This window comes from Panthera uncia, chromosome B4 (genome assembly GCF_023721935.1).
Source record: "Panthera uncia isolate 11264 chromosome B4, Puncia_PCG_1.0, whole genome shotgun sequence".
Classification (NCBI taxonomy): Eukaryota; Metazoa; Chordata; class Mammalia; order Carnivora; family Felidae; genus Panthera; species Panthera uncia.
The window spans coordinates 61,836,286-61,908,374 of NC_064809.1; the positions used below are offsets into that span (position 1 = coordinate 61,836,286).

Consider the following 72,089-nt stretch of genomic DNA (forward strand, 5'->3'; position numbering starts at 1 on the left):
TTTGTCTTCAACCTATTCTGCTTTTGTCATTTCATCCACTTATATGCTTATATCCACAAAACTGCTCCTAACCAAAATCTCTTTTCTTAAACTAGATATTGCAAATACCTACCATGTTTCTACCCAGATATACCCAAATCCTTTAAGGCACATGTCTAAAACTGAACTCTGGTAGCACTGAAGATGGTTTGGAGTAGGGAGAGACTTGATGCAGTCATTCCAATAGCATAAGAAGAGAGAAAAGACTTTTAAAAAATGCTGGCAAGGATGCAGAGAAACTGGATCACTCATATGTTGTTGGTGGGGGTTTAAAAGGATACCACCTCTCAGAAAACAGTGGTCAAACAAACTGGCACACCTATACCATGGAATACTACTGAGCAATAAAAAGGAATGATACATTTAACAACCAGGATGGACCTTCAGAGAAGTGAAAAAAGCCAATTCCAAAAGGTTACATACTATCTGATTCCATTTATATAACTTTTTAAATGTAACATTCTTAAAATAACAAATTACAGAAAGAACAGATCAGTGGTTGTGAGGGCTTAAATGGGGCTGGGGACAAAAGGGAAGTGGGCATTATTATAAAAGGGCAACATGAGGGATCCTTCTGGTGATGGATATGTTCTTATCTCCACTGTACCAATCTCAATATCCTGGTTGTAATATTGTATCATCGTTTTGCAAGATGTTACCATGGAGGAAATTAAAGGGTACACAGGCTCCATCTGTATTATTTCTTATAACTGCATGAGAATCTACAATTATCTCAAATAAAAAATTTGACAAAATACATAATTAAAGGGAACTGATGCGCCCATTAAACCTCTGCAGACATTGGAAAGACTCAGTGAAGATAAATTACTAAAAAACAATGTTGTCAAATTAGCAGTGTCTAAGGCAACAGGAAAAAAAAAAACATAAGTATCTATGATTCTGCTCTCAGATTTCTTTGCAAGTATTTTAAAATAGCTTTCCCTAAACTATAACTCATATTTAAATTCTATATGGCTCATTGTTTATGAGTCCCTTTTTTTTATTACTTTACATGAGAGGATGTCTTTATTTCTTGATACACTCACATTATTTATGGTAGAATTTGAGCCAGCTATATTGTCTTGTACCATCATGGTTTGCATATGCCTCTCCTCTTTGTACCTCTGTTTCCTCATCTGCTTCCAAGAGCTGTTGTGAAGACTAAATGAAATAGGCACATTGCCCATGGTACATGCTCAGTATTAACTATCTTTGTATTCTATTTAAAAGAGAGGAGAGACCTTGTTCAACCTTTGTTGAAAGAGACATAGTGAGACCTAGTCTCACACTATGCATGGTACATAAAAAGTAATCGATAAATGGTTGAACGAATAAGTAAATGCATGTGAGAGAGGTAAGGGTTCTGAAACGGGATATCTACAATAGAAATTAAGAAAGTAAGACAGATATGAGACATTTCACAGGCTGAATCAACAGGAATTTGTGACTTACACAACATATAAAGTAACAATGGGAAGTCAAGAGTGATTCTGAAGTTTCAAGCTTTGATGACCTATAGAAGTCATTAACCAGGGAAAACAGGAGTATTAAGTTTTGGACAGAAGATCAGTTTGCCTTTCAACATGTTGAACTAGAAGCGCTTATGAGTTCTACAGCTAGAGGTTTCCAGTGACAACTGGAAATTCACATCTAGCTCTCCCTAAAGAGCTGGGTGAGGAGGTAGGAAACTATGGCAGGGATTAGAGGAAGGAATGCAGGGATGCTGTTAGAGAACTAGGAATCATCTGTCTATATAGGTTACTTGGCACAGAAACATGGACATTACCCAAGAAATACAGCATAGAGAATCACTGGCATGATTACAACTCAAATTACAGGATGTAGTTTTTACTCCAAGCACTGCCACTGTAGCCTTTGAGATTTAATATGTTTAGTCCTCAAAATGGAATATCACACAGCTGTCCTCCCCATCTGCTGGTCTATGTTAGTAGACTTGAATCTAGTCCATAACGTAAAGAGAAAATGGGAGTAAAAACTCAACACACAAAAATCCTGATCTGTAAGTTTAATAATACATCTTTTAAACCATGATAATCTGTAAGTGAATACCTCTACCCCAAAAGTATCTACAATGGCATGGTTCTACATCATAGCATCTGCAATATATGCAAGAGTATATACACACATTTTCTAAATATAAGACCCCTAGTATTTGGGTAATAAAAGTCAATGAGAGTCTCCTTTAAAATGTCACGTGTAACCAAAGGTCCTAAATGGACTTTTCTAAAAGAATGTGACAGACCTCTCAGTTTTAAAAATAAAAAATCAGGGGAGCCTGACTCAGTCGGTTAAGCATCTGACTCTTGATTTCGGCTCAGGTCATGATCTCACAGTTTGTGAGATCAAGCCCCACATTGTGAGGCTTTGCACTGACAGCACAGAGAGCCTGCTTAGGATTCTCTCTCTCTCTCTCTCTCTCTCTCTCTCTCTGCCCCTCCTCCTGCTCGCTTGCTTTCTCTTTCTCTCTCAAAATAAATACACATAAAAAATAAATTTTAAAAATAAAAATAAGAAATCAGTGATAAATAAGCTAAAGCAATAAGGGATTAGGAAATTTCTGAAAGAAGCCAGAAACTTCCTTCTCCAAGAGACTGAAACAGTAGTGGTATGGGGAGGGATAAAGGCTAAAGATAGTAGTATTAACTAGAACTAAAGAAGAAATATTTAGTTTCAAATCTGGCATTTTTCTCAAAATTTCATTTCTTTATTTCCTCAGGCTTTCCACATTTCACACTGGAAAAGGAGTCATCCTGTCTCAGCTTCAGAACCTACTGGAGTTACAACTAAGGACAGTCTCAACTGACTCCAGTTTACCCGGTTCACAAAGTGTTTAATTAATTATAGCAAAACTGAGTAGTGCACCCAAAACATGTGAGTGCAAAATGATGGGTAAAATATGGTAAAAGCAATAGCACCTGAGAACTGAAGACGAGGAAAAAATACTGTAGAAATTCTAGGCTGGGGCGCCTGGGTAGCTCAGCCAGCTAGGTGTCCAACTTCAGCTCAGGTCATGATCTCATAGTCTGTGAGTTCGAGCCCTGCGTCAGGCTCTGTGCTGACAGCTCAGAGCCTGGAGCCTGCTTTGGATTCTGTGTCTCCCTCTCTCTCTGCCCCTCTTCCGCTTGCACTCTGCCTGCCTCTCTCTCTCTCTCTCTCTCTCTCTCTCTCTCACAGTCAAAAATAAATAAACATTTTGAAAAAAGAAAAAAGAAAATGCTAGGCTGGATTTGGACTTGAGAGAGCGAAGTCTGGCCCCAGCACTTCTGCTAGTGGCCTTAGAAAGTCAATCTCCAAAAGACTCCATCTTCTTATCCCAAAGCAGTATCTACCTCACCAGGGCCACTGTGAGGATCCAATAATATCATACATGAGGTAAATGCAAATATTAGTGCAAAGTGAAGGTAGTTAGGTTTTTACAGTAAAACTCTTCCATGTACTGCCCCGGGCTTAATGATATAAAAACAAACCCTCAACTTCTATCCAAGACAAGGTGGTATAAGAACCATGAAACCTACCACTTTTTAACAGGGGCTTCTGGGTGGCTCAGTTGGTTAAGCATCCAACTCTTAATTTCTGCTCAGGTCATGACTTCATGGCTCATGGGTTCAAGTCCCCACTTCAGGTTCTGCATGCTAAGAGTGCGGAGCCTGCTTGGGATTCTCTTAGTCTCTCTCTGCCCCTCTCCCACTCACACTCTCTCAAACTTTAAAAAAAAATTTTAACAAGTGATATGTACATTTCAAACTCTATAGCAAGGTTCAGAATGAAAAGTAAAAGTCTTCTTCCCTCTTACAACCCCCTTTCCTTAGAGGCAACATTAAATTTCTTGTACATACTACCAGAAAAACTGATCCAAGTAATCATACATACATTCTTTTGGAAATGTTTACAGGAACAATATTGCACTCCATAACTTCCCTACTGGCGGGCATCTAGGTTGTTTCTCCAGATTTTGCTTTAGTCATTCATACTATACAGAATATCTATAGGCATGTATCATGGCATAATTCCAAAACTACCTGTAAGATTCCAACAGTGGAATTTCTGGGTCAAAAAGTATATGCTTTCTTATCGTGAAAGCTATTGCCAAGTTACTCTCCCAAAATACCAATTTTATTCCCATCTATAGTGTGAGTGTCCATTTCCCCAAATCCTTGCCAAAATATGCCCTTCAAAACTTTATGTATGCTTATTTTTCTGTGTATGTTTGTACAAACTGCCTCTCCACACATGTTGCCCTTTTTGGGGGGCTATCTTTTTCTTGATTTCCTCTGATTGCAGGTGGTCATTTGTCTTTTGACATTATTTCCACCAAACAGAAGTTTTGGAGAATAAATTCTATGTGTAAGATTTGTTCATCTTTTATGGCTTCTGGGTTTTGTGTCCCATTTAGAAAGCTCTTCCTTCTCCCACATTAGTGCCTCCATCCTCCGCTCCAAATCACACTACCATGAAGGCCAAAGTCAACTAGTCCCACCACTGTATTCAAAGCTTCCAATTAAATTTTTGGTGCCCCACTCTTAAATATGAACAGTCAACCAGTTATCACAAGGTTCTAAACAAATATAACAACACAGATAAGAAACTAGAACCAACAGAAAAAGCGTAGGGAATAAACTACACAGGGAAGAAAACTTTATCCTTAGAGTTAGAAAATAATGCAATCGTGAAACAAGAACAGAATACATACATGTAAGGAACATCCAGATAAAAGAAGTGTACTTATAAATTTTAAATGTAGCAGAAATTTAAAACTCTGTGAACAGACAGGAAGATAAAATCAAGGAAATCTCCCAGAAAGTGAAACTTGAGAGACAAAAGATGAGAAGATTAAATAACTGGTCCAAGGAGGTCTAGCTTTTTTTTTTTTTTTAATGTTTATGTATTTTTGACAGAGAGAGAGAGAGAGAAAGAGAGAGAGAGCATGAGCGGGGGAGGGGCAGAGAGAGAGGGAGACACAGAATCCAAAGCAAGCTCCAGGTTCTGAGCTGTCAGCACAGAGCCCGACGCGTGGCTCGAACTCACAGACCACGAGATCATGATCTGAGCGGAAGTCAGACACTCAACTGAGCCACCCAGGTGCCCCAAGGAGGTCTAGCTTCTATAGTAAGAGTTCCAGATGTAAAACAGGAAAAAAAAAAAAAAAGTGTAACAGAATCAAAGAAATAATTCGAGATTCTCCTTTGACAATATTTATAATAGCCAAGATGCAGAAGCAATCTAAGTACCCACTGATAGAGTAATAGACATATAAGTGATGTGTATATATACCATGGAATATTACTCAGCCATAAAAAGGATGAAATCTTGCCATTTGCAACAACATGGATGAACCTAGAAGGCACTATGCTAAGTGGCATAAGTCAGAGAAAGACAAATACCATATGATTGCAATTATATGTGGAATCTAAAAAACAAAATGAAAACAGAAACAGACCCATAAATACAGAGAACTGGTGGTTGCCTGAGGGGAGGGAGTGGGAGGATCAAAGAATGAGTGAAAGAGAGTGGGAGATACTGGCTTCCAGTTACAAACTAAGTGAGTCATGAGATGAAAGGCACAGCATAGGGAATAGTCAATGGTATTTTAACAACATGTACGGTGGCAGATGGCAGCTACACTTGTGATGAGCACGGCATCATGCAAAAGAGTGATTTGCTCTCAGCAAATGAAATGGATGAAATTGAAATACCTGATGTGTCTGAACATCAGAATGTCTTTCATCTTTGTAGCCCCAGAGCCAGGTACAAATTACATAACCCACATACTTGAAAGATTAATCGTTTATTTCAAAAAAAGAAGCCACTGAAATAAAATGAATAAAGAAATAATGTTTGGAAAATCTAGAATTAGTGAGCCTAAGGCCTCCTGGTATCGATAATGGGTTAACAGTTTATAATCTGACATTCAGCATCTTGCACTGATCACAACTGTGATATACCTATCAGTTGTCAACAGTTGCACAAAAGCTGAAAAGTGGGGACAAAGCTATTGGCTAATCATTAAAGTGGTGATTAAGAATAACCCTGAGATAAATTATCAAGTAGAGGACCTAGGGAGACAAATCTAAGGTTTTCATCAAAATGAAGTGTATGGCAGGGAACCAGAGTGGAAATCCTATGGAAAAACTTTGATGTCTATATGCCAACAATTATTTCACTTCATAAAATACATAAACTATCATTCTTCCTATCATGAGAATCACAATAGAACATTAGCCATTAGAGCTAAGGAATTAAAATTTGCAATCAGGAAAGATTAAAGTATAAAAACACAGTATGTGATATCAAAGCAGTGTAAAAATATAGCGATTATGGAGTTGAGAAAGTTAAAACAATCAGGTGGTTGACAAATAATTGGTACAGGAAGAGAATATGCAAATCTGCCAAAAAAACATTTCCTGCTTTAAATACCTGAACTTATTCATTAAACCATTATAGAGAAGATAACAGTAGCTCACAATTCTTGGGGGACAGTTCATTCACAAAAGACTAAAAAATTTAAAGTCAAAGAAGAAAACTCCAGGGAGAATTCAGTACATAGAAAAACTTTCTCAAAGTCCCTGGGTGGCTCAGTCAGTTGGGTGTCCGACTGGCTCAGGTCATGATCTCAGTTTGTGAGTTCGAGCCCTGCGTTGGGCTCTGTGCTGACAGCTCAGAGCCTGGAACCTGCTTTGGATTTTGTGTCTCTCTCTCACTCTCTCAATAAATAAACATTAAATTTAAAAAAAACAAACAAACAAACAAACTTTTTCTCTCCCACAGTAAGAGAGCTAAAAATCTATATATATTCAGGGACTACATGGTAACTATATGGAATGCTTTTCCTCTTCAGTTGTATCTACAAGAGTTTCCCAGTAAAATATAAGTTCTTTACATGAGGTCCACAAATAGGCTTTACATATCTTTCTATAAAGATATCTGGACTTTTACTAAAACCTTCCAGAAGAATGGTATCTTCCGAAAGTTATATTAGTTCAGAATGAAAGGTCTTTTCCATTCATTCTCAGAAGTCTAAGAATTGTCCATTTCTAATCCATTGTCTTTACACTTGGGAAAAATAGTATTCCATTTAGAATACTCTCTAAAACATGACTATCATCATAAGGGGATACCCTAATGAATCTCTTTGTCAGATACTTTAAAAAATATAAAAAAAGGAGTTACTCACAATATTTTAAATAAATTAACAAAAATGGTCCTGATTGTGTGCAGGGGAAAAGACTAAGCTTAAGATCCTAATGTGGTAGAAAACAAAATGGCTAAAAAAAGCTGAGAAAGGCCTTGTTGAACTTGATCCACAACTCTTCTTAAACATCAAGTTTTCCAAAAAAACCAAAAACAAAACACATCGTTTTCCCCTTAGTCATTTAATAATATTTGTTTTTCCATATATTTCTTGCTTTGTATTCTGTACATAAGAGCCACTAATTTATTTAACTGGAATACTAACATCCCTAACCCACAAAATACCTACCATGAGTTTAAAAAATTCTGTTAAATAGTTAATGACATTACATCCTCCATCTTGAGAACATTATACTAACATGGAGAGTTAAAAGTGGCCTAAGGGTTTAATTGATGAACCCACGCCCAGATAAAAAATATTGATTACAGGGGCCCCTAGGTGGCTCAGTCAGTTAAGTGTCTGACTCTTGATTTCAGCTTAGGTCATGATCTCACGGTTCATGATTTCGAGCCCCACACTGATAATGTGGAGCCTAGGTAGGATTCTCTCTCTCCCTCTCTCTCTGCTCCTTCCTTACTCACACTGTCTCCCTCTCTCAAATAAATAAAATATATTGACTATAAGAGGGGCGCCTGGGTGGCTCAGTCGGTTAAGTGGCCGACTTCAGCTCAGGTCATGATCTTGTGGTCCGTTAGTTTGAGCCCCACATCGGGCTCTGTGCTGACAGCTCAGAGCCTGGAGCCTGCTTGGGATTCTGTGTCTCCCTCTCTCTCTGCCCCTCCCCCGCTTGTGCTATCTCTGTCTCTCAAAAATGAATAAATGTAAAAAAAAAAAATTTAAAAAACACTATGCTTTAATTAATAAAATTATTAAGCTCTTATTCATGAGAAACATAAATAAGCTTAAATTGTGAAGTGTGAGGGGCGCCTGGGTGGCTCAGTCGGTTAAGCGGCCGACTTCGGCTCAGGTCATGATCTCGCGGTCTGTGAGTTCGAGCCCCGCGTCGGGCTCTGTGCTGACAGCTCAGAGCCTGGAGCCTGTTTCAGATTCTGTGTCTCCCTCTCTCTCTGACCCTCCCCCGTTCATGCTCTGTCTCTCTCTGTCTCAAAAATAAATAAACGTTAAAAAAAAAAAAATTTAGAAAAAAAAAATTGTGAAGTGTGAGAATATATGCCTAAAATGGTTACTAAACTCTGTCAATGCCTGCTATACTAATACTACATCACACACACACACACAATTCTGTAAGTATGTGGAATGAAAAAAAATCATAGCACCTAACATTTATTAAATGCTTACGTGCCAGGCACTGTGTTAAGTCTTTTAGATATTCTTAGTTGAACTTCACATTTGCCCTAGGAGGTCGTGGAAATGGTCTATTAAAAAAAAGAGAGAGAGAGAGAGAGAGAGAGAAGGTAGGGGGGATCTTAGAGGTAAAATAACTTGCCCAAGATCAGTAACTAAGTGGCAAAATCAGGACTCAAACACAGCACTGCCTGACCAGAAATCTTTTAAACATTCTACCTACTCAAATTGAGAATCCACTAGAAGGTATAAGCTTCACTGATGTCAGACCAGTAGTATTAGCTCTGTACCTATCTACTATTGTTTCCTGTATTATTATACAAGTAGTAGGTACTTAAAAATAGCTAACAGATAATAGCATGTCCTAATGCAAAATAGCTTCAAAAAGAAATGTTATTTAGCCAAAGGAAAACAGATGATATCTTCTGATGAATGACAGGTATAACATCAGAGAAAACTCTAAAAAGAGCTATTATATATAGTCTTACTTTAAAATAATAGTATGAACCATGAATTAACACCCATCCAAAAGTTATCAGTGATGCATAGCAAAAAATTCAATACTTTACCCCTTAACTAAATGTTTAATCAAATAAGAACACTGAAGGTGCATGTAACTTTTTTATTGAGGCACAACAAGGCATTATAACTTGCCTGAACTTGAGGCAGTCAGTTTAGTAAGCTGAACGTTAATACAGTTAAGGATTAAGTGCAAACAATATACATTCACAGCTTGACTAGCGAGGCTACATCACAATTTATAAAGTGCCAGATTAGTGCTAATTGTCATTCAGCTTGAAATTTTTCACCTTGGGGAGGAAAACAAAAAAAGTAAGGACCTCCACCTTCCTCTAGGAAAGAAAACATTTTCCTAAACCAGTCACAAGGGCAAAGACTACTTCTCCTTTAACCCTACTAATTAGAACACCATTCTTTTACTGTCAATTCTGTACTGACTTTCAATCTTGATAAAGAAGATAGCCTGAAAATGTAGAATATTTCCAACTACTTCCATAAATTGCTCCCCTGTGCAAACGTAACCATATCTGGTCTCCCTGGAAGAGCTGAAGAATTGCATGATTGCTAGCAGTTTCATGGTCTGGAGCACCATCATTGGCATAGGCAGATACCAAGACCTCTTCATTCTTCATGAGGTTGACATATAGTGGCACATTCACTGCCAGCTTTAGCATGTGAAAAATGAAAACATAAGTGCCATTCACCGGGCAATTAAATCTACCAAGCTGAAGATCAAAAGTTTCTCCCAAGTTGTTTAGAAGAAGATCAAACACGATAGGTTGGTCTAAAGTTCCAGGGGCGAGATTAGAGGTTCTGGCTGCTGAGAAGGCAACGCGCATCTGCTGAGGCAGGGGATAGACGTGTACTGGCAGTATGGTGGCTGCTGGATTTGTCACGGGCACATCCACAGGGGTCATGCTACGGGAGTCTCCTTGTCCAGAGTCACCACTGTTAAACGTTTCGTTGTCTCTTTCTGGGCTGCTCACCTGAGAAGAATCACTCCACCCTGCTGTTTTATTAGCAACAGTGAGTTTCTCATAATGAAGCAGTTAGCTTTGAACACAATATTTAACATTAGTCGGCTACTGAAATACAGATAAAAATACATTTTATAGTAAATTCTAAAACAAAAACAACAAAGTATAGCTACAGTATACTTTTCTAAAGTTTTCTAGCAATAGGCTTTCATATTACTATTAAGCCAAAAAGGACCTAGATGATCTTGTCTGGTGGGCCTCATTGTTTTTTTAAGATTTTTTTTTTTTAAGAAAATAAGCCTCCAGGAAATGCTAAGTTACTAAAGATTAGCAAAGTCTGAAACCCAGGTTTGAACACTCTTTTTACTTCTTTTATCTTTCTTCTGTAATTCTCACTCAGTTCTTCATTCCTCAGTGATAAATCTACTCAAACTATCTAATGTACAAGGACTCAAGAAAACTGAGATTACATAAAAGAACCAACTTTTAGAACTACTCGCCACTCAAAGATACTCTGTTATGATACTAAGTCCCATGATGAATGCCTGTTCTTCATTTCCAAGTTAATGTGATATCATGAAATCTTAATGTTTTAAGTACTACACAAAAACATAGCTCAGATAGAAGGCCAAGGCAGTGTGAATTCTGATTGCTTTCTTAAAAGGAAAAGATTGTTTTTCTGTGATAAAGTTAGTTAATCTTCGGTAATTCTTGATTTTCTCAGTTACACTGAATCTTTTCTACTAAAGGTCCTATTAAACCTTCACATTTTAAAAAGTATTATAATATCTTCTGAAATTTCAAGTCATGGTGTCTTAATTGCTGCTTTTTCCTATCTTTCAATGTAGTGACACTAGAGTATCTAGAAATGCCCATTATTACAAGAAACATCATTCTGAATCATCACATGAAACTATTTGAAGTATGCAAGATGAATACATATCAAAGGCTGAATTATGCTGTGGCGTCAATCAAACTGAAAAAGCACACACATACACTTTTAATTTAAATGGACAACTGGTTTCCACAGCCATTCCAGTTAGTCTAGTATTTCCCTCAGGTCTTCAGTACTACATTTATGCAAAATGAAAACTTTAAAAGCTAAATGGTGAAAACAATGTACTCTGGGGAGAACTTCACAGAAGACAAAGAAAGATCTAGAGGTATGTTCTGTGTAACCCAGTTAATCATCCTTACCTCTTGAATTTGTCCGAGGACCACCAGATGTCCCTCCTCGCTTGTAACACTGCTGGAAATTATCCTGAAATGAACGCGTAATATTTAACCTTGGCACCAAAAATGCAAGATGATAGTCCTTTCCCAGTGTTATTGGCTGGTAAATTTGTAAGATTAAAGTCCTCTTAGCCTTTTCTCTACCCTTCCCCAGCAGCCACAGAGGCTCAGATGTTTCCAAACACCAAGAAAGGCAAAAAGGGCAACAATAGCAATACTTGCTTCATCTGTGAATTAACCTGACCAACTAGGTATGCTAATAATTGCAAAAACAAGAAGGCATCCAGGAAACACTATGTAAAAGATACAATGTGAGGTAATGAGGGAAATTCAGAAATATGGCCTGGTCCTCTATCCCTTATCGCAAGATAAAGGGAAATAATAAGGCAAGAACACAGACTATTTCAATCTTGCTCTATTTATAGATCAAACTGTGAAGACAATTATGAACTACGTCAGGATTTTGTTTTGTTTTGACAGAGAGGTTGGTAAGAATTATACCATATGAATGTACTATTGCCTGAAAACATAATTTAATATCCTCAAGAAAAAAATGTTCACGAGGCAACATTTCAAACAGACTCCCAGGTATGTTGAAAGTCAGCCTCCAGACAACACATGAAAAGAATGATCAGTGGCATTAAATTAGCACATACAATAAAAATAAACACATGCAATAAAAAATTTAAACAGGACAAGAAGGCACACAATAATTAAGTCTCCTACCCCAAACTCCTAATCCTTTTCCCAATACAACAACTATCTCATGTTTTCTCAGCAAGAAATTTACTTTCTTTTTTTTTTTTTTTTTTTAATGTAACCTCTATGCCTAATGTGGGGCTTGACCTCATGACCCTGAGGATCAAAAGTCACATGCTATACTGACTGAGCCAGCCAGGCACCCCAGCAAGACATTTAAAGCAGCACAAAAAATTCCAGAATATTGGTGTTAAGAACAGCTCCATTACAGACACCTGGGTGGCTCAGTCAGTTGAGCGTCCAACTTCAGTTCACGTTATGATCTCACGATTCCTGAGTTCAAGCCCCACAGCAGACTGGCTACTGTCAGCCTGTCAGTGCAGAGCCTGCTTCAGATCCTGTCTCTTTCTTTGCCTCTCCCTCCTTACACTCAAAAAATAAATAAAATATTTTAAAAAAAAATATTTTTTTTTAAAGGAGCTGTTCATTACTGTCTGACATTACCGTGCTAAGCCTTCATGTATGTTAATTCACTTAATCCTCAGGATATCTCAGAAAGTAATCCTCACAACACTTCAGAGTAAGATGAGTCTTCAACAGATGAGGAACCACAGATCAGAAAGTTTACTCAAACATACCCAAGGTCACACAACAAAGGAAGTGATGAAATCAGGAATCAAACCCAAGTCATTTAAGTGATTTGGTGTGTTCTTCGAGGTGTGTTCTTAACCCCCTTTTCAATACTGTCTCTGTATAGACATCTACCTTACCTCATTTAACTAACTGTAAGCTCCTCAAAAACAGGTACTTTATATCACAACAGAACTCAGTGGGAAACCACATACTTAAAAACTTGTAAAACTTCAAAACTGAAAATTCTGACATATTCAGTCATATCCATAGATGATCAATGACAAAGAGGTCCCACGGTTTGTTAAAGTAGAATGTCTAACCTCTTACCAGTCTTTTATCATATGTAGTAAAGAAAATCTGAGCTATTCAAATAAAAATAAACAAAAAAATAAATTTTTGAAAAATACTTTTGCTACACCAGGTACCTAGAAAAGTTAAACTGAAAGCAACATAATGAAGTTGGGGCGCCTAGGTGGCTCAGTCGGCTAAGCACCCAAATCTTGATTTCAGTTCAGGTCATGATCCCAGAATCGTGGGATCAAGCCCCATGTCGGGCTCCACATGGAGCATGGGGACTGTGTGAGATTCTCTCCCCTTCAAAAAAAAAAGGAAAAGAAAATAATAAAGTTAAGCTCATAGGGTCTGGAGTTAGGAAACATGCAGTCTCATGTTAATTCTACCATTCATTTGCTGAGTGACCTCAGATAAGTAATTTGTTTCTGAACCCCAGTTTCTCTCAAAAGGTAGAGGAGTGAATGAGTTAATGCAAACAACATGATAAATAAAGTTCTTAAGACCTTCTAAGTTCTGTGTAACAGACAATTGTCATTTATCTTCTGTGGGTTACTTGAAAAGCTTCCAACTCAACTCTCCACAGTACTGACAAGTAGTTCTAAAACAAAGAGTGCCTTGGAGTGTCTGGGTGTCTCAGTCAGTTAAGTGTTGGACTCCAGCTCAGGTCATGATCTCACCGTTTGTGGGTTGAAGCCCCGTGTCAGACTCTGTGCTGACAGCTAAGAGCCTGAAGCCTGCTTTGGATTCTGTCTGTCTCTGCCCCTCCCCTGCTCACATTCTGTCTAACTCTCTCTCAAAAATAAACATTTCAAAAATTTAAAAAAAAACAAAGAGTGCCTTATACCAAATACACTGTGACTCGGCTATAGTTTAATCACAGCTTAACATCAACAACTGTACTATATTATTCAACTATGACAACTATTCTTACCCTTTGGGAATAAGGTGTTCCAGGATACTCTCTAGCTTGGAACTGTAGCTGGCTATAATTTCCATTGGTAATTGAAGGTGGTCCTCTATAAGTATCAAAACCTAATAAACAAACAACTTAAATAAAATTATGGGCAAAATTATACTAAACTTTTAAATAGTCTAATTCTATACCACTTTAAAAGTTAAACTGATCCTATAATACCATCATTAGATTTATGCCTTCTTTAAGCAAACTCTACTAATATTGCTTCCACAGGAAAACACATATTTATAAAATACCGCTAACTTCAAATAAGCCAAGGGCAGAGATTTACTACTGCTGCAATGCAGATGGGGTTCAAAAAGGTGCATGGTTAAGGCCTGTCTAGCGCAATTCTGCTAATACCAAGAGAATAACATGTGGAACCATATCTAAGACTTAAGAAAATATCACTATTATAGTCTCAAAATTTATATTTTTATGTATAGTATCCTCTCATAGAAAAATAACTAGAAAATGGGCACTGATTATGACACATTTTGAGACATATTTTTATTTGACATAGTTTGACTTGGGGCAGTCAAGTCAATTAAAAAAAAGTAAGTATTCAAATATGAAAACCCAAATTCATCCCCAGAAAAGAAAGATGCTCAACCTTTCACTGCAGCAAGTCACAGGATCAATCTGCTTTTCATACAAAAAGTTCCTCTGTTATATAGGCAACAGGTATATTAGAAAAGCTATATTTTACAGAAATAGGGAATTTTCTACCACAATATGGAGGGCAACTAAAAAAGGAACAAGGTAAAGTAAAAATAGTTTGAGTTAAGTAAATATATAAACAAAATAATTCAGTATAATTAAATTTTGTTCAGAGCATACCTTTATAACCACCAGGGGACCGATACGAATTGGTTAGTAATCTCCCACCACGAGTACATCCTCTAACAGATCCCCGGCTATTGACAAATGGTTGAGAGGGTCTGGGAAATACATTCGTCTGTGCTGGGTAAAAGGCAAGGCTACCATTGCTTACTTGAATAGTTCCATCAGGATAACTTGCTGCTTAAGGAAACAGTTTTAAGTCCAAGAGTTAAATGGTAACAAAGATTTAATATTCTTTATACTTAAAAGTCACTGTATATCAAAACCTTTAATATAATTTTCTCCCTTTGAAAAAAAAAAAACAGGTGCTATATATACACGTACGTATATATAGAGATCCTGGTATCTATACATATATTTAGGTAATAGAATATTATTCAGCCTTAAAAAGGTAAGAAATTCTGACACATGCTACAACATGGATGAAATCTTGAAGACATTATGCTGAACGAAATAGGCCAGTCACAAAAGGACAAATACTGTCTGTTTCCACTTACTCTAGGTAAGTACCTAGAGTAGTCAAATTCATAGAGTAGAATGGTAGTTGCCAGGGGGCAGTAGGAAGAGGGGGAATGGAGAGTTAGTGTTAAATGGGTACAGAGTTCATTTGGGAAAGATGAAAAAGTCCTTAGAGATGAATGGTGGTGATGGCTACACAACCATCTGGCCATACACTTAAAAATGGTTAAAATGGTAAATTTTATGTTATGTATATTTGGCCACAATTAAAGGAAAAAAGGCTAAACACCCCAGATCAAGGAGTAAAAGACAATGAATTTTAATTAATACTATACCTAAGAAGGCACAGGACAAATATCCCTTATGTAAATCATCTACACAATGTTTTCACTCAGTACAAGTGAGAACAGAATGAGGTCATTGGTGGCTAGGTCCAAGGATTTACATTTAGTATCTCTTGTGAGTAACCAAATACCTCTAATGTTCAACTCATTTACTCAGGCTTAAGTTTTAGAAAACTCAATGGGGATCTGAAACACCAACACTAAAAATCTACAGGTGTTTATCAAATTAGGAAATAACTACAAAGTTGCCTATTCTTTCATGTATTTGGATAGCATAAAAGAGCAAAATAGTTTTTCATCTCTAAGCAAACAATGGAAAAGCATACTAAATTATATCTTTGCATTAATCAATGCTTTATTGTAAGAGGGAAAAAGAGAGAAAAGGCCAGATAGCTATCTGTCTGTGCTAAAAGATTCAACAGAGTGATTTCAAAACTCTTCTAAGTAGAAGACGGGCACTTCTATATATATATATATATCGCCCTATCTACTCCTATTACTGTCCATGGTAATCAAAGCAATCAGATTTAAAAATATGAACCTACTTCAAGGTTTAATCAACCATCTAGGTTCTACCTCTACAAAAGTTAAAATTAATAGGCGAACTTAATTAATAGAAGAAAGGCATTTAAGTGTTTCTCAACACTTGAACATGCGAAGAAATAATGCTTACTAGTCAAGAAAGAACCCTTAAAGTATCACTACTGAATTACTTTCCATTCTACTAGCTGTCATCTAAGTCTTCAAAATATCATATGCAAAGATCTTACCAGTCTCTTGAGAAAGGACAGTTTGTTCTACATGTATAGCTGGCAGTTGGCACTGGGGTGGTGTTTGTGTACTTGCTGTAGTAAAACTTTGATTGTAGCCAGGTGAATAAGGGGATTCTTTTACTTCTTGTTCTTTCCGTGGAGGCAGAGGTGCATTAACATTAAACACCTTAAGAGACAAAGGGTACACTAAGTCCTTTGTAATGTTTCATAGAAAAGGATTAAGGATGACATCCAACAAAATTCTCCAACATTCAAAAACTTCTATTTGACAGGCAAAGGACTTGAATGGACATTTCTCCAAAGAAGAGAAATGGCCAATAAGCACATGAAAAGATGCTCAGCATCACAGTCATTAGGGAAATACAAATCAAAACCACAATAATATACCACTTCATACTCATTAGGATGGCTATTACCAAAAGAAAAAAAAAAAAGAGAGAGAGAGAAAATCTAAGTGTTGGCAAAGATGTGGTGTAATTTGAGCCTTGTGCATTACTGGTAGGAATGTAAAATGGTGCAACCAACTGTAGAAAACAGTGTGGTTGTTCCTCAAAAAGTTAAACATGCAATTACCATATGATCCAGCAAATCCACTTCTAAAATATAACCAAAAGTACTGAAAGCAGAGGCTCACATTTTGTACATCAATGTTCATAGCAGCATTATTCACAATAGGCAAAAGGGGGGCGCCTGGGTGGCTCAGTCGGTTAAGCGTCCGACTTCAGCTCAGGTCACGATCTCACGGACCGTGAGTCCGAGCCCCACGTCAGGCTCTGGGCTGATGGCTGAGAGTCTGGAGCCTGCTTCCGGTTCTGTGTCTCCCTCTCTCTCTGCCCCTCCCCCATTCATGCTCTGTCTCTGTCTCAAAAATAAACGTTAAAAAAAAAAAAATTAAAAAAACAAAACAAAACAATAGGCAAAAGGTGGAAACAATCGAAATGTCCAACAGCTGAATGGATAAACAAAATGTGGTATAGACATACAATAGAATATTATTTAGCTATAAAAAAATGAAATTCTGATCCATAATACAACATGAATAAACCTTGAAAATATTTTGCTAAATGAAATAAGTCATATACAAAAGGGCAAATAATGTGATTCCACTTATCTGAGTACTTAGAACAGGTAATGAGGCAAAAAGAAGATAGGTTACTAGAAGCTGGAGAGAGGGAGGAATAAAAAGCTATTATTTAATGAGTATAGTTTAATGGTTTGGATGATGAAAATGTTTTGGAAACAGTGGAAATGGTTGTACAACACTGTAGATGTACTAAACATCACTGAATTATATACTTAAAAATGGTTAAAATGGTAAATTTTATGTCATACGTATTTTACTATGGCCAAAAAAAACCTATTTGGTTTTTAGTAGATCTAAACTCAAATACAAAAATTAATCTTCCTGCTATTATGATATAATAATGCTTACTGAGCATGAAAGCTACACAGGCCAAGAGAGTACTTTTTCAAAAATTAAAGATGAAAAAAATCTGCCACCTACCAAATTTCTACCACATGGCAGGCAAATGACCTGTCCAGACTCTGGCCATTGTCTATAAAATAGCACTTCCATTACTCTCCAGCTCCCTTACCCTGCTCCATTTTTCCCCATGACACAGGTGACATTTCCCCATATGTATATACATATATATACATATGTATACGTATACACATATATATGTGTATGTGTATATTTTTCTCTCTAGCCCTCTCACCTCCATTATCAAATGTAAGCTTCTTGAGCACAAAGACTTGTCTCTTTTTCACTGCCAATACCCAACCCCAGTGATTAAGAACAGTATCTGATTTCATTAACGAGAAAAAGTTAATAAAACCAATGTGGCAACACTGTGCAGGAGGGACAGGGCAAGAGGGAAAACAAAGAAACTAATCAGTTCTAAGAGGCCAAGCATGAAGTGATAAAACTAGTGAATTTAGGTGCCTGAATTCAAAAGCTTATCTCCCTGCATTGTATCTGCTTTCCATTGCCACTCCACCGGCCCCACCCGACCACCATCACTGAAAAGTATCCAGAGTGGGGCATTAAGCATCATCAGATACTTACTGGCTCAGACTTTTTTTCTAAAGAACTGTTCTATACTATTCTGTTTCAGAGAGTAAACATATAAACCTAGGTATATTACCTTGAAAAATGTTTTAAGCTTAAACAATTTGCAGAGGAATGTGTAATTCAGAATACCACACAAATTGGAACAATTATCCAAAATCAGCATAAGATCAAAATAAAATCAAATGAAAGTTTCCGGAATGACAGAACACCCAAGTATGTGCCCTATATTTCAGGCTATTGATGCTATGGAACATCACTAGTGTGGTATTAGTAATGGTTAGTATTATTAAGCTGTTCACAGAAAATTATGTTTCTCACTCACACATTTTTTTTTTTTAATTAATATGAACCCTCAGCTTTGCCTGCTACTAATTTTCTGAGTGGGGAAAATGTTCTGATAAAATATCCATTCAAAATTCTCAAGGCTTTGGATTTAATACTCTTTGACCACAAACTATATTTGCATTGGACAAAGCAAGGATCAACCCAAATAAGAGCAATACAAAAGGCAAAGTTTTTCACATAGTAAGTACCCAATAATGGACGTAAGAGAAACAATGGCTTTTTAACAGGAACAATGAACTGTAATCACCATTCACGTTTCATACTCACTGTCTGCATGGCTTGAAAGGGCGCTGTGTTAATCGTTACTGAACTACTACTTGCTGGAGGTGACTGGAAGCCCTGTTCAGAGCCCTTTGACATGGGAGGATTTGAAGAAGCTAGTGAAGATGGTTGCTTGCTTGGGGGAACTGCTGCCTGGGAAGGAGAAATGCAGCATCAGCCAATCACCTGCCATATAACAAGCAGTTAACTTACACTAAACCCCAGACTGGCCTAAGTCAGCAAGTTCTATAGGATGACATTCAGACACAGGAATGCAAAAGAATAGCTTCTGCTTACAATTTCAAATCACAACTGCTGAGGATGCACACTAGCATTTGCTGTGCACAGCTTGCTGACTAAGTGAAAGAGTCTTACTATTAATCAGTCTAACAGATGAGATACTGAACTTTTTATGAGTACCTAGTCAAACCCTGAAACGGTAGTTTCCAACTAAGAATCTAATATTATTCCAAATCTATACAGAAGAATTACGAAAAATCTTGGGTTAGTTGCTTAGTCAATGTTAATTTTTCTTGATTTTAAAGTCTTATTCCTGGATTTCTAAGTCAGCTGCCTTTAAAAAAGAAAATCAAACCAGATCTAATTTAAATAATACTTATCTATGGTAATAAGCAAATCCTTGATGTAACAGATTACAAATCCAAAGGCTTAAAAAGATACCAAAAACCCAGTCCTAATCAGATTATGAAACAGAGAGCTGTGACTCACTTGGTCACACCTTCCTCTTCTTAAAATGAGGAACCAAGTAATTTTAATTTAGACCAAGTCTACACCATAAAAATTAATGTGTATCTATATATTCTTATATTCTGTAATGAATACATTATCTTGTATAATAGCGAACCAAAAATAGTAAAATCTAAGAGCTGCTAAATTAATCTAAAAAAATCATGCTATCTTGCTATACCTATTTCAAGGATTTGCTCAAACTTAGCAAAAACTATCATTTTAGAATTGAAAGCACAAACATAATATAGTTGACCCTTGAAAAACACACAGGTTAGGAGTGCTGAACCCCAAAGTCAAAAATCCACATATAACTCTTGACTCCCCAAAAACTTAACTACTAATAGCTTATAGAGATGGAAAGGAAGCCTTACCAATAATATAAACAGTCGATTAACACATATTTTGTAAGGTATACGTATTATATATTGTATTCTTACAACAAAGTAACCTAGAGAAAAGACAATGTTAAGAAAAGCATAAGGCCCAGTGTCCATCAGTAGATGAATGGATAAAGATGTGGTGTGTGCGTGCGTGTGTGTGTAATGAAATATTATTCAGCCATAAAAAAGAATGAAATCTTGCCATTTGCAACAACAGGGATAAGCTAGAGAGGATAATGCTAAGCAAAAGAACTCAGCCAGAGAAAGATAAATACTGTAAGATTTTACTCATATATGGAATTTAAGAAACAAAACAAATGAGCAAAGGGGGGGGGGGGAAAGAAGAGAAAAAAAAGAGAGAGAGACAAACCAAGAAACAAGACTCTTAACTACACAGAACCAACCGATGGTTACCAGAGGGGAAATGGGTTAAATACATGATGGGGATTTAAGGAGTACATTTATTGTGAGGAGCACAGGATGATTTAAGGAAGTGTTGAGTCACAATATCGTACACCTGAAACTAATATTACACTGCATGTTAACTAAATGGAATTAAAATTAAAACCTAATTTAAAAAAAAAGAAAATCATAAGAACATACATTTACAGTATTGTAGTTATCAAAAAACTAAAACGTATAAGTGGACCTTCACAGTTCAAGACCATATTGTTCAAGGGTCAACTGTGCTATCAAAATGCTTTTGACAAAATTAGCCAAAAGAAAATGTAATTCATTCTTATGGAGGTAGTGCTAATATTAACACTATAAATTTATTGAGTCTCAGTTATGTAAGTAGATTTTTCTGCTAAGGATTCCATCAATATAATATATATAGTGAGAAACTTGACTTACTCCTACCTAAAACTTTTCATCTTTTTTGACAACAGCAATTTAGACATATTTATTGTATGTGATAAGGCATTACACACTACTAAGTTTACTTATATGGCAAAGTCACAGCAAAGTTACCTGTAATTCCAGGACAATATCTACAGAAAGCAATACATTAGTCAAGTATAAATGTTAAATAATTCAACTGATCATGCCTGTAATGCATAAGGTAAGCTGGTTCTGCTATTATTTTAGACAGAAAAGAAATTAACACAATTGGCCTCTTATTACCTCAGGAGTCTCTGAGGTCATAAACTCTGTTTCAGATCCCGAAGAAGCCTGATCAGTAGTAACCAAGCAAGCATTTGAGCTACAAGTAACTGAAGAAGAAGCAGCCTAGACACAGGAAGATATAAAACATGATAAAAGGCACATTTTGTTCACTTTATACTTCTTGAGTCCTGAGCTTCATAACATGTAACTCTTACCAAGCACTCACTAGTGCCAAATACTATGCTAAACACTTTATACATATTCACGTGTTTAGTCCTAACAATAACCCTGTGAGGTAGATACAACCATCCCCATTTTATAGACAATAAGGCATAGGCAAAGATAAGTTAAGTAATGGATCCAATATCACACAAAAATTAAGTTAGTGGTGAGAGTCAAACCCAAGCAGTCAGCTAAATTGCCTTTCCAGGCCTGGTCACCAAAGCTACACATCTAATCCCATCCTCATTTATCAAGATTCTTGGTCCTAGAAACCTGGGCCTCAACAGCAGATGGAACATCTGGCCCTCAACAGCAGTTCAATGGAAGCAGCTCAGGGCACATTCAACACTGTGGGCACAGCTCTGCCAGGGATCACAGTAACTGTGGTTTGGCTCTCTGTGCTCCCACTGTCTAAAAGAGGTAGGCAGAAGTACAAATAGAAATGATAAGCTTAGGGCGCCTGTGTGGCTTAGTCGGTTAAGTGTCCAACTTCGGCTCAGGTCATGATCTCATGGCTTGTGAGTTCGAGCCCCACATCGGGCTCCGTGCTGACAGCTCAGAGCCTGGAGCCTGCTTCAGATTCTGTGTCTCCCTCTCTCTCTGCTCCTCCCCCATTCACACTCTGTCTCTCTCTCCCTCAAGAATAAACATTAAGAAAGAAAGAAAGAAAGAAAGAAAGAAAGAAAGAAAGAAAGAAAGAAAGAAAGAAAGAAATGATAAGCTCTACATAAATTACAGAGTCACCAAAATTCTAACAAAATGTTAAAGCTAATAACATAAAACAAAAACTGGAAGAAAGCAAGCACAGTTTGAAAAACTAAGGCTGTGACAACTGTAACCAATAAAAAACTAAGAAAGTGGCTACAAAAGAATTCTATGGCACAAAGATATTAGAACATAACAGGGAGAGATCTATAAAAATCCAGCAATCACAAGGTCTGAAGTGTCCATGACATGAATCTACTCCTTTTATCTCAATCTCAGAAGCCCAAGTAATAAAATGGGTTAATTGGAAACTAATTAATGGCAACCAAATATCCAGAGCAGTTACATTTCAGTGACCTTCTAGAGAGGATCATCATAATAGGCCACTTCTTGGGAAGGAGATGGGGACCAAGTTTTAAAAGAGGTCTTAAGAAAAAAAAATTTTAAATCCTTTTGAAATTTTATATACCTAAATAAATAGGTATAATTTAGATCCGACTAAAATATTAGAACTATTATGATACTGTAGTGTTTCTAAAACTAGGTCTTTCTTCTGGTCCTCTTTTTAAAATAACAAGACAACTGCCCAAAATAATTGGAACTGGGTATTGTGGGGACAGAAGTTTCCTGCTACAGAAAGATTTACAAATGTTAAGCTAAGACATTGATACCTGAGCTTTTGAATTTAAAAGGTTCACTTAACAACAACAACAACAAAAAATAAAGATAAATTCTTCACATTAGTATTTCTTTAGAAGTTATGGCAATTCTTGCTTCCAAATTACTGCTCTTTAAGCAGACCAGCTGAAAGCAGTTTTAGGTATTGGTGAGTAAACATGATGCTGGGGACCTGTGATTCCCAAACAATGCATGTGCAGATTCACCCAGGAAGCTTATTACAAATATAGATGTCTACATAACGCCCCTGGAAATTCTGATCCACTAGGTCTAAGGTGATATCTAGATAGATATATCTTTAGGGGCACCTGGGTGGTTCAGTCAGTTAAGCCTCTGACTTCAGCTCACGTCATGATCTTGTGGTTCATGAGTTCAAGCCCTGCGTCAGGCTCTGTGCTGATGGCTTGGAGCCTGGAGCCTGCTTCTGTGTCTCCCTCTCTCTCTGCCCCTCCCCCACTTCTGCTGTCTCTCTCAAAAAAAAAAAAAAATTAAAAAAACCTTACAGATAGATATATAGATATATATACAGAGATATATATAGATACCTTTATTAAAGTGATCAAGTGCTTCTGATGCAGCCATCCACAGACCTGCCCCTGAGAACTACTAAACTAGACCAACAGCTTTTTGAAAACCTTTAACTTGTCCATTGAAAGCCTCATGTAGAACCCTAACAGCTAGAACAGGTAACATGGAACCCTTAAACCAGTGAGTAGGGTGAGGGACTCAGCTCAATAAATACATTTTGAAAACTGAGCCATACCTTATCAACTAAATATAAACCACTGTAAACAAATGGCATTTACTCAGAAGTTTTTGGACAGGAAGGCAATAACTGTTGAGCCATCTGGTCAAAATACTTAACCTATCAGGGATGCTATTGTTAAGAAAATTGCCATAAAGTTTTCAGAGGGATCCTGATAATTTTTTTAAAGGTAATGACCAGAAAACTATCAAACCTTGTACTTTTTTTTTTCTTGAACTTACTATTGATAGAAGTGCAATGTGGCATCAGAGATCTCAATGATCTGGTTCCTTTGTAAATCTAAGGTGTTCTGTGAAAATCAGTTCCTCAGAATGTCAACTCTTATGTGTGAAGGGAGGCAGGAGATTAGCTAACCATGTGCTAAACAAAATTAGTATCTTTCTTTAGACTCTTGACTATGCTGCTCTGCCAAAGTGACTTAAGTAGCCAAGGGCAGAGTAAGATTCCCAGACAAGGTATCTCTGAATTCTTCAGGCTTGCTCTTTCCTTATTAAAGTCTGCCAGCCTTCTCTATTTTAACAGATGTCTTCCCCATGATCATTAGGTAACCTTTGGAGGGTTAGGTATATTAGAATCAGCAAGTCTGATCTATCTTACCAAAGCAAGAGTTTCTTCCCTGAATAACAAAGAAATTAAAAATAGCAAAGAAAGATCACTTTGGAGAAGTTACCTGTAATGGCTCTTGAAGAAAATCACTTTGACTGGAAAGATTTTGTTCTGTAGATGCTGCAGAGAGTGAAATCAACAGTAAACTATTGAGGGAGGAGAAAAGTTTATGCATATCAACTGGGTGGAAACTAAAAGTTTATACTTTACAAAATAAGCCATAGCTAGAAAAACTAGGTCTCAAGGCCATCATGAATTTTCTGTGAGAGCTCTAAAGAGTCAGAGAGGATTTGGGAGACACTAGTCCCATCTGTGACACTCATGATGTTTTAAGGTTAAAAGGGCAAAAGCAGCATTTCAAAGCTTCCAAAAATCTATTACTTTAAAAAATGACTAGTAATAGTAAACTGGAAGATAAAATCTAAGCTATCATGAATAGTAATCAAGTGATACACTCAAATTCCAAGTTTCAAAATAACTCTTAGCTGGGTCATATGTCTTTTCAGGTTTTTTTTCCCCCTTTGGTCATGTATATTAATATGCTTTTCAATTATATAGTTTCGGTTTGGTTTTTTCTTGTTAATGTCTATCACTTTTGTTAATTACTCTTCATTCTCCTTACTTCATCCAGGAATTACTACACCCATCTTCTAGTTGGTGTCTGCTCACTACAACTGGACTGTGGCTTCAAATACCTCATTCCTCCCCTGAAATAAATGAGTATAGAGCAAAAAGCCTAACGTCAGGCCAGATTCAATTCTAGGTTCCGTCATTAGGTACTGTGTTAATCGATGTACTAAATATCACTGATGTAATTTCACTCATAATTGGGATCAAAAAGTTTCAATACTAGATTTATAGAGTCAAAAGGACCCCAATCACTTCAAAATTTGCAAAACCAGCTTGTGTTTCTCCATTTAACCATCTGGAGACCTTCTATAAAAGGCAAACAGGTCAGGTGAGCACACTAATGTCTTAATGGTAATTTACCCATATATAACTGATGACACATAGATACATTTAGAATTAACACAGAGACACAATTTAACCCTTAAGATATCTAGAGTAAAATTATTTGTAAGAGGTAACAAATGTTGGACCTATGCATGTTTACTCTCAGTTATGATTACATACCTACTGGGCTACCTGGAGTAGTTGAAGGCGGCTGTGACGATGGAATTGCACTTGAAGGTTTGTCAAAATCCAGAATAGATTCCTAAAGACAAGATTTTCTAAATCATGACTAGAAACAATTATTCATTTAAAAGCTATTACCATTGGGGCACCTGGGTGACTCAGTCAGTTGGGTGTCTGACTCTTGATATTGGTTCAGGTCATGATCTCACAGTTGATGAGATCAAGCCCCATGTTGGGCTCTGTGCTGATGGTGTGGAGCTTGCTTGGATTTCTCTCTCTCTGCCCTTCCTGTGTTCTCTCTCAAAAATAAATAAACTTAAAAAAAAATAAACTGTTTAAAAGCTATTACCATTGCATTACTCACAACACTGTCCATAGCTATTAGCTATAAGAATCTAGCTAATAACTATCTCAAAATGTTGATAACTTACTCTTTATTTTAAAAAAAAAAAGTGTTTATTATGAGAGAGAGCACTCATGAGCAGGGCAGAGGCAGAGAAAGAGGAATAGAGAGAGAATCCCAAGCAGGCTCCATGCTATCAGCGGAGCCTGATGCAGGGCTCAATCCCATAAACTGTGAGATCATGACCTAAGCCAAAATAGAGAATTGGACGCTTAACCAACTGAGCCACCCAGATACTCCAACAACTTAGTCTTCATAAGAGAAAGAGTTAAGAGTTAAAATCTAAAGTAACTGTCAAACCTTAAAATTATGTCAAGTAATTCCAAAGCTTAACTATGAAAAAAAAAAAAACAAAAAACTCCTGACTTAAGCTCTTAAACACAAGCATTAATTCTGTAACCTTGCTTTTATTATGTCCAACAACTGGGGGTTTAACAGTCTCATCTCAACCACTAATCTAGCTCATTCATGCTCTCTGATCTTTCATAATGAGTAACGATTCTCTCTCCCATCTGCCTATCTTAGTTTTCAAATGTTTCCAACATTTTGAATAATTAAGCTACCCTTGTAGCAATCACTTTTCATCTTCAAATAACCTAAATGGGTAAGGAATTCCCTCATAAGTAGAGGATTACAGGCTAAATAACTTGCCATGGATTTTATAGCCAGTAAATAGCAGAACCAGGATTTAAACACAAGTCTAACTCCAAAGCTCAAGATCTTTTTACTACACAAAAAGATCTTATTTGTCTACTTCCTCCTTCAATAATATTGTACTATTCTGAAATTCTGTAAGACTCTGTATGACACAATTTAGCACTTAACTATTGCCACAAGTTAAAATCTTATACAACTGGAATATAAACTCCTTGAAGGCAATAAATGTCTTATGATTTTCTACACACAATAGCACCTACCAGAATGCCAAGCACAGAGTAGGTTCTCACAGTCTGAGTGGAAACTACCAATGATCTACAGCAGAAAATATATTTGAACACTTATACTTTTTACATGTTTAATTCATTTCATTACTCACAACAAACTTAGGAATAAGAATTATTATCCTCATTTTTCAAAAAAAAGAACCAAGGCAAAGAGTAAAGTAACTTGCCTGAACTGTGAGACCTAGGAAGTGGCCAGAATTCCCATGCATTCTGAACACCAGAACCTAAGCTCTTAGCAACTTCGTTACAGGAACGCCTGGGTGGCTTAGTCAGTTAAGTGTCTGACTTTGGCTCGGGTCACATCTCACGGTTTGTGAGTTCAAGTCCTGCATCAGGCTTTGTGCTGACAGCTCAGAGCCTGGAGCCTGCTTCAGATCCTGTGTCTCCCACTCTCTCTGCCCTTCCTCTTGCTCACACCCTGTGTCTCTGCCTCTCTCTCTCTAAAAATAAATAAACATTAAAAAAAAACAAAACACTTCACTGTAATACTTCTGATTAGAAGCGAGTAGCCCCAGGAATATCATTTAAGATTCATTTAAGAATGGCTCATACTTGCATAAAGTTACAAGTTCCTTGAATCTGGGTCATCAGATCCTGCAGTTTTTCTTTCCTCAATACTGGATCCTTTGGAAGGGTCGAGGAAGAACCTACAGGCTGATGCATAGGCTTAGGCACCTACAAAATAAACCCACAATGTATAAGAGCGAAATTCACATTCAACAGCCTAATTCAGGAAACTCACCTTATCACTACATCTTAATGAAACCAGAACACATAGCAAAGCCCATTTATCAGATTTATGTCAGGTAAAGAATTTCCACAACAATACAGTTTCTAAATAATTTAAGCAAACTTTATAAACACTTTTTCCCTTTCACAATACCTCTAATGGATATCTTTCTAAAACAACCTCTTTTCAAAGGGAAGACCCAGAGTAACAAAACTTCCTTGAAATTTTTTTCATTATGGACAATCAGCTGATGATATTCTTTATAAGATACCACTAACTGTAAGACACGCAAATGATTTTTTTTCCCCAGAGAAAAAGTTACTATCACCACATTCCACTTTTAAATGTCTGCTTTCAGAAACATTAAGAAGTAAATATGTATACAAACACATCCTAAGGTTGAAAAAATTCACTACTATATTTTGTTATCAGGTTAAGTATACTTTGGGGGACTAACGATGTTTATAAAGTGGTTAGTCCTCACGCTAAGTTGCTTATGAAAGCTGCATACCCTGAATGCTGACCTAATGCTGATATGGTTAACATCTTACAGCTGCCAGTGTCTGTCTCCACCAGCTCCTCTTCTCCACCTTCTAATTCACTGGGAAGTCACACAGCTAAGCTTGTCAAAAGTGTCATACAAAATAAGAGTTAATAAATGCTAAGTGAATATACGAAAGACTCTTTTAGGAGAAAAGTATTAGCGTTAGTGATTAATTTCACGTTATCTAGTCTTTTAGCTTTGAACTCTATTTTGTCCTTGACTGTACTTAGTCATGTTCTAGAAAGCTGAGATTGCAAGACAGAGAGACAGTGTACTATATAGACAAGTGTCCTCTCAGTCACTGAAAGGCCCTGCAAATTCAATATAATGCAGTCTGTACCATAAAGACAAATTAAATGAGTTTTGGCCTTTCCAACTAATTCTACATACTATCCAACATATAGCATAATATTCTGGTAAGGTAAAGGCTCAGTACTACTATACTTAATGGAATTTTAAATTTCTTAAAACAGCTTTACTGAAATATTAAATTGGGTTTTTTAAGTAAGTTTCTCAAAATAGTTGTCATATTACAATTACTGTTGTGTGATATCTGGTTAATGAAATAAGGCTATCAATCTTCTATAGGGTCAGGAAGAAGCTGAAATTGATATTAGCACTTGAAGAAAAGAGGGGAAAAAGGTGAGCAAAGGGAGACAAGTAACTCTGAAGTTCTCTTCCCATAAAGCAAAACTGAAGCAGTGGCAGATTTTGGTTTTATTTTTTTTAATGTTTATTTATTATTGAGAGACAGAGAGAGACAGCACATGAGCATGAGAGGGGCCGAGAGACGGGGAGACACAGAATCTGAAGCAGGCTCCAGGCTCTGAGCTGTCAGCACAGGGCCCGAAGCGGGGCTCGAACTAAAAAACCGTGAGATCATGACCTGAACCAAAGTCGGATGCTTAACCGACTGAGCAACCCAGGCACCCCTTTGGCAGTTTATTTATAAAAAGCAATGCTTTGATTTCTCCAAGCAAAAGTTTTTCACACTGTTAGGGGACCAAAGATTTATCAGAGAGCCTCTGGCTAAAATGGCACGAAGTGCAGGGAACACTACTAGACAGAGATGGAAAACACTAGGAAGATAAGTTCACATTTCTTAGCAAACAAGGTAGTAACAAGTTCATATTTAAATAGAAGTAAATAACTTGTAATTTAATAACCTTAATAGCAGTGTATCCAAGGCTTATTCATTATAAGCCTTCTTATCTTCTTGAAATAGGTTATCATTAACAGAATGAGGTCTTCTATTTGAACTAAATCTCATATTCCAAACTTAGTTACAGAATATTTAAAGCCTATAGTTTCCACTTCCAGAAAAATTCTCATTTTGAAACAGAAATGGAGAACTAATTCAGATCCTACCCGACCTACTACTGGAATATCTGCAACCACCATGTACCTTCTTCAAAGAGTGCAGGCTAACCTGAGTGATTACAAAGAGTGAAAGAAACTCAAGAGAATACAGAAAAATGTAACTTCTGTCAGAAAAGGTCATCCATGTGCCAGGCAGAAGATGATGAATGAAACACAGTAAAACAAGCCCCTCGTCTTGTGACATGCATTTACATTTCTCATGTGTTCACACTAAGGTCTTGTCTGAGCTATTCACTATTTTCATGTCATATCATGTCATTAAAATTTTGGCATTCAAACAATAGTTTCTAACTGTGGAAATTTCACCTCAGCTTAGGCTTAAAACACAGACTAGGTCTACTTCCAATTTCAAGGGAAAACCAATTACATGTTAAGGAGTTAAGTGAAATACTTTATACATGAATTTAACACAGATTTCGGAGATTCTTTTTAAAGAGGACTAAAAAGTTATGACTACCACCAGTCCTTACTTATGCCTACATTGACCAGAGCAGACTGATAAAAACAAACTCACATCTTTGGGTTCAGTATTAAACTTCCTGGGCAGGAGCTGGTCATTTGGTATGAGGCTTGCTGGAGCTACCCCCCAGGACTTTGGAGAAATCTGTGATTGTGGTGTTAAAGGGCGTTTTTGACTCTCAACATTATTTTCCCAGGATTTTGGAGTCTCTGGCTGTCTTGCATCCTGGTCTTCACACATGGGAGTGGCCCATGACTTGGTGACGTCCTGTTCATTCTGCACAGAAGGTGTCCAAGACTTTGGAGATTGCTTCTTCGGATCCTGTTCTTTCTGCAGCTGAACTGGCCAAGGTTTTGGTGTCTCCTGCTTCTTCTGTTCTTCTTGAGTATATCCTGTTTTGGATTTAGGAGTTTCTTGCTTCCACTGGCTAGGAGCTGGCTTAGGTTTAGAGACATCCTGCTTCTTCTGCTCTTCCTGCAGAGTAGACCTGAGTTTTGGATCTTGTTTCCTCTGTTCTAAGGAAACTGCAGGCTTTGATACCTCCTGGTGCTTAACAGAAGGCTCCCAAGACTTGAAGGATTCCTGTTTCTTCTCCTGACCATCGGGTTCAGTAAGCATATCCCAACATTTGGGGAGATTTGGTTTTCTAGCATAATCTGCTTCCCAAGATTGCTCTTCATCTTGTTTGCTTGAATAATCTACTTCTGTCATGTAACGTCTGTTAAGAAACTAGACCAGAGGAAAATACGTGCTTGAGTCACAAGATTTATAAAAGACCTTGAGAGACCTTGAGGGGAACACTGAACTCTATTAGTATTCCTATGTCCATTGGTCTGAGTCACTATACTAACAGGAAATTTCTGTCCTTATCCTACTTGAAAAGACCATCCTATGTTTTTGTCCATTCCTTTTCCCTCAGTTAACAGAAATACAACCTTTGATACTTCAACAGTAGCAATGTATACTTGACCCACCTAAGAACTGCACATCACCGTGCCACGTTTGCTTGACTCAGGCTCTTTGACCAAGGTTATTCTGCCTCTGCCAACCTTAGACCACTCTACTACCCAACTCCCTAAAATGTTAAGGCAGAGGATATAGTTCAACTACACACATTTACACTATTTAACCTTAAGCCTTATGTTTCCTGAATTAGCAGCCTTTTCTTTATTTCTCTATCAGTCATACTGTGACTTTGACTCTTTGGTTTTTTTCAGCTTCCATGAATTTCAATGTCACTTCAAAAAGAGAACAAACACTTTATTACCAACGTGAGTAAGTTCTAACGAGAGCAAAATCCTACCCATCTTTAAAGGGCCAAGAACAGTAGCTAACGCTTGAGCAGTTTACTGTGCACCCGGTCAAATTCAAATTCTAAGTAATTTAGAATTTGACTCCTTTCATCCTCACAAGATGCCTCATAAGGCAGGCATTACTATTATCCCTATTCTATATACATGAGGAGAGCAGACACAGCTGGGCTAGACATCGTAGCCAAAGTCACTAAGCTCATAAGCTACAAAACTAGGATTCAAGTTTAAGAAACCTAGTTCCAGAGCCTCAGCTCCTAAATGCAACACAATACAAAAGTCTCAAAAGCCAAAATCAGCAAATTACCTTTCAGAAACTTACCTCTTGTGGTTGTATCTCTGGCTGTGCAAGTTCCATAAGAGACTCTGAAAAGATAAAAGGAGTATTAAGCAAATACTAAACTACATTTTTAGACTTATTACAACTGTAATTCATTCTAGTAACATATTTAAAAAAAAGGGACAGTACAATGAAATATATTAATGGCAGGAGTAATTCTCACTATTGCTTGTTGGTCAAAAGCACGTGGTCTGAGACTAGCTAAAGCTAGTAGTTCTCCTTATATGACACTTTTCTAAAGTCAAGTTGCAGTTAAAAACTGATTGAAAATAAGACTATCTCCTCTTACACACAAATACAGCTTCTTTCAAGTTGAAATTATACCTCTAGTCCCATGGCGTAAAAATTAGTCATTGAAACAGGCCTTAAAGGTCTCCTACGAGCCAGTTTAAGGTTGGAAGGTAGTAAGGGAATGGAAACCCTAAAGCATTAGACTAAGTGTTAAGAACTAATAGAAAGTAGACATAAGAAATGACTTGAATCATGCTAGTAGTGGCCACTGGAACTCTGCCTTCTCTACCCCCATAGAGATGACTTTTTTTTAATAAATTGAGCTTCCACAGACAGGAGCAAAACTGTCATTCACTCAAAATATTTCTTCCCTTAAGAAAGGTGGAATTTTGAAAAGTACATTTACTGATTTTGGCAAACATTTTCCAAATATGTTAACCTTAGATTATTTATATTCTCATTCTACTACCATATTGGAGTCTACTATAAACATTTTAAGTGACAATTTTAAATGGAATTATCCTACTAACAATTTAACAAAGAGGTTCATTCAAATTCCATAAGGGCCTCATTTCAGCAGGGTATTCTCTTGTAACAAAGGATAACCTATGTTTCTGTTAGCATTCATTCTGTAAATCACAGTAATAAAACCTAGAGACCTATTCTAAACCTAAGTTTATCCTGCAGCAAGTAAAGATTTCCATGCGTGTAGAAATTAACAAATTAAAATAAGGCAATCCTTTTACAATGATTTCACTCATTCTGTGTAAATATTAAAAATGCAACTACTATAAAGAATTTCCGAGATCACAACAAACCTGACTCTTTGACAGATTCAGTTTTCAATAATTGTTTTTTCTTCTCTGATTTTATTAGCATTTCTTCCTCCAATGATACTTCTTTCTCCTTAGCATTTTTTGGGACTGGGATACTTTCAAAATAGCCTGAGTTCAGCAATTTAGACAGCAGATCTTTCATGTGTTTGTCTAAGAAAGAGTGATTAAGACTTAGTTATCACATAACCTAATAGTTCACGGAAAATTATTTAGAATAGAAATCCTAATATAATTTTATCCTAGTTACAGTATGTCAACACCCCACATTGGGGGGATTCAAAGAACTGGTCAGTATCATGAACAGCAAATGTGCAAGCCATATTTCTGTCATGCTGAATCAATATAAATTTTAAAGATCAGAATCCCAAAGTTTAGCAAGTCACTTAAGTTTCTCTGGGCCTCCATTTCCACCATTTGAAAAACGGCTAAAATCAGAGACCCTAATCAAAGGCTATGTTACAAAAGCACACATCTGTTCCCTGAACTGAGAGAAAAGCCATTTTTCCTATCTGTCCCAAAGACATCACAACTAGCAATTATTCTACCTTCCAAGTAATTAAGGCTTTATAGAAGTAAAAGTTCCTCAAACATAACCATTAGAAAACCCTATCTTGGACGATCTCTAAAGGATTTTTAAACTCCAAAATCCCATGATAAAGATTTTACTCTTGAATTATGCTGTGACTCTTAGCATATCACCATTTGAGCATATCACCATTTGATGAACAAGAAAAATCTTAAAATGATGTTAAAGTAGCTGCACCATAAACAGATCTAAAGTCTATTTCACTTTTAATATCCCCTAAAAACATAATTCCCAAATTACGTTTGGGTGCCCATACTTGATTTGGGTCTATTATTCCTTTCATAGGAGTACTATGACAGGTTTTTAGTATTTTTTTTTTTAATTTTTTTTTTTTCAACATTTTTTATTTATTTTTGGGACAGAGAGAGACAGAGCATGAATGGGGGAGGGGCAGAGAGAGAGGGAGACACAGAATCGGAAACAGGCTCCAGGCTCCGAGCCATCAGCCCAGAGCCTGACGCGGGGCTCGAACTCACGGACCGCGAGATCGTGACCTGGCTGAAGTCGGACGCTTAACCGACTGCGCCACCCAGGCGCCCCAGTATTTTTTTTTTTAATATTCACTTATTTTTGATAGAGAGACAGAGCACGAGCAGGGCAGGGGCAGAAAGAGGGAGACACAGAAATCGAAGCGGGCTCCACTTACAAACCATGAGATCATGATGCAAGCTGAAGTCAGACGCTTAACCAATTGAGCCACCCAGCCGCCCTGTTTATTATTTTTTTAATAAACTTTGAGATATAATTTTAGTTCATTCATTTTAGTTCAGTCATTTTAAGTGTACAGTTTTAGTAGATACATAGTCATGTTACTTCCACCAGAACCATGATATAAAACATTTTCATCAAAAGTTCCCTCGTGTCCCTTTTATATCAATCCCCTCCTCCCACTCCCTGGCAACAACTGACCTGCTATCATTCTAGTTATGTCTTTTCTAAAATTCCATATAAATGGGATCATATAATAAGTATCACTTTTTTTGGTCTGGCTTCTTTCACTCAGCATAATTATTTTGAGATTCATCCATGTTGTTGCATGTATCAACAGTTTATCCTTTCTTTATTCCTGAGTAGATTCTATTGTATGAACATACCATATTTTGTTTATCAATTATCAGTTGATGTACATCTAAGTTGTGTTCAGTTTGGGGCTATCATGAATGAAGCTGGTATGAACATTCATGTCAAGTACTTATGTGAACATGTGTTTATAATTCTCTTGGGTACTTGCCGTATAATCGCTTGGTCATTTGGTAAGCATTCACTTGTAAGAAACTGTCAAACTATGTCTCAAAGTTATTTGTATCATTTCGCATTCTAACCAAGAAAAAAATTTCTATAATTTAAACTTGAAAGGACATAGAAATTTTGAAAGCATTATACTACAAATATATTTCCAAAAAAGGAAGCATTCACTACTAACAAAAATGTTTACCAGCTTGTAATGTTCTCATTATCCGAAGCTAGTACACAAAACTATGTACTTAATGTTCATTTGTACTTGGTCATTTGGCTGAAGTCTATTTAGGAAGCCAAAAGACTCTTTCTCTCCAGATCATTTCCAGATTGACAGACAAAAATGCTTCAAAAGACTATGTAGCCAAGCCATCCCCATTTTCTTAGGCAGGTCCGATACATAACAATGTATGTATTTAAGATTCTTAAATAGAACTAGTACGGTACTGCTATGCAGAGAACTGAACCCCAAAATGGTCAAGCCGGTGTTGAAGCCAGCACTAGTCTTTAGCTCTTATTCTCAAATCATAGTGACTTGCCACTTAAAAACTCTCCCTAGGTTCCATTTAGTGAGTATGATTATACAGTAGCTGCTTTTTTTTTTTTTTTTTTTAATTTTTAACGTTTATTTATTTTTGAGACAGAGACAGAGCATGAACAGGGGAGGGGCAGAGAGAGAGGGAGACACAAAATCTGAAACAGGCTCCAGGCTCTGAGCTGTCAGCACAGAGCCCGACGTGGGGCTCGAACTCACAGACCGCGAGATCATGACCTGAGCGGAAGTCGGACGCTTAACCGACCAAGCCACCCAGGTGCCCCCACAGTAGCTGCTTTTAACCAAACTAAACAGAGATCTTTTTCCCTATGAATATAGCATTGTCAGACATGTAAGTTCTAATGAACTGACACAGTTTCAGCCCTCAATATCATACTAAACTTCTAAACATAAAGTCTAGTATTTAGTGCATAAGTCCAGAGTAGAGAAAACTCACATGTCGTTCCTACCACTGCTTTTTCACTACCTTCCAAAAGGTCCCAAAAGTACAAGGATGACTGCTCCATCTGGTCTTCAACACTGACAAGGAAAAGCAGAGCAGAACGAAGTAGCTTTAGAGGTACACACATATACATGTGGAGCAGTACAACTTACATGGTAGAACTCGTCAACAATCAGGACATTCAAGGTTAATTTTGTCTTTTTACTCTCTCAAAAAGTTAAAATTTTGTAAAAGATGACTAAATGCCTATTTATGGATATCAAACGTAAGCATTTTCTCTTAAAAACAACTAAAATATTGTACCAAATAGACCCACTAAGGAACAGACCAAAAAGAGTTTGAGGCTGTCAATGCAGTGTCATTAATTATCAAGTGTATGTCCTAGAAGGAAGAACAGTGGAATGGCAATATTAAGAGCTGCATTTGACTTTAAAGAGAGCAGCTTATTTTTCAAATTATGTTTCACTTACACATATTAAAGTAAGCTACACTCCCTAAATTCACCAAAGTGAAGAGAAGGAAACAACCACATAGGTGATGATGATGGACTACACTATCAGAATGGGAATTAAAAAAAAATACATATGACTATAGAGATAATTGAGAGTTTTATTAGATTTTTTTCCTGATATAGGGCTGATTTCCAGTAATTGTTGAAATCTGACTCTGCTTTAGCATGGCCAAAGACACAACATTGGAAGGACCCATATCTAACAAAGCAGAAGCACAGAGATCTGCTCATTAGATGATTTCCCCCATCAAAGCAAAAACAGCAAACGGATAACTGGGAAAAACTAGGTAACCTCAAGTTGCTGGGTTTGTATTTGAAATTATCAGATTTGCTTCTCAGTATTTATTCACAGTATAAGAAGACCACCAAATAATTCTCACTTTGAAAGTTTGTTTTAGGGGCGCCTGGGTGGCGCAGTCGGTTAAGCGTCCGACTTCAGCCAGGTCACGATCTCACGGTCCGTGAGTTCGAGCCCCGCGTCAGGCTCTGGGCTGATGGCTCGGAGCCTGGAGCCTGTTTCCGATTCTGTGTCTCCCTCTCTCTCTGCCCCTCCCCCATTCATGCTCTGTCTCTCTCTGTCCCAAAAATAAATAAAAAAAACGTTGAAAAAAATTTAAAAAAAAAAAAAAAAAGAAAGTTTGTTTTAATTTTTTTTTAATGTTTTTTATTTATTTTTGAGACAGAGAGAGACAGAGCATGAACAGGGGAGGGGCAGAGAGAGAGAGAGAGGGAGACACAGAATCGGAAGCAGGCTCCAGGCTCTGAGCCATCAGCCCAGAGCCTGACGCGGGGCTCGAACTCATGGACTGCGAGATCGTGACCTGAGCTGAAGTCGGACGCTTAACCAACTGAGCCACCCAGGCGTCCCTATCTCACTTTGAAAGTTTAATGATACTGGCCAAGTTAAATTTTATTAACCTCCACTTAAGTACAGCAGTAGTAAGAAGGCAAAGACTCTCAGGTAATACAATAGCCTGAGACAATTACAAAAAAACCTTTAAGCATATACATAATTAATACTTGTATAGGGGCAAAACTTGATGAGACATCATTTTTAAAATCAATGTTACAATAAAAAAAGCACATTAATGAGATCATTCAAATTGACTTCCCTTCTAGATAGCCTATCAACCCTATCACAGTCTGGTCTGGCCAATGTTTCCCATTGTGAATCACAATAATGTTTTCTTAATTATTATATACATGTGTGTGTACATGTGTGTGTATGTATAAATACTATAAAATATATAAAACTAAAAAACTAGGCTAAAATGTTATGTGTTCTCTTTTAGGAAAATATTTTCTTCGGCTTACCTCAGACTTTCATTTCTTTCAGGGCAGGTCAGTTTTGAAAATTTAATGAGGTAGTCAAGTTCTTTTAAAGGCAAATACACTGCACCATTCAAGCCCCCTTTGAAATCCTTCTGTACGTGTTCCTGTGTCAAGTTCTGTAATACATACTGAACTTGAAGTATAGTACGAAGCTTTTTCTTCTCAGCCTCGAGCTTTAGCATGTGTTCCCTTCTCTGGGCCTTCTTCTGCGCTTTAAGTAGCTGTTAAAAAAAAATTCTAATTAAAACTGGCAACTTTCTACCATCTCATATTAGCAATTCATAGTGCACAAAAATCTAATGCCAAAGAGCTGAGATTAGATGATGAATCTTATTTTATATATATATGTATATATATGTATGTATGTATATATATATATATGTATATATATATATGCACACACATATATACATATATAACACTGACTGTGAAATTGACAGGTTCATTTATCCCCTTTTCTTTTTCAGTTGAGGAAGGGACTGAGTAATAAACTAGTATGTCTCAGGTAACCAAAGCTAAGAAAGTCAAAATATCTGACTCCCAACACCAAGCTATATCTAGTACCTCTGATATCACTATGATAAGCAATAAGTACCTATCACTGATGCACATATTAATCCCCAAATTTAACTTTTCCATATTTATGTATATAAGCCTTTTTAAGCCAAAGATTTTAAGAAAATGCTCCAGTTTAGTTTTGAAGTTTTTGTTTTTGCTTTTTAAATTCTTGTTGCAGGGGAAGAGTATTTAAACTAAAAAGGTCAATTTTCAACCAAAGAATACTGGCTAAAGCATAAGGAATTGAAAACCAAACAGAAATAAAACGTCTTACCAATGTAATGCTAAAATACATACACAGCAAATAGTTTTGTTTTTGTTTTTTTAAGTAAAACTAAGATATTTTCACAATAGTTTGTCAGTCTGGATGGAGTTGTATTTTTCAATATTTAGCTGACAAAACATATAGTTAGCAGAACATAAATTTCCCCTCAAATAAATGTGTATGTAGATTGAGCAAACTGAATCTACTCTAAAGCTCAGAACTATAATACCTTAAAGTCTGACATAACACATGGGTCCCAGAAGTGGCTTCCCATTTATAAAATACCAATCAATAAAAAGTACCATCTATTTCCAGTAAGAAACCTAAAAGGTCTTTTCTCCCCATAGTTGCTTTTCTGATTGTAATGTTTCCATCATACTGGACATTTTCCAAGTATGAAGATTAAGAGAATAAAACAAAAATCTAAAAGTTTTTTCCTATATGCAAGTTAAAGTACTTTGATACACCATCATATTTAGGACTCTACAAAAGACATGTTCATAAATCCTAATAGATTAAGAAGGGGGGAATCTCTGGAAAAGATTCATTAAGGCATTATTAATTCCTTTCTAGGAGGTATGAAGATCACTTAATGAATTTAACTTGTGCCACTATCAGGGACAAGAGATCATAGGTGAAGGTAAAATTTCAAGAATGAGAAATGGACTGGCTGGAGTTTACAAGGGCAAGGATACTTTCAGGACAGCAAAGGCTCAGAAAAGCTTTTACCAAGATCTCAATATGGACTTACACCAATAACATTTACCAAAACTACATTATCCTCAGTTTCTGTTTGAGGACGATGGAGAATAGAGGTGGCAATTCTAGCTCTCCAAAACAGTGGGATTCTCTTGGACGGTTTCATGATGGTACAGAGAAAGGCAACTGACAAACTTATATCCCAGGATTAACGCAGATCTGTCTTTAGCCATTCCCAAGGATGGATTAAGTGTTTTTATGGGCTTAAGACACCCTGAACTCCCCCTATCAAAGTACCTATTACATTAAAAGGCTATCTTTTTATTTACCTGCATCCCCATAGGTTTCAGCTTTGTGATGACTAGATCTCTGTTGTTTACCAATATATCACTAATGCCCAAAATAAAGCCTGACAGATGACTATCACGTATCAAGTAAGAAAGTACACTGTCTCCTAGATCATAATCAGAAAACTACTGACAACACCCTATTTCTCCTTATTTATATAGAAACTAAGAAGTCAGGTTACATTTTCCTCTCTTCTACCAGTTGAGGACTGGTTTGTAAAGAAGCAGAAGATACAGGCACCTGGGTGGCTCTGTCAGTTGAGCTTCTGACTTCACCTCAGGTCATAATCTCACAGTTCATGTTGGGTGAGCTCCAGGCCCACTTCTCTCTCTCTCCCTCTCTCTCTCTGCACATCGCTCACTTGCACCCACTTTCTCTCTCAAAAAAAAAAAAAAAAAAAGCGGGGGTGGCAGAAGATATGAAGTCAACCACTATCAACAAATCACACTGAATAATAAAATTTATTTTTGATCCCTGTCTTAGAATAATAAATCCCCACCAAGGGAAAGAGCTTATGTCATGAAGACAAAGAGAGATGTAATTGAGATGAACAGAGAGGCTTCCAACTTTAGTTTGTAAGTAAAGAAAATGTTACACACTATAAAACTGACTCTCATTAAAAGAGGTTTGACAAAAGAAAGGCTTTAATAAAAGGAAACTCAAAAAATTACTAGGCTGGAAGGTATTTGGCAAGCACCTTTGGGGTCTTTATTCATTAAGGCATGTTCCAAAGTACCTTAATATCTCACCTAAAGTGAAAGTAAATCCACAGTACAAATTAGAAAAAATAACCTCATGGATAGCAACAAAATTTGGTGGATTGGTAACTACCTCTAGACAACAGCAGTGGAAAAGCATGTAAATAGATAGATACTATATACTTGTATAAAGAACACAATTTTTAGAGATAAAGAGTAGTTAGGGTCCTACCCTCACTCTACCACTTACTGACTATATGATTTTGAAGAAGTTCCTTTTGTTCTGAGCATTGGATTCCTTATCTGTAAAATGGGGCTTATATACATCTATTTCCTGGATTGCTGTAAAAATCAAGTTGACTTACAGAAGTACCTGGCACTTGGAAGGTGTTTAAAAAAAGATTTAAATATAAAAAGAAGGATAAAAGAAACAAAACATACTTTGAAAAAATAAACACCTGAATGAAAAACTAAAATTATCAAATAATTTTGAGTAAAAAAAGTTAATAGAAAATTTTAAGTATTATAGAAGTATACTTCCAAACATCCAACCAGAAAGAAGATATGAAATATCTTTTTATAGTAAAGTGGGTCAAAACTAAATAAATTTAACAAATGGGGGAGTGATTAATCATAAGGAAAAAAATCAATTTAAAAGTATCTAAAATAGCCTAGAAATATTTAACAACTGTGAAATTCACAGAAAGCACTAAAATTAAGTGATAAATGAGTAAACATGAGTTAAAATATACTATGGTTGACAAAAAGAGCTCATGTCATCTTAGAGTTGCATTAACAGAATTTTCTAGAAAACAGAAGATAATGGCTCTATACTAGGCTATTTCAGATTTACACACTACCTTTTAAGAGTTAAGTAAGTCAAACATCCAGAGAAAGCAATGATATTATAAAAAGATGATAGATGTCCTCAGCCTAGAAATGATGTGTTGGGTTTGTTTGTTTTTGGAGGTTTTTTGATGCCAGAGGAATGGAGAAGAGAATTTTAGTTCACTATACAAGAAGATACCCAAAAAGTGAAAGAGACCATTTTATGAAGCATACTCCCCATCCCAGAAATGAATTTACAAAAATATTTCTTAATTGTTAAAAGATGATCTTTAAAGGGCATTCTAATACAATTCTAAAACAGGGAAGAATACTTCATTAGTGAATGCTTAAGGCTTCATATTAATTACTGACTAAATCTGTCAGAGACAGAAGTTTGGACTGCCAACATAGAGACCCTAACAAGCTGTGAAACCAGACTTAACTCTATTTACCATGAATCACAAATCTTCCTGGTAATAACTGCCATGGTCTCAAGAAAAAGAGTCTACCAATTCTGTTTCTTTATACGTTAAATAATGCTAAACTTACAAGCCTGTGTTATACAAATTTACAAGCCTATATTCTAAAAAATCTTTTGTAAACTGTGTCCATCAAAATAGTTTTTATTCCCCTTCTCAATGATTTCTAAAACTCCACAGTGAATACCCATTGGACAACTAATACTTTATTCACAGTGTCTCATATTCGGATACCATTTGTGCTCTCTTGAGACTCCAGAAATCTGAAAACACTAGTTCTTCAATAGCTATTGTCAACCCCCTCACCCCCAATAAAATATCAGCAGGAATGACATGGATGGTAATAACTGAACACCATTAATGAACGCTAATATTTTCTTCCAGATCCGTGGCTAAAGTGGTTTCAGGAATAGCAAAGAAAACGTACTCACATCTTGGCTCAGTCCAGAAAAGGTTTTCTGAAGTTCCTTGGCAAATTCTAAGTTATGTAAAACTTCTTCATATTTCTCCACCGCTTCCTACCAAATAGGATAAGAAAACATCAATTCTGTTAACTTCTAAATATAAATATGTCAAAATAAGTGTTCCTATAAAAAGAGTAGAAAAGACTTAAGACTTTATGGACTAGCCATACTCAAAAAATGTAGGAAGAGAGAGCATTTAATAGAAGTTATATAAATTTTAAGATTCAATTTTTATGCTAGAAATCTGAGCCATAACAACAGACTTGAGTTCCTAACTATGAAGTGTACAGTATAAGATCAGAGAGACCTGTGTTTTTTTTCTTTTTTTAATGCTTATTTGTGAGAGACAGAGAGAGAGAGACAGAGCGTGAGCAGGGAAGGGTCAGAGAGAGAGAGAGAAACAGAATCAGAAGCAGGCTCCAGGCTCTGAGCTGTCAGCACAGAGCCTGATGTGGGGCTTGAACACATGAACCATGAGATCATGACCTGAGTCAAAGTTGGACACTTAACTGACTAAGCCACCCACGCGCCCCAGACTTGTGGTTTTTAAAAAATCTTTTTAATGTTTTATTTTACTTTTGAGAGAGAGAGACACACACACAGAACATGAGTGGGGGAGAGGCAGACACAGAATCCGAAGCAGGCTCCAGACTCTGAGCTGTCAGCACAGAGCCCCAATGTAGGGCTCGAACTCACAGACTGCAAGATCATGACCAAAAGTCGGACGTTTTACCGACTGAGCCACCCAGGCACCCCTAGAGCCTGTGGTTTTCAAGAGCAATGAGCCAATAGTATTCCTCTGTCAATATTCATTCACTACTCAAATATAGTACACAAGTAGCAGAATGAGGATCACAAATAAGCAACTTCAAGAAATTTATACTATGGTAGAAAAGACTTGTAAACAATTACCTATAACAGACAAAATTAGGTATTATAACAAAAATATTGTAAAATGTTTAATGTTTATTTATTTTTGAGAGAGAGAGAAAGAGCGAGCATGAGTGGAGAAGGAGCAGAGAGAGAGGGAGACACAGAATCTGAAGCAGGCTCCAGGCTCTGAGCTGGCAGCACAGAGCCCGATGTGGGACTGAAACCCATGAGCAGCAAGATCATGACCTGAGCCAAAGTCAGACACTAAACAGACTAAGCCACCCAGGAGCCCCCATATTGTAAATTTTTTTAAGTAGGTTCCACGCCAGGCATGGAACCCAACACAGGGCTTGAACTCATGACCCTGAGATCAAGACCTGAACTGACTGAGCCACCCAGACACCCCCAAAATATTGGAAATTCAAGGGGCATTTTTTTTTTTAAGATTTCACAGATCAACAAAGTTGGTAATTAGGAAAGGCATAGACTTTTTTTTAATGGGACTTTAATCTGTTTGGAAAAACAAAGGGCTAATATGAAACAAACCAAGGTGGGAAACTTGTCTAACCACATAAAGATATACAGTATTTTAAAGTCTCCATATTTAAAGTAATATAGTATCCCACTTCTAGTACCTACCCAAAAGAAATGAAAACATATATCCACATAAAGACTTACATGCAAATTTGTATGGCAGCATATTCATTATGGCCCCAAATAAAAACAATCCAAATATCCAGCAATTGGTAAATAAACAAAATGTGGTACAATCATTCAAAGGAACACTCGTCAGCAATAAAAAGGAATGAATTAATGATACATACTACACCAAGGATGAACCTCAAAAACATAATCATAACTCGAAGAAGCCATATGGGAAAGACTATCTTATGTGACATATCCAGAAAAGACAAACTTATAGAGATAGAAAGCAAATAAGGAGACAAAAAGGAATTTGGAAGGGTTACGGAAATGTTTGAAAACTAGATTGTCATGGAAGCTGCATAACTCTACGAATTGACTATAAATCATTGTCTTATATACTTAAAATGGGTTAATTTTATGATCTATATATGATACTTCAAAAAAGCTGTTTTAAAAACAGTGTGATAACATAAGCTTTTACAAAAGTATAGAGTCTACCTATATACTGCTATATAACTATGTACTACCAGCATTAGCATAAATTAGTATAATAATTTTGGAAAAGTTTGGCATTTTTACCTATGAAGTTAACTATGGGCATACCGTACAGCCCATGATAGGTAATTTTTCAGGTGCACCCTGAAAAATTTCACACTTGTGTCTCAATAACACATATAAGATTGTTCTAAGTAGGACATCATCTACTCACAAACTACTACTAAGTAGAGTAAAACAAATAAAATATAACTACTTTCCTTAATATAAAAATCCTAAACATAATGAGTGAAAAAGACAAACTGCAGAACACAGTATGATAACATTTATTATAAGGTACGAAAAAGCAACTCTAACAGATTCAAGGGCAACAAACAAGTGCTATTAAAATAAAGCAAGGAAATGGCAGTGGGCAGCTCAGGGTCAGGTTATAGTAAAGAGAAAGAACTGGGAAGGAGCTTTGGTGGTGTTGGTAATGTACTACTGGAGTTGAATGGTGGATTCTGATGCTTGCTTTATTATGCAGTATAACCTAGAAGCGACACTTAGTTGCAGCTGTATTATTTCATAATAAAAAAGACGAAGAGGTATTCCAACTATAGAACCTTGCACAGATAACACAATCATAGTATACAGCCCTCAGAGGTATATAAAACCAGAAGGGAATACTCCCTCATATTTACTCCCAAATGGTATTAACTTTAATTCAAGAAAAGCAGCATCAAATGGGAACTACCTTAACTTCCCATCATCCAATGTGAATACATCTTTTCTTCCTTCCTTTTTTTGCTTACTGGAGGAAATATCCTTCTACCTTCTATCCTTTTCAATTACGTCTTCATAAAAAATCTTACTCTATGATTCCCTTTTAAAAATCTTGAATTTCTCACTCTCTGTTGATGCTTAAACTAGTACTTAACAAGTTCAAATCTTGGGAGCCTGGGTGGCTCAGTTGTTAAGCATATGACTTTGGCTCAGGTCATGATCTCACAGTTTGTGAGTTCGAGTCCCCCATCAGGTGAGCTCAAGCTCTGCTTCAGGTGAACACAAGCCCTGCTTCTGGTAAAACACGAGCCCCAGGTGAGCCCCACTTCTCTCTGTCCCTTGTGGGATTCTCTCTCTGTCCGTCGCTCACTTGTGCCCTCTCTCTCAAAAACATAAATATAAATAAATATAATATATAAATAAATACAAGTTCAAGTCTCCCCCAACCTAAATAAGAAAAATAAAAAGCGCCTTTCTGGCAACCCCCTCCTTTCAGTCTCAAAGTTTCAAAAATGGCTACACAGTCTCCACTTCCTCTTCAGCCCTTATCAACCCGGATTTTGTTTCCATCATTCCACCAGAACTATCCTGGCTAAAGTAAGCATGTCAATACCACCTTTTAAATCCATAGATCTTTTAAAACTCTCATTCTGGTTTCTCAGAAGACTTCCACACAAAAGCACCTTCTGGCTCTACAAACATCTCTTTGTTTTTAATAACACTAAACTTCCATTTTTCTCCCATTTCTCCAGCTTTTTACTTACCAGTAATTTTTCCATAAACTCCTCTCACCCCAGTTTTTAGCATTTACAAAATAAACAGGACCTACATCACAGAGATGTTGGCCAATTCAAATCACTCAAAATGATACCTGACCCTAAAGTTGGCTATAAGTATTTTTAGCCTTTATTATCCAAACATTAAATGTCAAAGTTCCTCTGTCCTAGGCTTTTCTCCTTTCTATATTCTCATCCAACATAGTCTCATCTTTTCTTATGGTTTCAATCAGCAACCACACAGATGAGCTTAACTGTACACTAAACTTCTTTGTGTTCCAGACCTGTTACTCAAACACTTATTCGATATTACCCACCCCTTAATGTTTCACAGCCACATTAAAAAATCAGTGGTCCTGGGGCACCTGGGTAGCTCAGTGGGTTAAGCATCTGACCTTGGCTCAGGTTATGATCTCATGGCCCATGAGTTTGAGCCCCGCATCAGGCTCTGTGCTGACAGCTCAGAGCCTGGAGCCCACTTCGGATTCTGTGTCTCCCTCTCTATCTGCCCCTGCCCCGTTCATGCTCTCACATGCACTATCTGTCTCTCTCAAAAATATTAAAACATTAAAAAAACATTAAAAAAAAATTTTTTTTGATCAGTCGTCCAAAATTGAGCTTTTTATCCTCTCCTCCCAAAACCATCTTCTCCTCCTGGGTTTCCAGGCCCAATAAATGGTTCTGCCATCCATCCAAGTGTTCAAGCCAGAAACCTGGAACCCATTCTTGGCTCTTTCTTCTACTAGATCCTATCACCAAGCTATGCTAATTCTATCTCTTGAATCTACTTTACCCAAACTCCTTTGCTGCTACTTTGGTACCAGCAAGGTATCTATAACCTCTGACCGAGACTACAGCCAACCATTATCTAGTCTTCTTACACCCACACTTACCACCTCCAAACCATCACTCACCCTTAAAAGTGATTTTATTACAAATCTAGTTATTTTCTGCTTAAAACTTATCTGTATCATTTATGACGACCTTAAGAAAAAACACAGTCTTTAAACGGGAAATAAGGATGTACATGTAGCTTTCCCATTCCAACTACATCACTCCATCGATACTGGCTTTCTTTCCAGTTTCCTCTTTGTAAAAACATTCTTTCCCTACTCAGGACTTTTACACATGCTAGCATCTGCCTAGCCTGCTCTTCTTCCTCCTTCCCCATTTTAACTTGCTAAGTCCTTCTCATTTTTTAGGTCTGAACTGAAGCACTTCTTTCTCAAGGAAGCTGTCCTGAATTCTCCAAACTAGGTTAAATTCCTCATTACAATCCATTATCACTCTGTACCTCACCCTAACACCATCACATTTTTATTTACTTATTTCCTACCTCTTTCTCATCACACTGTATCTTTGAGGGCAAGGATCACATTTGTCCCTTACATCATAACCCTAGCATTTAAGCCCAGAATCCCCCAGTGTAAGTACTTAATATATTATGGTTGAATTAATAAAACAGTTCAGAACATGATTTTAGGCTCAAATATGCTAAAGATTTTTGGGGCACCTAGGAGGCTTAGTCAGTTAAGTATCCGACTCTTGATTTCAGCTCAGGTCATGATCTCACAGTTTGAGATCAAGCCCCAAGTCACGCTCTACGCTGACAGCACAGAGCCTGCTTGGGATTCTCTCTCTCCCGCTCTCTGCACCTCCCCTACTGGCATGCACATGCACATGCTCTTTCTCTCTCAAAATAAATATGCTTTTAAAAAAAAGTTTTAAGAAAACATGTTAAAATTCTCAATAGAATTTTTAAACTTTTGATTAGAATCCTATACTGAGATTTCGGTTTCAAAAAAAGAACACTAGAGGGAGTAGGGCTGGTGAACTGAAAAGGAAGGTCTCAAAACAAGGATATTAATTAGGAAGCCCATGTAACATTTGAGTGGTTTGCTTTGACAAGGCCAACTGCAATGGGACTACAAAGCAGAAAAGATTTCATATTATTTAATAAAAGAGTTTTGTATTATGCGTTAAATATAACATAGGGTCAGAGTTTAGCAACTAGAGATGGATGCCAAATCTTAATTCTTTAAAACTAAAAGTTTCACTGAAGCTGAAAGTACCCATTTGCCTTTTGCTCAAGCACTCACTTGAATCTCAGTTCTCTATTTCAAATCCAGATCTGAACCAAAATAAATATTAAAATTATAAATGGGACTCTAAAAAACTTCATTACACAATCTTACTATTTCAAAGGAAAAAAATCTAGGTTTATATTAGAAATCTCAATGAAATCTTATTAGTCTTTAGCTTAGTCTTGACAGGTTACTTAAGAGTTACCGTTAAAAGGATTACAATAGCCATGCAGATCATAGAAAGTTTTATTTACAATATTAAGAATATCTGTTGGGTTAAAGAAGATTTACAAACTGAAATTACAAAATTTTTAGCCAACAATATTGAAAATACAGTATCAAATGTGTAGCTAAAGCATTACTTGAAGGAAAATTCACAGCCTTAAATGCAAACCAAGGGGGGGGGGGCGGGGAGAAAAGAAAACAAATGAATTAAACACTTAATTCAAAGTTAGAAAGTGAAGCAAATAAAACAAAGGACAGCAGAAAAAGAGAAAAACTAAAACAAACCCAGAAGCTAAAAAAAATTAAAAAAAAAAAAAAGAAGCACTAGCTAACTTAATTAAAAGTAAACTGGGAAAATACAACCACACAAAATTAGAAATAAACAGAAAGTGGGGCACCCAGGTGGCTCAGTCATTTGAGCATCCAACTCTTGATTTCAGCTCAGATCATAATCCCAGGGCCTTACTTTGTAAGATAAGAACTGAACACAGGAAGGACAAGGTGAAAGAAAAACTGTCTTTTAAACTCTTGCCTAATTTCTGAACTATGTGAATTATTACCAGCTTTAAAAACTAAACTTAGATTTTTCTAATTAAATACTACACTACTAATGACAGTTCTGAGGGATCAGATTACAGATTTTTTTTCTTCCAATTTATCTGCATTTTCTGAATTTCTACCTTAAATATATATTGCTTATATGAAGAGATGTTCATTCCCATAAGAACCACAAACTAAGGGTGCCTGGGTGGCTCAGTCAGGTAAGCATCCAACTCTTGATTTTGGCTGTCATGATCTCACATTCATGAGACAGAGCCCCATGTCAGGCTCTGTGCTGACAGTGCAGAGCCTGCTTGGGATTCTCTCTCTCACACTCTTCCACCGCCCCTACCCTGCCTGCACACTCTATCTCTAAATAAATAAACTTAAAAAAAAAAAAAATTAGGGGCACCTCGGTGGCTCAGTCAGTTAAGTGTCCAACTTCAGCTCAGGTCATGATCTTGCAGTCCATGAGTTCAAACCCAGCGTCGGGCTCTGTGCTGACAGCTCAGAGCCTGGAGCCTGCTTCAGATTCTGTCTTCCTCTCTCTTTACCCCTCCCCCACTCACACTTTGTCTCTTGAAGATGAATGTTAAAAAAAAAAAAAAAAAAAATTTTTAAAGTACCACAAACTATATGCTTAATTTTATCTAAAATCATAACATTCATTTTATATTTAGTAAATCCTTTTGTAATAAATATTTTACATGTCTGCTATATTCTCTAAACTATTCTAAGTACTAGGAAAACAGCAATGAACAGACAGAATCTCTACTTTAATGAAACTTACATTTTAAGAGAAAGAGAAACAATAAACTTTATAGTTTGTCAGAAAAGCACTACTAGTTAAAAAATTAAAGCAAGGCAAAGAGCTAAGGAGTGTGAATGGAGGAATGGAGGTATAGCGTTGTCAGGACAAGCCTCACTGAGATGACCTTCAAATAAAAAGCTGAAGGAAGTTGGAAATTGAGCCATTTAGACACCTGGGGAAAAAGCATCCCAGGCATAGGAACAGCACACAGTGCAAAAAGCCCTGAAGCAAAAGCGTGCCTGGGATGTTTGAGGAACAGCAAGAAGGCCAATGTAGCCGGAATGAAGCTAGGAAGGGACAGAAGTACAGGACATGAAATAAAGATGTGAAAGGAAGTAGCAAGCATATTTTGTAGGACTTTGTAGGCCACAGTAAGGACATTCTGCCATGATGGGAACCAATGGAGAGTTGAACAGAGGAATGACCAACTGACTTGCATCCGAACAGGATGACTGAGGCTACCATGTTGAGAACAAGCTTGGAGATACAGCAGAAATAGAAAAACCTGTGAGGAAGCTATTACAGTAATGTAGATGAAAGATGATGTGGCCTGGACCAGGATGGCAGAAGCGGAATTTGAGAAATGGCCAGTTTCCGGATTTACTTTGAAGGTAGAACTGACCTTGCTAATGGGCTAGATGTGTGGTATCAGGAAATAGATGAGAAATTCTCCAAGGATTTTGGCAACTCCATCCTTTTAGTTCCCCAAGCCATTAACTGACATCATTAAGATTAGAGGAGGAACAGGTTTTGGGGGTCGGGAGATGCCAAATAAGCAACTGAACACAGGAATCTCGAGTTCCAAGGGCTTATCTATTGGCAACATAAATTTGGCAGTTGTCAGCATTTAACTCAAGAAATAAAAGTTAATGCTACAGAAGCAACATGTAGTTATAAAGACAGTAATGAAATACTGAGACTACAGTTTACCTGGCCAGAGCTCTGAAATACAGCATGTCCTTGACCTTTGCTAGAGAGCTTCCATGAGAACCACCAACCTCCCTCTCCCTAACCCCCATATTTCCCCAAAATCAAGAATACTACCATATCAGAACACTTCCTTCAAGGATATTTACACAAAGAAAAATATTATCACTTCAAAAGTTACTGAACATACCATGACTACTTTGAGAACAAAGCTATGTTGAAATGCTGGATGCCCAGCTAAGTCCTCTCACCAGCTATGTGAGCACATCATTCTCAGAGCTCACACAATTCAAATCTGTGCCTCAGCAAAATTATAATTTACTACATCACAAAAATTCTAGGTCAGTGAAGAGGAGTCAATAAGGGAAAAGATCTCGAATGCCAGTATCTGTGATACACAACCAAAAATCGTAGTTGAAAAAGATGAAGATGATAGGTCTACAGACTAGACTAGACTTTTAATTCTGTCCCTTCTTAGCCAAGAGATATCAGACAAACATCAATTAAGCATTTTTATTTCCATATTGCAGAAACTTTCACCACATTAGATAAAACTTGCAGATGCCAGGTATACCACAGACAAGTTAAACAATATTTTTTAAAGTAAACATGCCTCCTGAGAGGTGACATAGCAATCTAGGATAGAAAAGCAAGGAGAAAATACATAAGGATTAAGAAGAAGCAAAAGGAGAAAACCTAGGCAAGCTAGGTTTTTTTTACATTTTAGAGCAGAAAGATGTCAGGTTTATATATACCAGTGAACAGTGGAAAGCTAGTCGTCCCTCCACCTCTTTAGTTCAGCCTAACAAAAGTTTAAAACTTAAATCCGTATGTTTAGCAATAGTCTACATTTTCACTCTTATTTAGCAACCCATACCTCCATCCATACCATCTGCTAGTGCAAAAGAAGTCTGTAAGATCTCATAAGTGAAGAAAAGAAAGTCTTCTGAAAAATCCAGTGGATTCTCGCTCTTCTTTATTGGCCTTATCAAATCTTTGCTCTCACCAATCCCGTCTAGAGTTTTATTAAGAAAAAAAAAGAAAAAAAGAAAAAAGCCAACAAGTGTGACCCAAGGATTATACACTACTTACCAACTGATCTGGATTAAGTTGCTCTCCATTTTTCAGGCGATCCTTGTAGTCCTCCAGTTTGAGCTACAAAAGAGAAACTTGTATCTACTGTAGTCTCATACAAAATTCTGAAAAAAAATAAACTAAATACCAGACTGTTTCTTATGAAAACAAAGTTCTTGAAGTATGCTATCAATCTGTAAGATACTGGTTTACTACAAGGCAGGCAGCAACTGTAGATAAGATCCAGCCAGGGAAAAAATATTACAATCAACATTAGTCTGGAATTAGAAAAGTTAAGCAATAATAAAACTCTTCTCTTCATGGCCTCTACTTACAATCAGACTACTTAACACACAGACACTTAACTAGTCAATCACATGCCCCTACCCCAGTGGTGCTCAATCAGAGATAATTTTGACCCCCAGGGATCTATGGTAGTGTCTGGAGATGTTCTTGGTTGTCACTACTTGAAGGATGAGAAGGAGGTGGAGAATGCTACAGGCATCGTGTGACTAGAACCCAAGGATGCTGCGAATCATCCTACATTCCACAGGATAGCCCCCCCCCCCCCCCCGCCCACACACACACCCTGTCTGCAACAAAAGAATTATCTGGCACAAAAACGTCAATAGTGTTGAGGCAGAGAAATTCTGTTCTAACCTCATGCTTAAACTATTAGTTACCTGTTGAAGTATGTGGCATTTGTCGAATAGCAAACTTCATCATGGAAGAAGAGGATATTTTCTCTAGCATTATAGAAATGTAGAAGATATTTTCTCTAGCATTATAATAGACTTAACTCAAAGCTTTTTTTCCTAGAGTTTCATATTTCAGTGAATACATGACAAATTGCATTTATTGTCCCCAGAATAATGACATGACCCACTACAGTATTCTAAAAGCAATGTTTAGGCTTCTCCCATATTGGCTTTATAGCTTTCAATTGCTTTTCCAGAAGCTTCAAACAAAAGCATTGTTACTGACCAGATAAGTATTCAAACTTAAGGAGGTACTATAGTTACACTAGAGCGTGTAAGTATACACATATATGTAGTTCCTCCACCTGGGAAAAAGACATTAATGGGTCTCCATCAACAGATCCTGCTTTGAATAGATCGTGCTTTGACTAGTTTCCCATAGTGGCAGGGAATTTGTGCTGACCCAGGCACACTCACCTTATCACACTTGTGATCAACTGCATGCATTCAAAAGACAACTGATGAGAGCTAGGGTTACAGAGAAGCTACTAGTAACTGGTCTTTCTTCCCTACCTTGGCATGGGGGGTGGGGGCTGGGGGGAGACAGAGTCAACCAGACTCTTAAAAATCTCTTCATACTCCTCCATTAAAAGCAACTTTCCTATGGTTGAACTAGATCCTGGAATAAAAATATGTAAGTGTTCCCAGGTCCAGATAGTCAATCACTCACTATCACAAGCAAAAGAGAATCATGACACAACAAAGCAACGTGCAGCACTGTTTCACAGGCTACATGACTCAGGAAATAAGGAATGATTTGGATCTTTACATCAGCATTTACTGTAACATTGGGCTGATTATAATTTGAGTCTCTTTATAAGGCTTTCTACAATGTTAACCTACCAATCTTAAACGATCACCTAGCAACACAAAAATTAGTGCTAAAACCTTTTCTGGCTCTCCCATCGCTGAAGCTTCCAATGACTGCAGCAGCTTTACTGCAATATCAACTGCTGCAGAAAGTCACAAGGAAAACAAGCTAAAAAAAAAAAAATCAGGCTATTACTCATCTATGAAAAGAAACATTAATACTACACTCAAAGAATTAATCTGACTTAAAGTTGCTGGCTCTTCAAGTATTTCAACAGCAGCATGCATAGTAATTTTACTATGAGGAATATTTTTATTTAGTTATGCTGAGAAATCAAATAAAATGCTTAATGTACCCAATATTTAACCTACTTGTATGTTTTCAGCCAGCTAAATCCCAAGGTTAGGTAAATCTTTTAGGAAAGAGTACCTCTGAGCCCTGACAGAAAGCAAAAATGCCAGTTCTCTAACCCTTATTAAAGATGGTACATATACAGGGATGGGAGGGAAAAAAGTTACCTTCTTTTTCTCGATGTTTCTAATTTTGTGTTTAAGGCATATGAGTCCATTATCGATATATGTCTCATATGCTTGGGAAGGAGAGGCAGCAGAACTGAGAGCAGACTGCAAAGGGCTCATGGCCCGCTGGCTTTCCCCATGCTGACTGTGGTTCACTTGGGGCTTGGCTGACTTCATATTCCCCTCTCTTCCCTCCTCTGAATGGCCTGAAGGTGACTGGTAACCAAAAGGAGATGAAGAGAGTTGCACCATTGAAACCGATGAAGCTGAAGGAAGGAAGGAAAAAAAAAGTTAAAAGTAAATTAAGACTAGAGGAGACTATGGAGACTCGAACTTCCCTGAAAAGTCTAGACCCACTCCCTCAAAATTCTTTTGCACAGAAGTGAGCTCAAAACCCAGCGATGCTAGGTACTGTGTTTCCATCTTACTACTTTTAAGGAGATTAGTGCCAAGTGCTAGCGCCTTTACGTGGGCAAAATCTACAATACGGGGGATGTTTCCAGAAATTCAACTTTCCACATAGGGAGAAGAACTGCTAATCAAGCAATGGCTTCAGAGCTCCTCTCTTCTCGTAAGGGCAATCCACATTCTGAATAATTTCTATGGTCGAATGATGACACACAAAAAAGCTCTCCCCATTAGGACCTTAAGGCAGCCTTTGTAACCTCTTTACGTTACCCTCACCACTAGCCCCAAACGCAATCCTAAAAACAAGCCCATTTAAAAGAAAAATTCCCAACACACAATTCTTTTAGAGCCTAATTCACTAACTGAGGAGCAGCTTCTTGAACAAGACCCCTAACTTCCCTTTGATTGCTCTGGGGCCTACAAGGCAAGTCCGTCACTGCTGCACATTTGTAGCGAGGTACTTGCGAGCGCCCCGAGTTGGTTTTCTGTTCTGTTTAGACTAACCCATAACCACTCACACCACACGGGTTTAAAGGCTCATCCTCCCGAGCCTCACACCGCTCTGGTCAGCGGTCCTCACAACCTTCACCCCCGCGCATCCCCTTACGGAGCACCCCAAAGCAAGGGCATAACAGGCCCCATGCACGCCAGCACTGATCCTCAGTCCCCGCAGCGCCCCGCGCGAGAGTCGCCTCTATTGGGTGGTCACTTAAGTGCCCCGAGGGCACCGACCCCCGCCCTTCCCACAGCCTCCGGACGCCCCGGCACCAGGCTGGGGCCCCGTGTGCAGGTGCCTCTGGGGAGGCCGACCCGGAGAAAAGCGCACGGGCCACCTGCCCTCGACGGCCCCGCCCCGGGGATGCCGAGCTGCCCTTCCAGCTCACCGCGGCGGCGGCCGCCCAGCCCTGCCCTGCCCTCCCTACGCCGCGTCGACCCACAGGCCGCCGCAGCTCGGCTTCACCTCCGCTGGCCGCCGAGGCCGCTGCCGCTGCCGCAGCCCGGGCCCGCCTTCGAAAGCCGGCGGGAGCCAGGAGAGCTGCGGAGGTGGACCGGCGCCACCCCGCACTTGCGTCTCCTCCTCCCGCCTCCTCCCTCTCCCCTCCCTGTCCTCGCTGGCGGCGTCTGCGGCGCCGGGCGCTCCGCCGACTCAGCCGCTCTCGCCCAGGCCCGCCCTTTCCGCCGCACGGAGTTTATATAGGCGCGCCCCGCCCCCATCCTCCCGCACGCGCAGCCTCGGGCCGCCCCGGCACCGCCTCCTTCCGGGGCCCCTGCCCCGCCGCCGCGGGTCGCGGGCCCCGGAGGGCGTTTGTTCCAGGCCGGGCTGCGGCGGGAAGTCGGTCGCGAGAGGGCGCGTTCTCCCCGCGATTGCGCAGATTGCAGGGTAGCAGGTGGGCCCGGTGTGTCGCCGAGAGCCAACCGGCGGTAGACCCAGCAGCCCTGCCTAACCTTGCTGATTGCATGCGGTAACTAGAGGATGTGCGACCTTGAACAGGTGATTTCGATCGTCCGAAAAGGGCGGCGCGCCCTTTGTGGAATTGCTTGAGCTTCCCTGGTGGTTTAGGTGGGCACTCTTGAAGTGCTGGCGTGCCTTTGCCCTGTCAGATTCCATCCTTCCTGGTCGGGTAGGGAAAAATCACTGTTTCTCCCGAAAGGACTCAGCCTTTGACAGCAGAATGCCCCGAATCAGCATGGCCATAAAAATGGAGTGAGTGACTCCGCAACCTTCACTATAAGATTGTTTATTTAGGCTGTGTCATTTGTTGCTTTGAAGCAGATGGATTTGTTGGCACTCAGAGAAAAGGCTGATAAAAATTTTGGTAAGGTTGCATAAAATCAAGAAAAAAGGCTGGAAACACATCAGTGTTTCTGAAGGAAGGCATGGTGTTTAATGAATGGGGGGGGGGGGGAAGGTAGGAAACATTCAGCAACATCTGGGCCTCAACATGTGTCCAGCTATTACACCACATAGAATTGATTTAGCTCCTGTCCCTGAGGCTCTGATAAGATCTATTTAGACTGGCAAGAAAAAAATAGAGAAAAATCAGGAGTATGATAAAGGAAACAAAGGTCCAGTTTAAAAAGTGTTAGCCAAGCCCACACCAAAATTATCATGATTGTTAACATTTCTTGATACAGTATTTTGCCACTTATTATCTGTGTTCTTTTAGGTCCCTCCTGAAGTAATGTACGTTAATGTTGCATCTTAACTTTGAAACTCTGAATCCCACCTGTGACCTTGAGGGTCAGACAAATATTAGATTGTCCATTTGTTTCATTGTTTATAACTAGAGAGAAAACAGAAGCTGTTGAGCATGAAGGGAAACAAAAAACTGGACACAGTTTTTTTTTGAAAAAGTGAAGGACACACTTTTGGATCAACGAGAAGGCACAAAGTTACACCAGAGATTATGACTGTTGTAGGGACTGTTGTAGTCTACACTAATTAATACCTAAGAACGTTATTTCAGCCATATTAATCATGAAATATTTGCCTTCTAATTGACGAGGAAAAAATAATCTCCTGGGTCAGGATAGATCTGGCCATAGGTCCTAAATGTCCCATTAGTGGAATAATTTTGAATAAACCTGTATGGATTTATTTCCCAAAATGGAGTCAAAAAGTGAACTGAGAAAGAATACAAAAACAAAAATAATTAAACGTCAAGTCCAGTAAGGTACAGTCTGTATAAGCATAACATAACATTTGTAGGAGATTGTATCTCAGTAGATAAGGTTGCAATAATATCTTCTGATAAAATTTAAAAAGTGATTGAGGAAAAAGCTTTCCTGCTAGAGAAGATCTTTTAAGCCAGTAAATCTGGCTTATTTTAGAAGGACATGCCCAGGGGCACTTGGGTGGCTCAGTCAGTTGAAGCGTCCGACTCTTCATTTCAGCTCAGGTCATGATTTCACACTTTGTGAGTTCGAGCCCCACATCAGGTTCTGTGCACTGATTGCAGAGCCTGCTTGAGATTCTCTCTCTGTGCTTCCCCTACTTGCTCGCTCTCTCTCTCTCTCTCTCAAAAAATAAATAAACTGATAAAAATTTTCAAAAAAAAGAAGGACATGCTCAAAGCACAAATTTATTATTTTCCTCTCCCCACTCCCTGTTTTCTACTGCACCTTGATTTGTCTTGCCAACTATGAGGCAGTATTTGTGGAAAGTCACCTCCAAGCTTAGCAAAGAAATGCTGTATTTAAAATGTGAGTTTAAAAGAAGTGTTTCAGGGGCGCCTGGATGGCTCAGTCAGTTAAGCGTCTGGCTTCAGCTCAGGTCATGATCTCACAGTTCATGGGTTCCAGCTCCACATCGGTCTCTGTGCTGAAGGCTCAGAGCCTGGAGCCTGCTTCAGATTCTGTATCTCCCTCTCTCTCTGCCCCTCCCCTGCTCGTGCTTAGTCTCTCTCTCTCTCTCTCTCTCTCTCTCTCTCTCTCAAAAATGAATAAACATTAAAAAAATCTTTTTCATAAAAAAAGTATTTCAAATCAATAGGGGAAGAATATATAGATACATTCATTCAACAAATATTTATCATTATGTCAGTTATATCTCAATAACTGAGGGGGGTGGGCAAAGGACAAATAATTATTGGGTATCTGCTGTGTTGGGTGAAAGAGATATAATGGTGAGCAAGACAAATATAGCCCGTGCTCTCCTGGAACTAAGCAGGAATTCAGTAAACACTACAGGAATAACTAGCAAAAACAACTATGTCAATAAAATAGAAAAACAAAAATACTAAAGACTTATGATGGATGGTTTGTTTGATTTCTGTAAAAACAGCCAAACTTTACAACCCTTGAAAATGTGAAGATTTTAAATATGCATTTTCTGGCAAATGTATATTTCATCCAAGGATGGTTATGCTGTAGTCACTTAAAGTTAATGTAGCTTCATGTTGTTGAAACTGGAAAGATTAATTCACCAAAGGATGCTGAAGTTGGTAGCATGTGAGTGGAGATACGAGAAATGATCTTAAGTATTTTGTTATAGGTGATAGAAATCTGCTTCTTAGTGGCTCTACAGAGCTTTGTAAAGTATTAACGTGGGGGGGAGAAAGGACCAAGAAAAATAACAAGAGGGCTGAGAAAGATAGAGATTCTCAAGGAACAGTTAACACAGTAAAATTGTTTAAAATGTTGCACGTTTGGGGCGCCTGGGTGGCTCAGTCGGTTGAGTGACTCATGATCTCAGCTCACAGTCGTGAGTACAAGCCCTTTGTTGGGCTCCGTGCTGGGCATGAAGCCTACTTTAAAAAAATAAAATTAGGGGCGCCTGGGTGGCTCAGTCGGTTAAGTGTCCGACTTCAGCTTGCGGTCCCTGAGTTCGAGCCCCGTGTCAGGCTCTGGGCTGATGGCTCAGAGCCTGGAGCCTGCTTCCGATTCGGTGTCTCCCTCTCTCTCTACCCCTCCCCCGTTCATGCTCTGTCTCTCTCTGTCTCAAAAATAAATAAACGTTAAAAATAAATAAATAAATAAATAAGACAAAACATAAAAATTCTACATTCACATGCTTGCAGATTCATAAGGTGTCTTTTCAAGTATTTGAGGAGAGAAACTTATAAAGGACTAGCCAATATAGACTTCAGGTAGGAAAAAAAGTTACCATAATAGTTTGAGGCATTTTTTGAGAGAATTCCTGAACCTTCTAAGGTTAATATTCTTGTGGGTTTATTTTTTCATAAAATTATAGTACCATATTCCCAGTGGTTTTGTTTATACTGTTCTTCTGGTATTGGAATTAATGCATCAATAGTGCTTCACCATTAAGTCCCTTTGAAATAAAAACTACTGGGGCACCTGGCTGGCTCAATCAGAGGAACATGCAACAACATGAAGCTACATTAACTTGAAGTGACTACAGCATAACCAGCCCTAGAGGAACCATGAGTTGGAGCCCCATGCTGGGTGGGCTCACAAAAAAAAAAAAAAAAAAAAAAAAAATTCTTAGGAAAGAAATGATTAATGTAGAACTTATGAATGTGTATGTGGTCAATAAAATCAAGCCCATACATCTACAATTTCTGTCCAACTTCCAGATATTGTAAAGTGGTAACAACAAAGACTGTGAAGCCACACAACATTGGATCTCATTCTAACTTCTGCCAGGGGTGATCTACCAGAATGATCTTGGGCAAGTTACCCAAATTCCCTGGGCCTCAGATCCTTGACCTATAAGACAGAGAGAATAGTACCTGCTTAACAGTGTTTTTAAGGACTTTATTTCATTTATGAAAAAGCATATCTTGGGGTGCCTGGCTGGCTCAGTCAGTGGAGCATGCAACTCTTGATCTTGGGGTTGTGGGTTTGAGCTCCACACTGGGTATAGGGATTGCTTGAAAATAAAATCTTTAAAAAAAAGAAAAAGAAAGAAGAAAGAAAAAGCATATCTCTTGGTAAGGGACCATGAAAACATATCATCCACTGACATATCTTCATTTGCAGCTTTTCTGACAGTGCAGAGCCCAGCATTTCTCCTGGTAGCCTGAGGAGACCTAGAGAATTTTAGGGCTGTGAAACCCCTCCCTTATCTTAAAGATACGGTAAGTAGAGCTTCTGGGCATTTGGGAGTTTTCTGAGGACCTAAAGAATCTAGGTCTCCTGCCTACTAGAGCAATGGTCATTCCAAGTTTTTCACCCCTTTTCCTTTCTACTTCCATAGAAAATACAGAAATTTTAGGCAATTACACTGGCATAATTGAAACTAAAAAGAATAAACAATTCAGTATTACTGTATTTTCAAAGGAATTCAGTCCTTTGAATAAGATATCTTAAAACAGTCATGTCTTTTGACCCAATAGTCCTTATTTTAGGAACTTCACCCATGGAAATAATCAGGGATATAGACAAAAATTTATTTATAAAAATGCTAATTACAGCATTTTATTTTAAGTTTATTCATTTATTTTGTGAGAGAGAGAGAGAGCAGGGGAGCAGCAGAGAGAAGAGAGAGAATCCCAAGTAGGCTCCAACCTGTCAGCACAAGGCCTGCCATGGGGCTCAATCTTAGAAATCGTGAGATCATAACCTGAGCTGAAATCAAGAGTCAGACACTCAACCAACTGAGCCACCCAGGCACCCCATAAGTGATGAAAAATTGTTAATGGTAACCTAGGCATTCAGTGATAGAATAATAGCTAAACAAGTTGACTCTGATCCATGAATTATAATTCAGGCAGTACAAATAATCTTTTTTTTTTTTTTTTTTGAAAGCAAGAACAGAAGCAGAGGAGAGGCAGAGAGAGAGGGAGACGGAGAATTTGAAGCCAGCTCTGCCAACAGCAGAGAGTCGAATGCGGGGCTCAAACCCATGAACCATGAGATTATGACCTGAGCTGAAGTCAGATGTTTAACCAACTGAGTCACCCAGGTACCCCCAAATAATCTTTTTTAAAGAATATTCAAATAACATGATATTATGTGAAGTTTTAAAAAAGGCAGAATAATAACATGATATAAAACATTAGTACAATAGTGATTTTGTAAAATGTTTAATTTTAAATATGCATAGAAAAAGCTAGAAGATATTTTCCTCTATTGTTTATAGCATATATTTATTCTATATAGCAAGCAAGATAGAAAATTTCACCCAGCAATGAAAACTACTCTTTCTAAAGATAACCACTATTAATATTTTTGCTTACCTTCCAGGCTTATTTACAAGCAAATACCTATATAGTTGTTTGTTTATTTTTTATAAAAATGGGAATATGCTAAAAAAATTTTTTTAAGTGAATGCACTTTTTTTATTTTTATTTTTTTTAACGTTTATTATTTTTGAGACAGAGCATGAACGGGGGAGGGTCAGAGAGAGGGAGACACAGAATCTGAAACAGGCTCCAGGCTCTGAGCTATCAGCACAGAGCCCGATGCGGGGCTCAAACTCACGGACCGCGAGATCATGACCTGAGCTGAAGTCGGCCACTTAACCGACTGAGCCACCCACGCGCCCCATAATATGCTAAAATTTTATGGTAATTCTATCTTCGCTCAAAATATAGAAAGCATTTTTCTACTAAAACAAATTGAAGGGCACTTTGGTGGCTCAGTCGAGTGTCTGACTCTTGATTCAGTTCAGTTCAGTTCAGTTGAGCCCCATGTCAGACTCTGCACTGACAGCACAGAACCTGCTTGGGATTCTCTCTCTTGCTCTCTCTTGCTCTTTCTCTGCCCCTCCCCTGCTCTCTGTCTCTGGCTCTCTCTCCCTCTCTCAAAATAAATAAACATTTTTTAAAAACAGACACATTGGACTTCATCAAAATGAAAACTTTCTGTGCTTCAAAGGACACAACCAAAAAAATGAAAAGAAAAAGTTAAGTTCCCTTGAGACATGTAACTTTGTTTGGATATGGAAACAGTGTGATACATAAATGTTACTGTACAACAGTAGTTTTAAGAGTAAAATATGTAAGGTTAAAAAGGTTGAAAAAGAAAGTGAGCTCTGTCTTTTCTTATTGAGACATGTTTGTGTTTCCATTGTACTAGATAAATAAATGTGAATGCAAAATTGTATTAAAAAGAGTAAATGAAAAGACAATCCATAGAATTGGAAAAATATGTGCAAATCACCTATCTGATAAGGTACTTATAGCATCAATAATATATATTGTATTATATTATATACTTTATATATTTTCATATAAGAATATATGAAGAACTCTTACACTAAATAATAAAAAGATAAACCAATTTAAAAATGGGTAAAAAAATCTGATCAGGAATTTCTTCAAAGAAGATACATAAATAGCCAATAAGTACATAAAAAGATGCTCAATATCCTTGTTCATCAAAAATTCAAATCAAAACACAGGGAGATTCCACTTCACACCTACTTAGGGTGGCTACAATCGAAATGACAGATAATAACAAACGTTGATGAGGATGCAGATACATTGGTTGGAACTCTCATACACTGCTGGTGAGAGTGTAAAACAGTGTAGCCACTTTGGACAACAGTCTGGCGATTCCTCAAACGGTTAAACATACAGTTTCCATATGACCCAGCAATGCCAAATATATACTCCTAGATATATTCCAAGAGAAATGAAAGCATATCTCCACACAGAAATCTAAACACAAGTTTTCGTAGCAGCGTTTTTCACATAATCAAAAAGGAGAAATAGCCCAAGTGTCCATCAACTGATGAGTGGATAAGTAAAATGTGGTATACTTATACAAAGGAATATTAGTCAATCGTGAAAAAGAATGAAGTACTGATACTTGACATGGCAAAGATAAACCCGGAAAACACTACATTATGGGGAAAAAAGCTAGACACAAGGACCACATACTGTATGATTCCATTTATGTGAAATATGCAGAATAGACAAATCTATCGAGACAGAAGGTAGATTGGTAGTTGCCTGAGGCTTAGGGGTAGTTTTACGGGGGAAATGGAGAACGACTGCTAATTGTACAGGGTTTCCTTGTGGGGTGACAAAAATGTTCTAGAGTTGATAGCAGTGACGGTTGCACAATCCGTAAGTATACTAACAACTGCTAAATTGTAAGCTTTAAATGGGCCAGTTGTACAGTGTTGTAGGTTGATTTGTGTCCACAAAAAGATCTGTTGAAGTCCTAACCTCCAATACCTGAGAATGTGCCTTTACTTGGAAATAAGGTCTTTGCAGATGTAATCAAGTTAGGGTGAGGTCATACTGGATGAAGGTGAGCCTTAAATCCAATGACTGGTGTCCTGGCTAGAAGAGAGAGATTTGAAGACACAGAGGATAAAGGGGGAAAGAAGGCCATATGAAGACAGACAGATTGAAACCCTGGAACCACAAGGCAAAGAACACCAAGGATTACTGACAGCCATCAGAAACTAGGAAGAGGCCAGGAGTGATTCTTCCTCCAAACCTGTAGAGGGATCATGGCCCTGCTGACATCATGATTTTGTACTTCTAGTCTCTGAACTCTGAGAGAATAAATTTCTGTTAATTTAAGCCACTTTGTTTGTGGTAACTGGTTATAGCAGCACTAGAAAACTGACATATACAGTGTGTGGATTTTAGCCTAATAAAACTGGTTGGGTTTTTTTTTTTTAATGTTTATTTATTTTTGAGAGAGAGAGCACAAGTGGAGTAGGGGCACAGAGAGAGGAAGACACAGAATTTGAAGCAGGCTCCAGGCTCTGAGCTGTCAGCACAGAATCCGACACGGGGCTTGAACCCATGAACCATGAGATCATGACCTGAGCTAAAGTCGGATGCTTAACTGACTGAGCCACCCAGGCACCCCTGTTTGGGTTTTTTTTTTAATGTTTGTTTGTTTATTTGTTTATTTACTTAGAGATAGCGTGCGCGCATGTGAGTGGGGAAGGGACAGAGAGAGAGAGAGGGAGAGAATCCCAAGCAGGCTCTGCCCTGTCAGCTCAGAGCCTGACATGGGGCCTGATCCCACAAACCATGAGATGATCATGACCTGAGCCGAAATCAAGAGTCAGATGCTTAACCGACTGAGCCACTCAGGCGCCCCTGTTTTGTTTTTTGGTGTTGTTTTGTTTTGTTTTGTTTTGTTTTCAGGGCTCTGGCTTTAGTTTTGTCACAAGTGGAAATTTATATACTCTAATGGCAGAGAGCATTAGTGGTGTAGAAAGCAAAGGAAAGCCCTAACCATGCAGATTCCCCCTGGGGGGACATGAACTCATGTTTCATGCGTACAAACTGTCTGAGCTGCCAGGCAGTGTAATTCATTGGTTCCTGGGTCTTTTATTCTTTCTTATCTCAGGAGCCCTTCTCCCACCTGGGTTGAATCTGTAACTGGGCCACAAACAAAGCAATCTTGTTCTCTCCATTTTCTTACATCACTGAATTTCTCAGTCTATTTCAGATTCTCAGATTTTCTAGGGAGAGGTTGGACTAGAAAACAGTCTGAGACCCTTTGCATTCTTCTACAACCAAAAATTTGCCCCAAGGAATGTTTATTATCCAAAATTAGATATTGTCGCATTTGTACCTTTGGGGTTTTAGTTTACAGAGGTGACTGAGTGACAACACAGAGAGGTCAATGTCATTGAAAGAAGGTCTGTGTTACTTCCATTTCCCAAGAGGAGGGTGCCTGTCATACACAGGGCCACATGGGAGCATCAGGTTTTGGTGAGGGGCAGAAGTAGAAGTGAGGGGAAGGCATAAGGTCAGGGCCCTAGTTGGGGTTTCTGCAGGAAAGACAAGGCAGAGTAAAGTAAACGGTTTAGGATGGGTTAGTCTGAGTAATTTCAGCAGGCTTGGGGCTATAGGTTGTGGTCTTTGGTTGCTGTGGATGATTTAGGGCAGAGGAAATACTGGCTTACTGTGTGAGAGTTAGTGTAAGAAGATGTGTGAGCTCCAGACAAGCTGACTTGCAGGAGATGGGTAAACACTGGCTGTGATTCACAAATGCTAAATAGACCTCTAGAATCTGAAAACACAGAACAGATACCCCATTAATTATTACCTGCACACCGAGTGTCCCATCTCCTCAAGTACACTGTCTGAGAGGTTAGCAGCTGAAATATCCTCCCTGTTGTTTGGGAACCAAACTTTTGTTCCTACTTTATTCAGTCATTACCTCTGCCCTGCATCCCTCGTAACTGCCAGTGTGTCCTAACAGGTCTCATCATGTCACTGCTCTACTATCAGTCAGAGATCAAAACTTCAGTAGCTCCCTACTGCCCTCAAGATAAAATGTTCTTTGTAAATTACTTAAATTTTACTTTTGAATAGCTAATGCAGTACAGCCACTCTGCAGAAGGAAATGTCTCCCTTCGCCCTTACCCTCACTTGTCTTCCTCCACGACGACCAGCACTGTTTCTCGTGTATCTTTCTGTAGATTTTCATGCATATACGACAAGTACACACATATATTCTCCCACCGCCAACTCTTTTTTAGCCAAATGTTTGTATATAAACACTGCTGCACCTTGGTTTTTTTTTTCCTCCTAACAGAATATCTTTGCAGTCATCCCATATCCCTGTACAAGGAGCTTCCTCATTCAAACCAACATAGTTTTTTGCATCGTTTAAATGTATCATTGCACCAGCTGATTTAACCAGTCCTCTAGTGAAGAATACTAAGGGTATTTCTAACCTTTTTCCATTACAAACAATGCTGTGATGGATAGTCTTATCCATATAGTATTTTGCACATTTTTTAGTGTAACTAGCAGAGAAATCCTTAAAAGCAGAATTACTGAATCACTTGTACTTTTGATAGGTGTTTCCAAATCAAATCCACTCCCTCCCCCAATAAAAGCGGTAACATCTAGATTCCCATCAGCAACATATGAGGCCTATTTATCGTCGCCCTCATTAACGTGGGTAGCATTTGCCATGTGCCCAGCTCACATTCCAGAGATCTGTCAGTGTTATTTACAACTGTCAGCATCTGCACCCTTGTGCCTGAGGGCCCACTCTCCCCATCCCCAATTGCAGAAGGTGTTTTTGGGGATTGGGGGGAAGTCAGATGCACAGAAAACTATCCGCCCCCCCCAACACACGTGGACACACAGGGCAGCCCTCACCCATGACTTTTCAGGTCCTTCATCCCTCAAGTGGGGTAATTCTGAAGTTTATATGTTGCATTAACTCCCAGAATTTCCCACAGGCAGCTGGCTTAATAACCTACCTTTCCTTAGCTGCCTGACTTTTTCTATGCCACTTTCCTACTTCCCTTTCCAGTGTCCCTTCCCAGCTGTCCACCCAGCCTTCCTTGGGTGTTTGTTTGTTTGTTTGTTTGAAATCAAAACAGCCAAAAGTGGGTGGGCAAGCTCCACCTCCCCAAAAGTGATTGAGCTACTTCTTGTTAATTGATGTGAATGTTCCATATCTGTTTCATGCTCATCACAATGTGGATATTTTTCAGTCTATTGGAAACCAATCTCTTTAAAACCATTCTGCTTTAATTAAAGCTTTAAAGCAGACTTCTGTGCCAGAATAAACTTACCTATTTTAAAAATAAGAATATTTACCTTAATCTCAGGAAGAATCCTGAGAGAAGGCATACTGTCTTCTGGTAGGCTGGCCAAAGAAATGATTCCTGACCATGGAGAAGAAAGGGAAATAAATATGTTGATTTTACAGGAAACTTTTTTGAAAGATGTAGACTTTTAAAAACTTCCTAATACGGTTGCCTGGGTGACTCAGTCAGTTAAGCGTCTGACTTCAGCTCAGGTCATGATCTCACTGTCCGTGAGTTCAAGCCCCACGTCATGCTCCATGCCGACAGCTCAGAGGCTGGAGGCTGCTTAGGATTCTGTGTCTCCATCTCTCTCTGCCCCTTTCCCACTTGTGCTCTGTCTCTCTCTCTCTCAAAAATAAATAAAATAAAATAAAATAAAATAAAATAAAATAAATTTTAAAAAATTAAAAAATAAATTAAAAATAAAAAAATTAAAACTTCCTAATAGTTTTTTTTTCAAAATGCCTAACAACTAACAAGTTAAACCACACAGGAGGAGAAATGACTAAAGGAACTTCACTTAAATGTGTCTCCATTGATGCAATTTCTTTTTTCTAAGAAAGAGATTTACATTCAGACACAGGTAGGTAAGAGCATTAACAAAGTGTAGGTCAGCTTCTTACAACTTTAGTTTTATTACCTCTAAAATGGGATAATTCACAGGGTTGTTTTAGTGGTTAAATGAGCTGGTAGACATACTTAACATATCGCTTGGCATGTAATAAAGATTCAATAATTGGTAGTTATTCCTATGAAGACAGTTTCTGCTCTAATGACATTGTCTACTCTGGAAGACTAGTACGGAGTTGGAAGAACACATCCCATGAGAGTTCTTGACCATGAGGACAGCCCAGGGAAAGGAAGTAGGGCCCTACATAAAGCATTCATAAGCAAACCCCACATGTCAGGAGGGTGCAAATCAAGAAGACAGCACAGAGTCTCTTTCCCACACTCTGCATTGTTCAGTCTGTCCAGACTTCCATAAATGTGTAGAAAGTACATCACAAGAGCTGCTACATATAAGAATCGACAGGTCTCTTGCCAATACTGGAGTAGGCATGTTCTCTTCTCTGAGGCTATTGCTTTTGCTACCCCCACTTACCACGAGCAATATTAATGTCACCAATTCCAAAAACATCTTTTAGAGTTGCAGCAACACTGCCTCCCCTTCAAAGCAACCTGTGCTATATTTGTCAAAATAAAATTTGGAGGGGCGGGGTGAGAGGTAGAAGGTAAGAAATGGGAGTTGGTGGAGAGAAATATGTACTATATCTATCTATCTATCTATCTATTATAGATATATCATGGCATCTATAAGGGCATAGTGTCATAGTAGAAAGAGACCTGGCCTAAAAGCCAGGCAGGCAGAGTGCTGAGTCTGGCTCTTTCAATGATAGCATTTGGAAACTTGAGTCAACTATTTTGTTTGCCTGTAACAAGCATGCAATAAGTCGTCAGCAAGTGCTGTCAACTCTGCCTCTAAGGTATATCTCCATTCTTTCCACTTCCTTCTAAATATTCTACCACCTAGGCCAGGCTACCGTCATCTCGTCTAGAATACAGCAATACTCTTCTGGAGTTCTTGCTTGACTACTGACCCCACTACAGTCTACCCTAAACACTGAAGCAGAGAATATTTAGGCATTTTTTTAAAATGTTTATTTATCTATTTTGAGAGAGAGAGAGTGCATGCACATGAGCTGGCAAGGGGCAGAGAGAGAGGGAGAGAGAGAATCCTAAGCAGGCTCAGTGCTGTCAGCACAGAGCCCCACACAGGGCTCGATCCCACAAACCATGAGATCATGACCTGAGCAGAAACCAAAAGTCAGACAGTTAACCAACTGACTCACCCAGGTACCCCCTATTTAGGCATTTTACTTATTTTTTAATTTGTTAATGTTTGTTTTTGAAAGAGAGAAAGAGCCTGAGCAGGGGAAGGGCAGAGAGAGAGAGGGAGACACAGAACTGGAAGCGGGCTCCAGGCTCCAAGCTCTCTGCACAGAGCCCAACGCAGGACTCAGACCCACAAACCACGAGATCATGACCTGAGCCCGAGTCAGACACTTAACTGACTGAGCCACCCAGGTACCCCTAGGCATTTAAAATCTGATATAATACTCTGCTCAAAACTCTGAATGATTTTCCACCCGCTCAGAAAAAAAATCCATACTTACAATAGCTCTCATAATATTAACACACCCCTAACCTCTCTAACCTTACTGTGGCTGCCACACTCTAGTGGCCCCTGTAATCCCCACCTTCTGGTGTTCATGCCTTGCATAATCCTCCTCCCTTGAGTAGGTGGGCCTGGACGTATGTTTAACCAATAGAATATAACAAAGGTGATGGATGTCACTTCCCTAATAACACTGTAAAACATCCGGTTAGGAGTCTCCCTCCCCCTTGCTGGCTTTGAGAAAGCAAACACCCATGATGGGAAGACCCACATAGCAAGGAATTGAGGGCTGCCTCCAGTGGACAGCAAGAAATGGAGACTCTCAGTCCAACAGCCCCACAAGGAACTAAATTCTTCCAATAACTTCCTGAGCTTGGAAGTAAATCCTCAGATAAGCCTCAGATATGAACCCCAACTCTTGATGATACCTTGATTGTAGTTTTGCAGAAGACCCAGCTAAAGCTGTGCCTGGACTCCTGACCTACAGAAACGGTGTTATTTTAAGCCACTAAATGTGTGGTGATATTGTTAGGCAGCAATACCTGATTCTTCTCTCCCACCACACTCCTCCTCATGTGCTACGTCTACCTACACTGGGCCTCTTGCTGCTGTCCTCATACATCAAGTTTATTCCCTCCTCAGGGCCTTTACACTTGCCATGCCCTCTGCCTAGAAGGCTCTTAATCAGAATCTTCACTTAGCTGACTTTTTCTTGTCATACAGGTCTTAGCTCTAATGTTCACTCTCATCTACATAATCTAAACAGCCACCCTGACATTAGCACATCATACTGTTGTAATTATGCATAGAGCTTCTTACTACCTGTAAAAATGTGTTTATTCAGTTTCCTCACATCAGAAAGTGAGCTGTTTGAGATCAAAGACTTTGTCCATCTTGTTTCCTACTGTGTGCTTAGAACCCAAAACTGCCTGGTACTAGAGTAACATTCCATAAATACTTGTTATTATAAAATGAGCTTTGGGGCAGTATTTAAGCCCTTTCCAGACCTAAAAGGGACATATGCAAAGACATTCATTGCATCAATATTTGTAGTACAGTGAGTAGGAGATAATCTGGGTGCCCATCATTGGGAGAGTCCGTTAATAGAATGTGATAGATGCACATGTGAAGGGCTGTGTAGCAATTAGAAGCAGTGGGTCAGATGCACACTGAAACATGGCAGAACTGCAAATGTAGTACCCAAGACTAAGCTGTATAAGATGCATATTTTCTGTAAGCAAAAATCCACGTGCACACAAAAATGCATGTTTTGTAATAATACAGGCAAATAAAACCACATTAAATAGAACACTTTGCTCTAGGAGAGGAAGGAGGTGCAAGTGGCAAGTGAGGTTAAGAGAGAAGGAACTTGCCCAGACCAATGATGATAATGGGCTAGGAACTGGGAAGTACAATTAATTCAGATTTCTGCATCTGAGAGCCAAATCGAAGGCCAAACAGAACCATGTGATTCAGAGACCATAGGAGACATCATTAGGTGGTATCAGTCTAAAGCAGGGCTGGATTAAATACTAGAAGGTGACTAGCAGTGACTCACAGCCACTCTTTAGTGGATGACTCTGCCTTTCCCTCCTTCTTTTTATGGACCCAGGCATCTGGATGCTTCCAACATTTTTCTTGAATTCGTCTCCACCAGCCTTGGGTGTCCATCATGATCAGACTCAGGCTCAATGTTCTTGACACTGCTGCTTCCCAGATTCTGCCATGCTCTTCCACTGGGAAGTATGTTGTGTCTGGTGATCTCTCTTTGTGTAATGTAGAGCTATTAATGATCAATGCCATAGTTGATGTCAAGGTCTCTTGAATCATTTTGATTATCTGAGGCCAATTTTCTAGCATATTCCTCAGGAAGAGTTCATGGGAGCAATACTTTCTGAGTCCCTAAGAGTTTGTCTGTAGCCTTTCTACTTGAAAGTCAGCTTGATAGAATATAAATCCTTGGCTCACATTTTCTTTTCTTAGCACACAATTTCAGACCTCTATATTGCAGCTTATGTTCTTCTCCACCTGGAATGTCCTTCCTACTTGTCATCTGTCAAACTCTGTTGAGCCTTCTGGGCCCAGTGGTGCCCCTCCACTATTAGGAAGCTTTTCCTAGCTCCTCTGACTGAATTAAGCTCTACTTTCAATAGTGTCCTTATGGAACTTTATACATTTCTCTGTTGTATCACTTAACACATTATACAAAGCTACAACATATTAAGCACTTACTATGTGCCAGGCACAGCTGACCTATGTAGTAGACTGATTACATGTAAAGCACGATAATTGTATTTCTTTTCTTATACACATGTGTGTCCTTGCTTTGGAATTAAAAATTGCCTCATATTTTTGTTTGCCTAGATTTCACACACAAAAAAAAAAACTTTAAGAGTTTTACTTTTTCTTCAGGGACTTCATTAATTTTCAGTCACTAAACCATCCCTAAACTCTCACTCAGTTGTCTCTATCTCAATACATGTCAACACTTCAGGTACTATAGGATTTCATTTTCAGGGAGATCTCCCTCTCAGAGGGAGGGTGGCTTTCTGGGTGGCTCCTGTGTGGAATGTTGGCTCTGGTGCTGCTATCTGAGATTTACCCTTACCATCATCTGGGGGTTCCCTTTGCCTCTTTTGCACATGCGCGCGCACGCGCGCGTGTGTGTGTGTGTGTGTGTGTGATGGATTTTATATTTTCTGGATCTTATATTATCCCTTTTCTTGAGTTCCTTTCCTGATCTTTTTAAAAAAAGGGAATATGAAAGGTGAACTATTAGAGATGGAAGGACACTTTCTCTATCAATCACATACCCTCTATGTGATTGATGAAGCACCTACTTTATAATTCCAGGTTGATAATATTTTTCTATCAGAATATTGAAGACATTTCTATTGTCTTCCAGCTTTCAGTGTTACTAATGAGCAGTCAATGCTATTATCATTTTGAATCCTTTATTTTTTTCAACCGAGAAGCTTTTTATTTAGTTTCTTAAATTTATTGTTTATTTTGAGAGAAGGAGAGAGAGAGCAAGAGAGAGTGTGAGCGGGAAGGAGCAGAAAGAGGGGGGTAGAGAGAGAGAATCCCAAGCAGGCTCCATGCTGTCAGTGCAGAGCCCAATGCAGGGCTTGAACTCACAAACTGTGAGCCAAAATCAAGAGTCAGATGCTTTACTGACTGAGCCACCCAGGCATCCCAAACTAGAAGCTTTTATAATCATCTTTTTATCCCAGGGTTCTAAATTTTCAAGATGAAATGCTTTGGTGAACTCAGTGGGCCTTATCAATTTTTTAAAATAATTTCTCCAAAGGGAGCCTGTCTGGCTCAGTCAGAACACTGTGTGACTTTTGATCTAGAGGTCATGATTTGAGCCCCACACTGGGTATAGAGATTACTTAAAATAAATTTTTAAAAATAATAAAATAATTTCTCCAATAACTTCCTCTTTCCATCTATCTTATCTATCTAGTCTTTTATTTATTTATTTCTCTCTCTCTCCCCCCCCCCCCCCCCATTATTCAGGTATTGTATCTCCTAGGTTGATTTTCTGATTTTCTTCTATTTGCTTTCATGTTTTTCATCATTTTCTCTTTTTGTTCTACTTTTTGAGAGATTTCCTCACCTTTAATTTACAACCCTACTTTTTAAAAAGTTTTTCAGACAGTTACTTTTATATTTCTTAAAGTGAGATTATGGAAAGAAAACAAATACCAGCCGCTGGTCGTGTTTGACATATGAGAATAGGTGCTAAACATATAGCGTTTTAAAAATGAATGGATTTCAACCCCAACCTGCCACTCTGCATACCTTGTATCCATGCTTCATAAAATTAAGAAAATCAAGGACTTTCTACTCATAGCCAGGTGAAAGGACACCAAATCTGTCAAGGTCAAAAAAAAAAAAAAAGGAAAATATGAAGTTTAAAGTTTGTTACAACAGACACTTTCATACCTTGTTCATCACAAAGAGAAGGCAGAGAAACTGAAGCAATCCCTGCCCAGGTTTAGTAATGAATGAATTAAAATCCACATTGATTGGGACTATATTAAAATTTTTTAAATTCTTTTAAAAAAGAAAAAGAAAAGAAAAACAGGTGACAATAGGCTTCATGTATTTCCCATTGCTCTCTTTTCCTTAGAAAATAATTACTACTCATTTAGTTTTAAAAGTACTTTTGAGGGGAGCCTGGGTGGCTCAATCAGTTGAGTATCTGACTCTTGATTTCAGCACAGGTCATGATCTCATGGTCTGTGGCATCAAGCTCCAAGTCGGGCTCTTTGCTGACAGCGTGCAGCCTGCTTGGAAGTCTCACTCTCCCTTTCTCTCTCTTCCCCCTGCTCAAGTGCACACATAGCCATGCGCACATGCTTTCTCTCTCAAAATAAATAAACTTAAAAAAAAATTCTAATTAAAAAAAGTACTTTTGAGTGGGGGCACTGGCTGGCTCAGTTGGTGGAGCATGCAACTCCTGATCTCAGGGTTGTGAGTTCGAGCCCCACATTGCATGTAGAGATTACTTAAAAGTAAAATCTTTTTTTTTTTTTTTAACGTTTATTTATTTTGGGGACAGAGAGAGACAGAGCATGAGTGGGGGAGGGGCAGAGAGAGAGAGGGAGACACAGAATCTGAAACAGGCTCCAGGCTCTGAGCTGTCAGCCCAGAGCCCGACGCGGGGCTCGAACTCACGGACCACGAGATTGCGACCTGAGCTGAAGTCAGATGCTTAACCGACTGCGCCACCCAGGTGCCCCAAAAGTAAAATCTTTTTAAA

General features: G+C 38.3%; 1 protein-coding gene across 10 annotated transcripts; it reads right to left on the reverse strand.

The window, feature by feature from the left end:
- Positions 1 to 9,162: 9,162 nt before the first annotated feature.
- Positions 9,163 to 54,371, reverse strand: CAPRIN2 (caprin family member 2). Of its 10 annotated transcripts, none has more exons than XM_049625229.1 (19): positions 54,166 to 54,371; positions 52,797 to 53,062; positions 50,728 to 50,790; positions 41,462 to 41,548; positions 37,138 to 37,376; positions 35,307 to 35,389; positions 32,475 to 32,642; positions 31,408 to 31,451; positions 29,830 to 30,504; positions 27,214 to 27,336; positions 25,312 to 25,393; positions 24,242 to 24,297; positions 21,219 to 21,323; positions 18,970 to 19,116; positions 16,281 to 16,449; positions 14,705 to 14,884; positions 13,841 to 13,941; positions 11,248 to 11,311; positions 9,163 to 10,082 (listed from the first exon to the last, which is right to left on the reverse strand). In XM_049625229.1, exons 2-19 carry the CDS (start codon positions 53,046 to 53,048, stop codon positions 9,514 to 9,516), a joined length of 3,207 nt encoding a protein of 1,068 aa, XP_049481186.1. In that variant the 5' UTR covers positions 53,049 to 53,062; positions 54,166 to 54,371; the 3' UTR covers positions 9,163 to 9,513. The 10 variants fall into 10 exon arrangements, with proteins under 10 accessions (XP_049481186.1, XP_049481185.1, XP_049481192.1 ...); XM_049625228.1 differs by having other exon boundaries at positions 14,705 to 14,887; XM_049625234.1 differs by having other exon boundaries at positions 9,963 to 10,126; positions 14,705 to 14,827.
- Between the last annotated feature and the right edge of the window lie 17,718 nt (positions 54,372 to 72,089).

Coding starts and splice junctions, on each gene's coding strand:
- CAPRIN2 (XM_049625228.1), bottom strand. CDS start 53,048: ATGGTGCAACTCTCTTCATCTCCTTTTGGTTACCAGTCACCTTCAGGC. Junction 25,394..27,213: donor GAACTTGTAACTTTATGCAA/GTATGAGCCATT, acceptor TCTTGTCTTTAG/GAATCTATTCTGGATTTTGA. Junction 14,888..16,280: donor TGTCCTTTCTCAAGAGACTG/GTAAGATCTTTG, acceptor TGTTTCCTTAAG/CAGCAAGTTATCCTGATGGA.